The sequence below is a fragment of the Vitis vinifera genome, chromosome 1, assembly GCF_030704535.1.
Source record: "Vitis vinifera cultivar Pinot Noir 40024 chromosome 1, ASM3070453v1".
Lineage (NCBI taxonomy): Eukaryota > Viridiplantae > Streptophyta > Magnoliopsida > Vitales > Vitaceae > Vitis > Vitis vinifera.
This window is the reverse complement of record NC_081805.1, coordinates 11,516,340-11,588,428: the sequence shown is the minus strand read 5'-3', so window position 1 is coordinate 11,588,428 and position 72,089 is coordinate 11,516,340. Positions and strand designations below refer to the sequence as shown.

The following is a 72,089-nucleotide window of genomic DNA, read 5'->3' as shown; positions in this document are numbered from 1 at the left end:
GGGGAACACATTTTGTAACATGGAAAAATATATTAATTTAATTATTTCTCTTGCTTTAGCAAATATATTAATTTGAAATTTTGATACAGTACTAACTATGTACTCTTGATGAATTGTTCAGGAGAGGAACTTCCTACTGAGAGCACTTGGAATGGAGTCCCCTACCCCTAATCCAAGCAGTAACCCTTCACAACCACCACCTTGCAAAAGGGCCCTCCTCCAAAGTCTATAACCAATCTCTCTGATCCATCATCTCACAGACAGAATTTTTGAGTGTCTACAACCAGTATAACTTCTTTCTCTGATCCAACTTAGCATATGTTGAGTTCCCATCTCCTCTGTGTTCAGTTTCCTAGGATCACACAGCCATGCCGACCTGACTTTTAACAGAGGCATACTGAGATCTGCATTCCAATACCTGGGATCTAGCATGCTGTGGAGCATACTTCAGCAGATCTAACATTGTGTTCCGTGTTCTTCTTCTTCTTTATTAGAAGAATTACTACCCCTAATACTCACATTAATACCGGTGTGCTCGTTAATGTGTGTGTCATTCTTTTGTTTATCTTCTGATGGGATTCAGTTTCCAGTATTCTTTTCCCTTTTTCATCCGGCTTCTTGATTTGTCAGCTGTACAGAACTTGCAGTATAATACCCTAGTCTTTCAGAGTGTAATTATACAACGGCACCTCGCCTATATTATTAAGAAAAAAAAAGAACGAGAGGAAAGAAAAAAAAGTAAAGGAGGATCAACCAGTTTACATGGATTCCTATTTGTTGTTTTTTCTGTGTGCAGAAGGTATAGAATAAGTTTTATGGCTTCTCTTTTACTGATTGTAATGTAACTTGCTATGATTTGAGTGGAAAATGGGTTGTGGTTTTGGTGTGCACATGTCTCCTCTCTTTTTTATCTTTACTTCTTAGTTTGATGCATCAACAAGCTTAAATACAGAATTGTAAATAAAATGACAGAAATCTGAATCAGAATTTTACAGAGAGGCCAGAACAAGCTAAGCAAGGTAGAAAACTACAATTACCCACTGTCTGCTTTCTGGGAAAGAAAGAGAGAGAGAAGAAGAAAATGCTGAAGAGAGGAAGCCATCTGCAACCATTTTACAGCAATTTCTTCCTCTTCCTCTCAAACTTTCCAAGAGCCACATTGCTGTTCAGAGATTTTTCTCTGTCGATGAAAAGAAGAAGGTAAAGAGGAAAAGAGAGATGAAAAATATATTTACTTACAGAGGATGAAAAACTTTCATGCACTCGTGGTGGATGTTGCATGGGGCACTTGTTTACCCCTCTCTGTCTCAATCTCTGCATCACCCAGAATTTTATCTGGGGACTGTGTTGTGGGGAAGAAGGTTTCTGAGAAGTTTGTTATATGGGGTTGGTCAGACCCATGCTGGTGGTGGAAGACAAGTGTGATTATGGCAAAAGCAAAAGCTAATGGCGAAAAGAGAGAGGGAACCCATACAAATTAAAGTGCACTCATCGTAGGCCACAACTTTCTCAGAGAACCCCCCTTTGACTATTTTTGATCCCCTGGAGAAGGTTTGACCCTAATAATAAACTAGTCTGGGATGAGGATTCTTCCTAGTAGAGCCCCCATGCTGCGTCCTCTAACCCCAACTCATGGCCCCTTCAACTCAAAGAAGGAAGAACCTGTGCACACTGCACAGCCCAAAGGGTCCATCACGCCAGTCTGTCTTATATGGAAACATAGCAGGGACGATGGTAATAATTCAATGGTATGGGTATTCCGTTTCACCTGGAGTGTCTAAAAAGCAACCCCGAAGTGAGATGATGGTGGTGGTTATGAATTATGATTGGTCATTGGAGGCCAGCTAGTGAAAGGACACTGGAGCAACCGCCACTTTCTATTCTCAAATTCCCTAAACAGTTTGCTTTCTGTCATTCTTCGATTACTACTACTACTTTATGAGGTTTTGAATTTTCAAGGGTGGTTTTTCCAAAATTTCACCAAATTTTCCTTGGTCACGAGTGGTACGATCTTAAAGCCGACCTGTTGGGAGGGTTTCTAACCAAGGACCATAAAGAATTATGATTTATGCCACTAAAACCATGTCTTAGGCAGCCACAGATGATTCAGGTTGCTCTTCGTGTTCAGGCTATCTTTATTTAGATTGACCATGAAATCATAAAAAAGAGGAACGCTGGGGGTGGGGAGACACCTCCTCGAACAAAAATAAACACATACATAAAAATGCATTATTATTTCGTACCAAAAAATAAAATCACAAATCATTAAAAAAAAAATGGCCAAAGCAGTTTGATCAGCAACATGACATGAGATGGGCAAATCAAGTGCTGCCACCAAAGGGAAAAGGGATAATAAGAAGAAAGCCCAAGTCTTTCTAATATGTTATCAATACTTCCACCTGCCACAGCAGTGGCTGTCCAAAAATTTCCTAGAACCCCGTGTAAGATTTTCTTAAGCCATGGCATTACAAATTTGTTTTGGTGAAGGACAATCACACCCATCTTATATCCTTCTCAAAGCCTGGATTAAATTCAAAAAATTAACCTAGCTATCACCTAAATATAAGGCTACACAATTACATTCACCAATATCCTGATAATTATCTAAATTTCGAAACATTGAACCTTATGGTTGCAATGATGTTATATGAGGGACAAAAAGTAAAGTAAAAAGATGAATATAAAGTTTATAATCATTAAATCTTCACATGGGCTTTCTCTTCTTGTGCAATCTCTGCCCCCTCTTCCACTTGAGATATATCTGGTATGACAACCCAGAGAAGACCATGGAAACACTTCCCCATTGCTTTGCCGACAGGGGATTGCCACTAAGAAGTGAAGACACCACAATGCTTACAAACTTGCGGGTTGTGGTGATGGTAGTGTTAGTGAGGGAGCCAAATTGGCTTATGGTAAGAAAGATGAAATTCTGTCCCACTGCACCACAAAGGCAGAAGAGGAAAATGTCCCATGCTGCTTCTGGATGTTGCCTGCAGAATTGGACTGCCTCAAATCCGCTCCCATGTGGCCATCCAAACATGTAAACCATGTTGTATATGGTACCCCATAAATTCATTCCGAACATTATATCCCATGCACTTGTCTTTGGGTACCTGCACAAGAAGAAACGATGTGATTGGGAAAACTGGTACAGGATGTAACCACACAGATGGCTGGATGAGGATATGAATTGCCTCAATGAGAAAAGTCATTTTATTGCAAGGAAATCTCAGGAGTTGCAAAGTTGCAACATTGAAGATACTAAAAAGCAATTGAACTGCAAAATTCTCATGCAAAATACAAGGAAAGGAGGTGCAAGGATGCAACATTGAAGATACTGCATAGTAAATAAATAAATAAATTCAGTTATATGATACCATACAAGGGATGCATTTCTTTTTTTGGTTCCTAGTTGCTTTTATTCTAACCATGCAAAAGGAAAGCACTACTAATGTCTTTGGACCCATTAACAACGAGTTAGTTTTCTCAATAATAGTCATTGCAGTACAGAAAAAACTTCAGTAGGAGAATACCTTGCTGTTATTGAATCCTGTGTGGCATTTGTGAATCCATCAAATGCAAGGTTCAAGAAACAGAGCCCATATCCAAGTGGTGCATTTGGGCGTGCCAACTTGCTAATTGTCTTGGAACTAGTCTGAATCAACCCGAGTATGCATGAGAAAAACAAAACTCAAGCAAATTAAAACCAAAAAACTCCCGATGCTATATTATTTTTTTGTCAGGATGATCCACCACTGATAACTTATATATATGATCCTCACCTTTAAAAGTGCAAATGAAGATACACCTCCCGCAACAAGAAGAGTACAAACATACTCAGGAATTGTGTATCTAATACCATAGACCAGGGAACCCATCAGCATCACTGAAAAGAGGAAAAATAGCCCATTAATTAAAAATAAAAACCAGTACATATCTAATCTGTATGAACAATTACAAATAAACACAAGTAGGATTTACTGATCTGTCAACTAACTAGCGCAGATTCCAGAATTAAGCTATCTACAACCCCTATCATCCCTAGTTAGTTATCATGAGAACAGGATCCTCATTATTCCTTCTAGTTCTAATGTACTAGCAAGCAACATAACCATTCTCAACTTGTGAATTCTAGAATGTTTTACATTCCTTGCAGTTAATAATTCAATGTCTTTTAAAGAAGCATTGTACACTTTTTCCAGTTTCCAAAAAGTTAAATGGAGAAAGAAACTGTAAACTGATGATGTAGGGCCACTTATTTGTTAGATAGGGAGTTCTATGGCATCAAAATAAACATCCATGGACCATAAATTGAATTATGAATGAAATTATAGTATATGGCATATCTCTAACTATTCTTCTAATGCCATGGAAGCAAAACCATTATAACAGAGATTTTTTCTATCTGTTTTACATTTTGTACTAGAAGTATAAAGGATATCATCATTCAAAACATCTTAATAAAGATCATAGGTAACCACTCCTACTTCTGATCTAAGTTGAGCAACCACAAAAACACAACACCAAGTCCAAACCCAAACCCCACCAACCAGCTGCACCACCCAGATGGCATGTTAAGGCCTGTCAGGGACATGGAAACTTCATCTAGACTTCCACAGGTATGGAACCTTTATGAAACTGTTACTGCTACATAGCAAACTATGCTACCTAAACTCCAAGATGAAAATTCCCTACAATAACCTTATTTTCATTTTGATTATGCTAAAGTAATCACCTTAAAAAGTCATTTTGCCTACCAAAAAAATAAAGGAAGTCTAAACATACCAGATAATTGCACCAGTACAAGAAACAATATTGCAGTCAAAAAACCTTAACCAACCATGCTTCATGGGAAAGATGCTTGTGCCAGTGAAGTTATGTATAGATTAGAAACTCATTTCTCACCTGGAATCATTTTTGAGGATTTCGCCAGGACCTGCCATAAAAAAGATCAGGGTTAGGAATTCACACCTATTTCAGTCCTTGAGCATTTCACTCATTAAATAATGTAGTTCTCCATTTATGATCCAAAACATGTTAAGGAGTAGACGAAAAATTACTGCATCTGACCAGTATTCAAGATTTCAAATTAATGGACCCCACCTATGACTGAAAAACATTGGGTATACCAACAAGAATGCAGAATAAATGTATGCAACTCCAAGGATGGTTTTAAGTAATATGATATGATCCACCATTTCTGCTTCATCAAGAGAAAATGATTTTATTCATGTCTACTTATCTGTAATGAAAAGTTCAATTTATAATGTAACAGTCACTACTTTCATTCATCAAAAGAACATCATTGAATTATGTTTACCTTATTACAAAAAAGTTAAACCTATAAGGTAATAGAGTTATATTCAATTGACTAAAACCTGTAGAGGAGTTTTAGATCATATGATGTATATTGATCTATCAGTTTCACTCAAAATGTTAAGTTCATAGGTAATAGGGTAACCATGCATGTCATGCCAACTTGGGCTAAAGCCATAGCATCCTGCCTCACAAGCACAATGACTGGGGAAATAAATGAGCAATGAGGTTCAAACTAATGACTTCCCAAGCCAGGTTCTCATACCATGTTAAGCCATAATTTCCTCCAAAAGCTTGAGCTATTGGTTAATAGGTTAACCATGTGTGTCATGCCAACTTGCTTGGGCTAAAGCCCTAACAATACAAGAAGAAACTTTGAAGGCCTCAGATATTTTTAGAATCATATTAAAGTTATAACCCTGAAAATTTTGGTATCAATTATTATCTAATATTTGAGAAATAAATTTTCCATGGTTATTGGATATTAGTCAGAATCCTTGTGTAGAATATATGATAATTACATCGATATTGAACTTCTGGTTCTCACATGAGATATCATCATCAAGTCATGGCTTCGTGCTTTTATCACAGGAAAGCTAGTACTTTCAACATCCTTATATTTTCCCCATTAAGAATCATCCTAGGTTACGCACCACCATATTTATCCAGGATACTCGGTAAGGCGACTGAATGTCTGAGTGATACTCCCTACTATTGCCTAAATGCAAGAGGGCATCATGCGATATACTTTGAGATGACATTTGGGCAAACTAATGTGGTAAGAAGCTGGTACAGAAATATGAGGAGAGCTTGTCAAAAACAAAGGTAGTAAGTAGTAACATGCCTGTGCTGGGTAACTTATATACTTTAGAGCTTCTATCCCCATGGTTGGACCAATTGTATTTGTAATGCCAGCACTCCAGTAACTCCACCAAGGAGCACCTCCAGAACTGCTTCGGGACCAGAGCTTTATCACTGTGGAATAAGCACCAAAAAATGAAAACTGAGCTCTATTATCTATTCTCTCAACTGGTCCAAGTAGAAGAAAAATAAAAACAAGGGACTCACTTATAAATGACCACACTAAGCAAACTACATTCTGGGCCAAGTTCAGGAATGCAAGATGTTCAAACCTCTTCTGATCAGCGCCAAATCGCTTGGTGGACCTGTTAATTTTAAAATAATAAAAAAAAAAAAAAAACCAAACATGATCATCTGAGCAACGAAAAGAATAACAAAAATTGTTTGTCATGGAAATATAAAAGGACATTACAGTCCAATCACTCTTATGTAAAGAGCTTCCATTTAAGCCATCCTTTTGACCATAAAATAAAAAATTCCGTTGTTTCACAGATTCATGTTAAAATTATTTTCAAAAGTTCAGGTTCTAAGATTGATAATCCACATACCTTAGAAGCAATGCCGCTTGATTACAAGGATGACTACTAATTTATAAGTTCATGGGCATGAATCATACTCTCAATACACTCAGCAGCCCCATGAAATTGTGTACACATATTCAAATAAAAAAAACGAATCTATTACATTCAATTATTCTTGGTCCCAATAACCCTCCGAACTGTTCAAAGTGTCGATTAAATGCATTTAGAAATTCATCCAAACTTGAAACAACTCCAGTCCTCATAAGTATCAATAAAACAAGATCTGTGCGACTCCAACTCTGTTTGGTTGTGAAAGAAGGTAATATGAATTAAATTAAATTTTCCATACTAGATTTTTTTTTTCTCTTTTTTTTTTTTTCATTATTTTGAGTTTTCTTGTCATTATACAGCTTAGTTTAGATGATCCCTTCAAAATCTGGAACCAAAACAACACAAACCAGATTCAAACTTCCGATTTTTCCTTCTCTCTTCTTACATTATCAACCCAATCAAAAGAATTGAAAACGAAAAAAACTTACACTGTTTCCTGCAGAACTCCTTGATAAATATACGCCGACCAAATCCCGGTAACGCAGAAAAGCAGCACCGACAACTGGCGGAATCCGACCCCGTAAGCTTCCATTACAGTCAAATCTCGCCGGAATCAAGAGATCCGGCGGATATGGACAAATCTCAAGCGGGAAATTGAACGGAATACGATCTTAGAGACGAAACGATTGAGAAAATACGAGTCCACCGATATGTCACAGGACTCGTCCCAAGTGGCCGTGTTATAAGACACCGCGGAAAGATGTTTAGTTGTCCACGTGGAAAGAAATGATTGGTTTGATGACACCAACACTCATTCTCATTGGCTGAAGAAACGCGGACACTTGAGGAACTTGTCGAGGGTTTGGGTCATAAGGCAACGTTGAATGGGGGTAACTGTTGGACCATACTATGGGCCCACATCTCAATTTAATTTTCATGGGTCAAGCCCAATCCTAAGTCGTGCAGGTTTGAATAGTCTCATCCCCAACCCTATGTCCCTAATTCATGCTTGTTCCAAAGTCCAAACCTTGCCATTGATATTAATCAATTAATTCATATATCGATTAACATAAATTTTAAATTAATATTCTGTATATACCCTTCAAATCTTTAGTTGACCTAAATAATAACTATATGGACACACGGTTAGAAAAAAAAAACATATCACATAATGAGTTTTAATTTTGTTAGAAGTAATGCGGTATTATCATGGATAACATAGTTTTTAAGTTTGATTAGCGATATTAAGGTCATCTATGTTAATTACCATGATTACTTGTGCTTATAAATTTTTGTCCAAACCAAGAAACAAAAGAATGATTTATTAATTTATTTTTTAATTCTTTAAATGTTGTTTCCTTTGCTTATCTCTACTTCTATATTGTGTAGCATTACATAGCATACCAAGTAAGTTTAAGGAAGATTGACTTAGCAACTTTAGACATCTTGAATTGTCTAAGCGACACATAGGTGTTTAGGGAATGCTTAAATATATGACAATATGCTATCTAATAAACTAATTAGTCTTACACTTTTTGATAGTTATCTATTGAAGCTATTTAATTGATAGCTTTTGTTAAACACACTAAGGTAGTGTTTGTTTTTTTGACTTTTTGCTAAAAACCATTTAGTTTTAGAATTTAAGTTGTTTGTTTTTTTTACTTTTTCATGACTTATTATAAACTTTTTACTAAATAGAAAAAGCCAAAATATGTGGTTTTTTTTAAATAGAAAAAATAACATAATGATTTTTTTTACTTTTTAATATTTAATAGAAATAAAATACTACAAAAACAAACAACCTAATATTTAATACTATTAAGTATTAAGGTTTTATTTAGAATTAAGTAAAAAAACAAACACTACCTAAGTCTTAATACATGAGTTAATATATAAACCAACTTTATGACCTAATTAGACCATAATACAAATGTAGCAACTATGCATTATAATAAGTCAAATGGATTGTCCGGTTTCATTTATAATCCTTAACTAAATTTTAGTTTGGAAGAAACTAAAAATATGAATTCTTTTACACAACTAATATTATGTAATAATAATGACTCTAATCAAAACCTTGGACACATTAGTACACTACTTATCTATCAAAATATATACAACTTATTCAAGATCTACAATGAGATTCATAATAAACAATTTCATTGATATGAAAATGTCAAATAGAGTGACTTTCAAGGTATACATTCCCAATATTTCATTGCATTAACTATCCTATTAGAGGAAAGGATGGGCAAAGCCTTGACCTTCCTTTGTTAGAGGAGTGGTTGTTTAACTTGTAGAGTTATCAATCAATTTGGTGAGGGCTTTGTTAGGCTTATCATCTGAATTGATCTTGAGGCCTAGGACCCACTAAACCAACACCCATCAAATTATTTCCCACCCTCTTAACTTTTAAGAGGAAATTATATTATTTTTTATTACACAAACATACAATGTTAATATGTTTATTTTTGGAAAATGCATGTTATGGTATCACATATGTACCTTATCAAACTTTACGATTGAATAAAGAAAAGGAAAAAAAAAAAAGAGATTTTGGTATAAAAAATAACATCAACTTACAAAAAAATGGTACCTAACTGCAATTATTAGATCATTATAAGATACAAGGCAAATCAACTTTTATTTTTTAATTGTATGAAAATTTGTATTTAATTACAATTTTTCTAGAATTTTGTAGGGAAATGACCTCTTTTGGCCAAAAAAAAAATGATACAGCACTACAAAGCAATAAGATCAACATAAGATACAAAGCAAAGCAACTTTTTTTTTTTTTAATTGTATGAAAATTTGTGATTGATCACAACTTTTTTAGAATATTGTATCAAAATGGATTTTTTTGGCAAAAAAATGCTAAATCTAAGTCATCTTTGAAAATATTGTTTATTCTAACCATCTCAAGACCCCTAAATGTTATGATGGTTTTTTTCTTTTTCAAGTGTATGGACATTTTGAAAATATGGCCTCATAAGATATTTATTTTAACTTTTCCTTATCTCATTCCAAGGATGAAAATATCAATTTTTATCGATATCAATCATTTGATTTTACAAATATATCAAGATATATTAGAAAATATTAATGAAAATTTTGATACAAAATATGGGTAAGGAAAAAATTGACTATAACTTATAGCAATGTGGAGAAAAACTTAAAAAATGATGTAATGAATAATAATAGACATATGAAGACTGTTTTATTCAAAAAATTGATAAATATATGATATAATTTATGATATTCAATAATATTTATAATTTGAAAATATATTTTATGAAAAAATATCTAATTTGGAAGTATTCAATAAGAAATGATGATATATGTATAATTATTATTTTTTATTAAAATGTTATTAATTTTATTTGTTAATTTATATTTATTTTGTATTTAGCTATTATACAAAAAACATGATAATTAAAATCAATTAATTTATGATAGTTTTATTCTAATTAATTGATGATATCTATATACACAAAACATATATTAATATATAAAAATTAATTTATAATATATATATATATATATATATATATATATATATATATATGAGATATTTATATTTAATAATGTTATATATAATGTTTACAATGTAAATATCAAAATTGGCTATGTGGCACATAGGTCCTCTTCTAAGTGCCAGGTCAAGGGTTCAATCCATGCCTTTAAAATTTACCTTATTGGCTCCTTAAAGGCATGCACGGATAACGTGTTGGGCATATTGTGGGTGGGTTATCTGGGCCGAGATTTGGGCCATGAATGAAATCTTGAAAAAAATAAAATAAAATATTCAAAATTGATGACCTAACACTAGCATCGATTTATTGGCACATGACCTAAAATATTGAGAACGATTTTTGAAATATGATACTTTCATCCATATCCTATTCTCACTTTTCCTCTCTTTTCTTCTCATTTTCCCTAATTTCCCTAACCTTAACTTTTTGTGTTTCTCTTTGTGTTCATCACATCTTTTGCTTGGTTGTTAAGAAAATGGAGAGGTAAAATCATCTTCTTTCACAACCATCTCTAAAATAGTTTAATGTATCAAATGGTTTTGTTCCTTCTTGAGTTTGTTCAAATTGGTGACCTAGATCCAAAGTCTCATTAGATGTAAGAGTTTTGAACACTTGATTTTTGTCAAAAAGAAAAAAGTATTTGGATTTTCTAAAAAAACGTGGCTATAACGGAGGAGACATTTAGATCCTACCCAAAAAACAAAGAAAGTAAAAATATTTCTTTTATTGTTTCATCTTCGTATATATTGAAATGACAATTCAATTAATGAGTTTTAGTATATTACTTAGGTAGTGTTTGTTTTTTTTGCTGAATAGAAAAAGTTAAGATATTTGATTTTTTCTATTCAGTTAAAAATAACTCATTGACATCAAATAATATAATTAAACTAAACTTATCGATAACAAGTTCATTTTAGTTATGTTAATTAATATCAACAAGGTACTTTTAGCTGAATAGAAAAAACCAAATATTTTTATTTTTTCTATTCAATCAAAAAACAAACATCATCTTAATAAAGCTTTTGAATTTTTAAAGATTTTAAAGATCATAATAAGTGTGAAAAAAACTTTCTTTTTTTTTTTTAATTTTTTCCTTTTGGTATTGCGTTTTAGGCCTTTTATAGATGAGGATAGGGGTTTTCTTAGAAAGTTTTGTTTTAGAATTAGAATAGGCGAGCTGAAATGAAATCCAAAAGTTCTAATGAAAACATGCTTCCCAAAATAAAATGAAAAGCATAGAAAATTGTTTATCATAATACAACAATGGGTCCCCTTAGAACCATGAAGTTTGGGTTTTGGGTAGAAAATGTTATACAAAATTTACATAACTTATATGACATCCTATAGATGTCGAAATCTTTACATTATATGATGAGACTATTTGTGATTTGCAAATGATGGTAGAATAATTGTTAAAGTTACTAATGGATTTGTTTGGTTACTTGTTAAATGAATTAAAAAGAGTTAACCATTGCATCACTGATGAGGAATGGAGAAATCACGAGAGGATTTGATTGGATGCAAGTGTTATAATTTTTCCATGTGAGTTAGGGTCAATATGGTAGATTAAATAATTTAATAAATGCTGAAAATTTGGAATTGTGTAACACTTTTCATATGTTTATTATATGAGTGCTACTAATTGTAAAATTATTATTTTTTTATAATATTTTATTAATTTTATTCATGATTTACATACATGTGATAATCATGATAAAATATTATAGTTTAAGAGTGATTCATATGCCTCTTATACTTGTTATATCATATAGTTTCTTCAAACAACATTTTATATGTAATGAATTTCTTTTTCCTTCTTGTGATAATTATATATATATATATATATATATATATATATATGTATATATAATTCTCAACTACTTATGAATATTGCTAAGCATATGAATTTTTTTCTTGATTAAACTTTCATTTTTTTTTTTCTATAAAATTAGTTATGAAAAAGTAGAAATTATGGATAAAATTTTAAAATATTGTTAATTTAAATAGCGTTATTTTCGATCTATCTTGATTTTTCTTTTTATTTAATTTTGAAAAGATAAAAATGCTCTATAAACTTCTTTCACTCGAATAAACTAAGTTAAACTATATACACATTTATATTCTATTATTAGAAGAATTTGATTAGAATAACGAAACAAGATATACACATAGTTTTTTATATATCAAATTTTATTATACCCTTCTTTCATATCATAAAATTTTATTTCACTTTCATGTACAACCCAGTACCAGAATTTATTAATTTTTATATATAACCACATCAAATAAAATACATTGATAAAGTGTTACTTGTATTATTATTTCTACTATCAATTATCAGTTTTTTTTAATCTTATATTTGATCTTTATTCAATAATAATCTTTTGTTTTTGTTTATATGAAGACAATTTTGACCAATTCTACAAGTGAAATCCTTTGTTATTGGAATGAAATGATTTTGAGGACATATATATATATGATACATTGGAAACGATGTAGAAATTGAGCCTGTAAATGCACCTATTGGTACCACCTTTTTTTAGTTATTGAACATGATATGTGGCACTATTGGCATTTAACACAATCAATTAGTCTTGAAATGTCGATGTCTAATAGAAAGAACAAATTTCAACAATTAGTAGTAAGAAATGATTGTATACTGGCATGATGTTAATAGTGTAATATAGATATCAAATGCCTCAAATTGAATTATTCCTAAAATACGATCTCAATCCTATTAATTTAAATAATGAAATGGATTTATTCACACAGTTGTTAACAAATGTTAATATTGTAGATTAGTTAATGAGACATATAGTAGGTCTAAGTAGTCTTCTTGTTTTGTCCAATTATAATATTGTTTGATAAGAAAAATGAGAGAGATGAGGCAAATAAAAAAGACAATGAGTATAATGTGAGAGATCATTTAATGAATAATAATAAGATTCATCTATTAGATGATAATGAAAATTGCGAATAGAGAAAAACTATAGATTTGGTGATGATCCAACAATTTATGAGATATGATAGTTTGAAATGCATGAACCTTGACGTTAGTGATAAGTCAAATGATCCTAAGTTTGAGATTGAGTTTAAAAACACATCATTAATTGTCTCAACCACATGTCACACAAGTTAGCACCTCATATATCAACCTAAAGAAAGCATTTGCACCTATTTCATATGATATTCCACCTACATCATAGTTATTTTATGTCGATGGGTAATTGATTGTGTCGTGAGTAATTGGACTCTATGGCAAAATATTACTTTAGGGAATGTTGATGAAGAGTTTAAGAATTGCCCAAATATTTTTCTCAATAACATATATGTAGCATGTTGTGTAGACGTGCTTCATAAAATCACATCAAGAGTTCAATGACTATCGATCAAATACAAGTGCGTAACAAAGGTCCTTAACATTTATTAATCAAGAACATTCACTTAGATTCTAACTTTGTGTTTGACCATATTGAAGCATTAGTGAAGGCACAAATGATGAAGGCAAAAAAAAAAAAAAAAAAAACGATGACTTGATTATTTGGTAATTAGTGTAGGTCTCATGTAGAGTTACCCATAGTTCTTTCTTACTTTGGCGTTATCTAATCTTATATATATTGTGTATTCAAAAACAACTTTTGGAGACAAAGTAAATGAAAAAATATTTTTGTGTTTTTTAGGTGTTTTATACATCAATTCAAGGGTTTACTCACTTTAACCAATTATTAGTATTGATAGGACGCGTTTACATGAAAATTGTAAAGGGATATTAATGATCGCTATGAGATATGATGATAAGAATTAATTGTTCATCATATGTAGAGTTGTAATGAAGACTAAAGATATATATATATATATTTACTCACATGGACACAATTAGGTAAATAAATGCACATGTTAGAAATTGGTTAGAGTACATTCCTTTTGAAAAATAGATATTTTCACGTGATGGTACCATCATTACATTCTCTTACCGCTTTAGACTTACATTCCGTACTCCCACCCCCTATGTTGGTCCACTTTCATTACACCTTGATGGCTCCCCAACTACCCCACTAAGATTAGATATTTAAAAATATATGCTTAAGAATAATGAAAATCTATGTATTGAAGTTTAGTCTAGTATTATTTGAATAAAAATAAAATTTGAAAAACACAAAAAATTACTATTTTATTTTATCATTAAGTTAATAATCTTAATAAAATAGGACCAATTAATAATTTAATTAATATAAAATTATATCAATAATCTATATAAACTAAAAAAAAATAAAAATTCAAACCTATAACATTAGGCCTGTTGTCAAATATTTATTTGTTTTTTATAATCATTCATGATTTTTAGATTAAAAACAAAATAAATTATAAAGCATAAAAAATGAGTACTGAAGACGCATCGGGGAAGTAAAACCATACTAAAATTTTGAAAATGTGACTTTAGAACAAAATCAAAGGTCACATTTATAAAATAATTTTTAAACCTAAGTTTATTTTTAAAAAAAATGATGATAAATTACGTGGCTCCTAGTGATGTCAAGAAGACTACTTTAATATTAAGTTTGAAAGTACAGGTAATATTTTTTTTTTCTTTTTTAGCCATAAAGGTCGCTTTATCCCAATTTCACTGTTCTTATGATTTCAACATTAAACGACTTATTATCACTGTAGTAGGTTCAATTCACTATGATAACTATTTTGAAAAATAATTTTAAAAGATAATTTTTTTAAAATTATTGTATCACGTTTTATAAAATAAAAGTTTATTTAAGAATGTGAAATGTTTTTAATGTGTTTTAAAAATAATTTTTATATTTAGTGTTTTATTTTTAATCATTTTACTTATTTTTATAATTATTTATTTTTTAAAATAATCCTTCATAAAATAAATAAAAATAATTAAAATATGTTTTTTGAAAATATTTTATTTTTTATTCTTAAAAATATAAAATAGTTTTAAATTACCAAACATTTTTTTTTAATTTTGAAAAATAAAAGATTATTCTCAAAATTATTTTAAAAAATAAAAAGTTATTCTCAAAAGCAATTACTAAACAATGTTTTGAGGTTTATGAAACTTTCAATAGTGTATTTGTATAATTATTTATTTTCTAAAACAGTCCTTCATAAAATAAGTAAAAATAATTAAAAGAATATTTTTTAAATATCTTATTTTTTGCTTTTAAAAATAAAAAATAGTTTAAAATTATTAAACATATTTTTTAATTTTTAATTTTAAAAAATAAAAATCATTCTAAAAACAATTACTAATCAGGCTCTATATATCTTCTGAAATTTATGAAACCCATGGATAATAATAAAAATTGACAAAGAAATAAAATATGGGTGCTTTCCCCGCAAATGCCAAATTTGAGAGGACATGGTCAAAGTGGTTGATGTCTCCATGCTTATTGAAAGCCACTATTTATATGCCAAACATTTAATACGAGGAAGATCCATTCCCTATGTTTGTCCGAGAAAATGATTGAGCACCTACCTATTATTATTAGTGTGAAGCAATAGTTTATTTATTTTTTCTTATTTTTATTTATCATAAATATTAGGCTAAAGTGACAAACTATAATCTTAGAAGTGCTCAATTTGCACATTCTTCAATTTCTTAGAAGTTTTTAGCACAAAAATGTACACCAAATTGGACTGGATTTAGTAATATTAAGAGGAAATGTGCAAAGAACAGCCATTATTGGCCTGAAAAGATTCCAAATGGCAAGAGTAGTGGAGATGAAGGGGACCAAGCTCAAAGGCACTCTTCCAAGTGCTTTCTCAATAGGATATTGCAATGTGTGTACAAACCAACCCACTACACTTGGTGTGTGCACCCTGTGTCGCCACTCCGCCCCATTCCTGTCGTATCAAAATTTGGCTTTGTTGCTTCGGAACATACAAATTTTGAGAAGCGTTATCATGATTCATGACTATGATTCATTTTGTGGTTGGTCGGTACAATGTCAAGTGTGAACACTGATTCCCCCCTTGCAATTCGGTCAAGGGCTTAATTTTCTGTTGTCTTGATATTTGGGATGACTTTTTTGCTGATGCTCCATCCGCACTCTTTTGTTCCTTAGTGGGAGAGAGAGAGAGATATTTGCCACAAGTTTAAAATATATATATATATATATATATATATATATATATATATATATATATATATATTATAAAAGCAGCAGGCCGGATTCCCATGCCACAATGACGTTATCTCCTTAGAAGAGAAGGTGTGACTTCATAGCCTTGATGTCTAAAATATTCATTTGCCTTAAAAAGTAGTTCAATTTTTTGACTGGAATGTGATACCAAAATTATTATATGAATGTTATATTCTTTGTATAAACTTTAACAGATTTAATACCATCACAGATATGTTATTTTTTCTCTTTCAATAGTAACATTCTTTTTTTTTTCATCTTTCTTTCTATGATTTTTTTTGAGTTACAGTATGCATTTTACATGGCATTTATTTTTTAACTTAATTCTAAATAGAATTTAAAATTAAATAATATTAAATTAATCATTTTTTAATATATTTTTATTTTTATTAAATATTAAAAATAAAAAATTTAATATGTTTTTTTTTAGAATTTAAAAAAGTTAAACATTTATTAAAAAATTAAAAAAATAAATACCACCTTTATTGAAGAAATGTTTGACACGGTTCCTTAGAAGTCCAAAGTATTAATTTTATATATATATAAAAATAATAATAATGGCAGATGGAATATTATATTAAAAAATGGGTGTGGGAAAATTAAACAACATTGACATTATGGGTGAAAGGTCTTCAAAGGAATTTACTGGGGAGTATATAATCAAATGTGAAGGTAGACTTCATTTGGAGTAGAATCGAAGAAAAAGTCAACTGAATTGTTCCATGGGCAATTTTGAAAGCTAGGAATTTCAACTAGAAACACATGGGTTAATACTCCAAAAGCATGCTCCAGCTGGGTACATAAGAAAAATAAAAAATAAAAAACCAATTCGATTTGAGAATTTTAAAAATCGATTTTTTTTGGGTTTTTTATTTTTCTTTGATAAACATAGAACCAAACTAATATTTTATAATTTTTTAATATTTAATTAATTTTTTTATATTAGACTCTATTAAAATAATTTATTATTTTTAAATTATGATAAATTTTTAAATTAGACCGAAAAATTAAACTTAAAGTTCAAATTAATTTGCATCAGAACGAGTATTTAAATTGAATCAAATTGGCATTAACAACACTTGATTTGATTTGATTTGATTCGTCAGTCCCGTGATTCGATAACTTTTTTATTTGAAAGATTGGGTGTGAGTATGTTAGGGCTGCCTTCACATTCAAAAAACAGCAGAATAAAATAAAATAAAATAAAGGAGGAAAAGACAGAAATGGTTTTGTAAGTTGGATGACTTTTACTGGTTGGCTCGATTTGTTACCCAATAAGCAAAGGGAGATGTCGTGTTTACTGGAATCTGCTGCCTGGTGGCTTTCCTAAATGCCTAATTTTTAGACTTACCTCAAACCCATTTAAGATTAAGATTATTCTACATTTTTTCTTTGCCAAAACACTGACATCATAAAAGGACATTTTTGGCCATTCCATCTCCATATATTTTCTAAACTCAAAGTCCTATTTACTAACTCACAAGATATGTAAAACAAATAATTAAATAAAATGGTTTCACCCCATATTTCTAAAATGAAGCTATGAAATTTCAAATAATAATTTTTGCTAATTTTAATTTTTTAGAAACCAAAGCTAATCAAAGAGAGAGTATATAATGACCCACGTAATCATATAGATATTATCCCTTTTAGATTGGAAGAGGTTTTCCGACTTTAAAAGACATCTACAAAATTTAGAAAAGTACATACTTATATAATGTTAAGAAGTTTCTCTCCTATTCAATATGAGATATTATAAACGGATGAAATATTACAAACACTCTATGCAAATCAATATCTTCATTGTGTCCCATGAGATAGTGGAGTCAAATAAAACATCTATCATGAGGTCAAACAAGTACTCACACTAAGTTCAGAGATTAATTCTAATACCATTTGTAATAACTTGCATCTAGTTGTATGGATATTATCAGTTTTGAACACAAAGGGCCCTCACGAATTTAAAATATGTTCGCATATAAATTATTTTTAATCATGTATATGTATTTTAAATCAAGGAGAGTCCTTTTGGGCTTATAGTGAATAATATATATAGTTAAGTGCAAGTCATTATAAATGCATTAGAATTAATCACTGATCTTAGTGTGAAAGTTTGTTTGGCCTTATGAAAGGTATTTGTCTATTTTGTTCTACTATCCCGTGAGACACAACAAATACATTGTGTTCACATTGAACAAAGTTTGTAATATCTCATATTGAATAAATAAAAAAGTTTTTAGTACTGTATAAATATAGGCTCTTCTTAACTATATATATGTGTTTTAAAGTTGTATAGTCTATTTGGGTTTAAAACGAATAATATCCATACGATTGAGTATAACCATTATAAAATGATATTAGAATCGATTTTTGACCCGAATTACATAATAAACATTTTATAATAGAAAATTCAAAGGAAAAAAACAAAAGTCTTGTTTTTTTCCATTTTTTTAAGTCAATAGTGAAAAAAAAGGTAAGTAGCTTTTTTTTTTTTTTTTTTTTAAAAGAAAATATAAAAAAAAGAAATAAAAAGAAAAAAAGAAAAAGAAAATATCCTTTATTTATTTTGAAAGAACTTTTGAGTTTTGACAATGACCAAACTACGAAAAGTCTTGTTTCACATAGAGACAAGGGGTATTTGAGTCAACTCACTGTGGGATGGTGAGGGACACGTTAGTAGATGTGAGTCCCCACGCGCTTGAGTTGGACAACAGCAGCATATAGGGGGCAGGTTGTTCCTTCTCTGCGTTTTCTGCTCTTCTTCCTGCGTCCTCTTCTTAGTCATACCCTTCGTTTTGGCCCCCAAAGCTCTATTTTTTCTTCTTCTTATTGTTCAAGGGAAAAAGTAGTCCATCCATTTATCCTTGATAGATATACTGTTTGCGAACCGCTTTATCAGAGTTTGGGATTTGAGGTCTTTTGGGAATAATCATGATGATGGCTTATGAATAGCTACTGATAACAGACAAAGTCTGTAAAGAGAGTCCCAAATGGGTAACTGCCTAGATTCTTCGGCCAGAGTGGATAGCACCCAGAGCTCCCATACCACTTCTGGTAACATATTTACTCATCTACATGCATAATTCATCCTTTTGGTTGTTTTAGTTATTCATTTCTTCTGATTTTATGCAAATTTCCCCTGGTTTTCATGTTTTGCATGCTCTTGAGTGGGATTTTCATGGCGTTTGATGGGTATATGCTGTTCTTTGCTGGAATTTTGATTGGGTGTAGAATTCTGAGCCCGAGTATTTTTTTCTTCTTTGGCTTTTCATTTTGGATTGGTTTGTTTAGGTTAAATATGTGCACGCAATCATATGGGTTTTCTTTCTTTTGTGAAGCAAATTTCGGTGGGCGTTTTATGGAAAAGTTTCTCTTTTGGGATTTTATCTGGTTATCTTATCTGGATGTCGATGTTTAAGCTTAAAATAAGGAGGGGATCATTTATTTATATATTCTCTATTTTTTTTTTTGCTTTGATGTTTTTTCCTTTGGTACTATACAGTTTCTTTATTTTTTCTTATTTTTGTAAAGATTGATTTTTCCCTTTTGATGGATCTCTGTTTTTGGTGTTACTAATTTTTTGCTCGCCCTTCTTTTTTAACTTTATGGATGTTGGCTGTTTAGGTTCCTATGTTTGGAATCGTGCTTTGCTTTTGAGTTTGGGTTTAAGTTGAACATAGATCTACAACCATTTACTTCGAATTTAAGCACCAATCTGAGGAGCACTGGTTGATGTGCAAATTGCAATGAAGGCATTATGTAAATGGGTTGCTTCAATTTTTTTCAGTTTGGTGTTGGACTTTCTTTTATAAATAGTATTTTTCTTTCCACCGTGTGAAGAGTTCATAGACATGAAGTTGGATTGATTTTGTTAGTGTTAACGTTAGTGTTGTTTTTTCTTTTTATTTGAGCTTGCATATAAAGACAATGGAGGCTGAAAAATTAATACAGTGACTATATGCAAGAAATAACAAAAACTCAAACCAGTATCTATAATGTGTTAATCAAACTTAATGATTCATAATGTGCTAAGTGGAAAGACCAGTGGATTGGCATATCGGATAACAAGCTTGAACTAAAGAATTCACTTGGTGAACCATGGTGGTTGGACTGTGCTATTGTTGGAGAGCAAATGGGGATTCTGTTTTCGAATCCTTTAGTTTGATGCATGCTTACTTCTGGAGATGGCTAAAGACTTAATATTATTGGAGGTGTGCAAGAATAATTTATACATTTCCAAAAATCATATGAACAGAAAAATTTTAGGGTGTCAAAAGTTTGTGCCATATATAATGTTCTCTGAGAATTGGAAAGGCTCTAGTTGGTATGTGAGTTTGGCTTCTGTTGAACCATGTTAGGAATTTCTTGTTACAGTTGTCTTTGCAATGACCTAAACCCTGTTCTCCTCTGGAATAAGCTTCAGGAGCCTCAAAAGTTGTCAGCAAAACCAGCAATTCTTCTGCTCCTTCGACCCTGACAGTCCCATCTTACAGTGAAAGGAGTACTGCTGAAAGTTTTCCCACTCCAAGATCAGAAGGTGAAATATTGCCATCTCCAAGTTTGAAAGCCTTCTCATTTAATGACCTAAAGAATGCTACCAGAAACTTCCGTCCGGACAGTCTACTCGGTGAAGGAGGATTTGGTTATGTTTTCAAAGGATGGATTGATGAACAAACACTTGCTGCTGTAAAGCCTGGATCCGGAATGGTTATTGCTGTTAAGAAGCTTAAACCTGAAGGTTTTCAAGGCCACAAGGAGTGGTTGGTATGTTGCTTTCTTCTTCATTATGATTTATTTTCTTCTGAAATTTCTTGCTTGGCCACATTACTGATTAACCAACCACATGCAGACAGAAGTTAACTATCTTGGCCAACTTCATCATCCAAACTTGGTTAAACTTATTGGGTACTGCTTGGAGGGTGAGAACCGGCTTTTGGTCTATGAGTTCATGCCTAAAGGGAGCTTGGAGAATCATCTCTTTAGAAGTAAGTAACTCATTCCAATAAAATTCTTTGGGAAGTGTAGTTGTTCCTTTTCCCTTCATATTCTATGTTTATGTTGCTTGGGTACAGTCCTTGGCATTTGACCTTGTCTATTCTGCATAATAGATACTTCTATTGGTTTTATTTATATCTCATTTCTGTTTGTCACTCTTTCCTTTTTCTTTGGCAATAATAAGAAGAGACCTTCATCAAATGCTCTTGATAGATTACTCTGTTAAATCAGCAAGATGGCAAAACAAGCATCAGTAATATGTTTCCTATCCTGGCAAAAGATATGTAATTCTGTTACCCTCCTACTATGAATTTCCCAGGATGCATCACCAATGATAAAACAAAATCCAAAAGAGGGCCATTGGGGCCATAAGCTGGATCTCGAAATAGGATTGAATAGATTGCAACCTCTGCATCTGCTTCACATACAACTGGATGATAAACTGCAGACTGAGCCGAAAGCCTATTTTATGCCCTTGATGAGTAACTCTACATGCAGCCAGCCAGTCACTAAAGTTTTAGTGCAGATGCTCAACTGCTATTTATAATATTTTGAAGTTAACCTCAAAAACTTGAAGAACATTATATATGAATTGATGGTTTCTTCTTATAAGTTTAAACTCTTGTCACATGACTCACATGCACTCGAGTAAAACCTTGGTTGAAGTGGAATTGTGATGATGGCTTAGTAGTCTCTTTATTTATCACCAGTTAATTCTGAACTCTTAAAGGACTAAACTTGCGTATCTGGATGTTATAAAACTTTCTGGGTGTGGCTTTGAGAACTTTCGGTGGGTCTTTGATCCTATGTTTTCTTTTGCAGGAGGACCACAGCCACTTTCTTGGGCAGTAAGGATCAGAGTGGCTATAGGTGCTGCAAGAGGTCTCTCTTTTCTGCACGATGCTGAATCTCAAGTCATATATCGTGACTTTAAGGCTTCTAACATCCTACTAGATGCGGTATTGATAAATAAAAAGAAGCTCATTGTTTCATTGCTTTGGCAATAGTTTATATAAAAATATTATTTCCTTAAATATTAGTAAAATTCTGGCATTGATCATGCTTTTGAAACACAGGAATTCAATGCAAAGCTTTCAGATTTTGGTTTGGCTAAAGCGGGGCCAACTGGTGACAGGACTCATGTGTCCACTCAAGTTATGGGTACACATGGCTATGCAGCACCTGAATATGTTGCTACAGGTAAACTTATTCCCTTTGCTGAGAATTATTGTGGCTTACCTTGTTATTTTCTGAATATGTTTATGAATTCTTAATTATTTCAGATCAGATCTTTAGATTGTTTGATTTTGCATGTCAAATATAATTAATCTTATGCTAAAACTGAGGTTTCTGAAATGCTTTGTTTCTTTGTTGCTAAATCGATAAAGTTTGTTTTGTTGTATATATAATTCTATTGATATTCATGCACACGTGTGTGCACTCTTTCTAATATGGGAATAATTTGAATTTTACCCTTATGCAAGAAACATGAGTGAGACAAGGGGGTTATTCAAGAAGAGGAGACTGACTTCCGAGATTTTATTGCTTAAAATCATTATGTTTTTATGATTTTTAACACTTTGATCTCTCTACTTTTCTTTTTCCTGGAGTTTTTCTTTGAAACTACTGGTAGTTACATTATGAAATTATACCATGATATCTGAGATGAAAACCAATTTTTATCGAGTCCTTGATCTTTTAATATGCAAGGCCTTTGTTCATAAATCCGGATATTATGGTAGTATGAATAGTCAGATTTCATGTGGTCGTTCATCACATCTGTATTATGCTTTCAATGGATGGAATCCACTTCATATGTCTCCAATCTTAAAGTTGCAGTACTAATGGTTCCACCCTTCAACAGGTCGGCTGACAGCAAAGAGTGATGTTTACAGCTTTGGGGTTGTGTTGTTAGAACTATTGTCTGGACGTCGTGCTGTCGATAAAACAAAAATTGGTGTAGAGCAGAACCTGGTAGACTGGGCCAAACCATATTTGGGTGACAAAAGGAGATTGTTCCGAATTATGGACACCAAGTTGGAGGGCCAGTACCCCCAGAAAGGAGCCTTCATGGCTGCTACCCTTGCCTTACAGTGCCTTAACACTGAAGCTAAAGTCAGGCCACGAATGTCGGAGGTTTTAGCAACACTGGAACAGATCCAATCCCCAAAAAATGCAGCAAAACACATCCAGTCAGAACAGCATACAGTTTCCATTCCTGTCCAGAAGTCCCCATTGAGACAACAGCATTCTCCACTGAATCTGACGCCACGGGCATCCCCATTGCCATCCTACAGACAATCCCCTCGTGTACGTTGAATGGAGGAACATTTGATTCTGTTGGGTATTATACTCCTTTGCATCCATAGGTTGTTTATATTGGAATGTAATGAGCATGTATTTTTCCAGAATGTTGTGCCATAAACACGTGATTCATCCTCTGTTTTGTGAAAATATGCTAGTTTTTTTGGGTAGTAATTAGCTAGTTTTATTTATTGTATCAATAGAGCAGATATCAACACCTTCGGAAAGAAAGTTATGTCCTTGATTTAGTCATGAAAAGACAGGTATATTTTACAGATTTGCCTGGCATGTAATATAGCTTTTATTTTCAGCTCCTTGTTAATTGGAACAAAAGCATTTGGAATGCATCTGAATTACAGGGAGTTAAACTTCAGTCATACTTTTCTGTTGTGGACATGACAGCAAGGAAAAAATTAGCTCACAGGATTTTCCTTGATGTCTCTGTGGAAGTTAAGTGGGAGGACCTTCTGGGGTGCAGCAAGTCCGCGTAAGTTATGTTTGCTGCTGTCCCTGTGTTGCTCTAGTTGCTCCAGGGAAGACAAGACCTCGGTCATGGTCGGCCGACTATTGGCATCTGAATTTAGACATTGAAGGATTATCTCAGCCAACTCTTGAGCTTCTTCCATGCTGAAATTGCTCCCAAGTCTTTTGTCAATAACATGAGGCAGTCGCAGCTTATTGCTCAGATATGGTTTAGCATGATCAGCCAGATTCTCTAACATTCCATTTGAGAATCTATCCACTGCAGAAGAGCCGGATAAGATCTCTAGTAGCACTACTCCAAAGCTGTACACGTCGGATTTCAATGTGAGATGCCCTGTAGGACGGGGAGTGGAGGGATATCACTCTCTGTAATCTGTGTAGAGCTGAGTAGCTTTCTTGATAAATAAATATTAGTTGATGGGGAGGCAAAGCTGTCTTATTTTTAGCAAATATGAAGATGCAACTTAATGGTTTACTGTACAATTGGTTCCTGGACATAGATCTTATTGATCTGGGAGGCATCTAATAAGCATGTAGTAATCTCCTACACGCTACAGCTCATGGGCCCAATAAAGAAGACCGGAATATGAATTGAAAGTACCTGTTCCAATGTATTCAGGAGCGACATATCCTTTGGTGCCGAGTACCCTTGTGGAGACGTGGGTTTCATGATCATGAGGACCATATTTAGCAAGTCCGAAGTCTGAAAGCTTGGGGTTGAAGTCCTGCAATATTACACTTTTATTACTGTTGATAGCTACAGAATGATGGGCACTTGGGTGCAGTGAGGATGTAGGAACATTGTAAGCATAATATGTTAATAAGATGCCAACTGCAAGGAGCATCAATGACTGAAACTCACAGCATCAAGCAGGACATTGGAGGTCTTTAGATCCCGATGAATGATTGGCCTCGGAACAGTGTGAAGATGATCTAAACCCCTGGCTACCCCAACTGCTATTTTGATTCTTCTCCCCCAGGTTAGCTCTGTATCCCTCTCTGTTTATGCCAATTTCATTTGTGTTAATGCATTGTATATTGTCCAAAATCCAGGCAACCTAGAGATGCTAAATTGTTCTCTCTCAGACTATATGGAGTGCTTTGGTTGCTTAGTTTTTACCTTTGGAGAGATGAGCATCCAAGCTTCCCTTGGGCATATACTCATATACTAAAATCTTATGTTCACACTCACAACAATATCCGATCAGCTTGACTAGATTTTGATGACTTATTTTGGTCAAAAAGTTCAGTTCATTCTGCCATGCCTCATGGCCTTGTGGTTGCTTGTTTCTGAGCCTCTTGACAGCGATTGCTTGCCCATCATTTGGTTTTGCTGGAGTCTTTGCGCATGAATGGATCCATCCTTTAAAAACATCACCAAAACCACCTCTTCCAATCAAATTTTTGTTACTGAATTTATTAGTGGCAGCGTGCAACACATTGTAGCTGAATTGCGTAGGCCTGTAAGCATGAAGAACTTCTTCTTTCTTGATAGCCCTTGCTAATGACCGATCTCTTTGAGTATTTGGACCATGTTTCTTGCCTCGAGGACGCCTTTCTGCACCAAAAAATACAAAATCCACATACAACTCAGAAAGCCCACAATGGAGAAGGAAAAACTATACTATTGAAGAAACCACATACTTCTCGTTGGATTCCTTTTTTGAATTGAAGTGTAATTCCTCCCTTGAACTGTCATAGGAGCCTCTGAATTCCTCCCTTGGATTGGTACAGAATTTTTCTGCTGCAGTGAAATTCGGACCCCTTTGAAACAGTGAAATCACAAATCTAAGTATGTAGCTTCGAGTGAAATTAGAAAAATGAAAACAAAGCAACATGAATTGAAGGCAAACCAGTTGGTGGTCGAGCATCATCTCTGTTGGGATCTTCAAGTTTCTTCTTCTTAAGACAATTTCCCATTGCCCCAACTCGTAAAGTTTCATGACAAGATAAGCCCCAAGAATCAAATATGGATGGAAGCTGACAAATTGCCATATAAATGAATGAATATTTAAGAGTGGGGTTACAAAGTTGATGATAATGTTTACGCCTAGTTCTTAGGTGAAGCTAACAATGTAGCTACCTTGTTTAGGACAAGAAAACACATGCAACGATACTTCCCAAGTATTGGAGAAGATCCTTAGTATATGGAAATTAAGGACGTAATAGTGCTACTTAGGGATTTTGATAACTTAGATTAATGATAAGATTTCCACCATCCACAGTGGCAGCCTGATAGGCCATGCAGAGGGAATAAGAGCATGAGCAATGAGAGTTGTTTGACACCATGTGATATAACCACATGGAAAATATTAATTAACATGTCCCATTGCTGATACTGATGGCTGTTAAACAAATGATTTTTTAACGTCTATGATTCAAGTTACTTATTTGCTATAGCCCCTTTTCACTCCCAAGCTTTAAATCTGCAGAATTGAAGTTTATAATTGCAAAATCATATGATATCTATCAACAAAATCTCAGGGTTGGGAAGGTACAAGAATCAGAGTAAATGCCTTGTGAGTTGTAACAAAAGTGATGACTCCAACATGGGCCAAGCTGAATCCGCCCCTTCATGGCCCAGATGCTCCTTGCCTACTTACAATACAACCCAAATGCCAAAAAAGCTGCTATCAAATTTTTACTCTCTTAAACATAACAAACAATAAATCTGGTCTACATTGTACAAAAAGAAAACTAACAAAGAAAAAGAAAAAGGAACAAATAAATAATTGGTTTGGTCCACTTGCAGGCCTTGGCCATGTCTGGATCCCGTGCCATACAACATAACCGGGCCTATCTGGTCCATTGTGAAACCCAGGCCCATGAAACTGTCAAAGCCTGATTTCTTCCTCGGTTAATAATATCAAACGGGCGGAACTTGTCGGTGAGATTTAAAAACATTTAGATTATGTTTGGTTCCTGGAAAATACTAAGGAAAGAAAAAAAATACAAAGGAAAATGATTTTTTCATGTTTGGTTGTCCTATGAAAAATATAAAAGAAAATCAAATATAATTAAAACTAATTAAAAACTTATGTATTTTAAAATTATTTAATATTTATATTAATGAGTTAAAATAAATAAAATGAATTTGAAGTAAAAAATAAAAATAACTTATCAAATTTTAATCCATTTTTTATTTTCCTTCATTTTTTCTTTTCTTCTATTTTTCCTTTATATTTTCTTTCCCTTGCATTTTCCCTCAAATTTTATGAGAACCAAAACATAGCCTTAGGTTATGTTTGGTTCCTGGAAAATACTAAGGAAAGAAAAAAAATGTAAAGGAAAATGATTTTTTCATGTTTGGTTATCCTATGAAAAATATAAAAAAAAATCAAATATAATTAAAACTAATTAAAAACTTATATATTTTTAAATTATTTAATCTTTATATAGATGAGTTAAAATAAATAAAATAAGTTTGAAGTAACAAAAATAATAATTTATCAACTTTTAATTTATTTTTTTATTTTTCTTCACTTTTTCTTTCCTTCTACTTTTCCTTTGTATTTTCTTTCCCTTTCATTTTCCTTCAAATTTTTTGGGAACCAAACATAAACAAAAGCAAAAGAAAAACACGGAAAAAGTAAAAAATATTTTTAAAAAAGATAAATAAATAAATAAAATAGAACTAAATATAATATGATGTACCTTTGAATTATACGTATTTTTTAATTTCCTTTAACTTTTCTATTTTTTTTCCTTGACAAATTGATTTCAAATCAAATAACATTTGCCACATAGAATTTATAGATTTTTAAAATTATTTAAAATTTAAAAATTAAATTATTATTAATGTTAGAAGAATCATGGAACTCAAAACCTATCTAATTAATATTAACAAATTACAAATCAAAACTCATTTTTAATAACTTTATTAGTTTTTTCCTCATACATAACTATACTTTTTTAAAAAAATGCATTGAGAAAATAAATTCAAAATCAAATAACACTAAATGTATTAGATTTTTTAACAAGTTGAGTGATTTTTAAAATGATTTAAAATTTAAATATTAATCTCATTAATATCACAAATTTATTAACAAAAACTAGTTCAAAGACTTTATTATTTCTATTTTGAATTTTAATTTTTTAATTATATTTTTTCAATTTTCTCCCTTGACAAATACGCTGTAAATTAAGTAATACTTAATATACCAAGTTTATTAAAAAGTATATTAAAATTTTAAAATTATTAAATACTATTAAAAGTTTATGTATTAAACGACTTTATATTTTTTTTCTTTATATACATAATTACCATTATATGCATAAATACCATCGTTTGAATATGCCTATTAGACAAATAAACTTAAATCAAGTTAAATTTAATATATTAAATTTATTATTTTTTAAAAATAATTGAAACTTAAAAATAGACTCAATCAGTTTAAATATTCAATCAAAATTGGTCTAGCACGGGTCATGATTCTATTATTTTCCTTTAGTATACAATTATATTTCTTTTGAATTTCCTTAAGGATCAAATCAAAAGAAAAATTAATATTTTAAATTTTTAAATAAATCTATTATTTTTTGAAGATAATTTAAAGTTCTAAAAACTAATTGATTGTAAACTGAATCATAACTAGTCTAAAATATTTTTTATGGTAGTGTATGCGTTATGAAAAAATTGAATTATATACATATTAAAAGAATTAAAAACTTTGCTTGTTTATAAATCCATTAGAAATAAAATATCATTAAATATTATTTTTAAAATTATTATTAACTATTTTTTAAAATAAAAACCAATTATGACTTTATGAAGAGGTTAATATCCAAAAAACAATTTATTCTTTAATTTATTTGTAATTAGGAAACTATTTTTATTTTTAATAAAATTAGAATTAAATTTGATTGATATTATATAAATTAAATTTATATATATATATATATATTTTTTTTTTTTTACAAAAATGAAAATAGAAGAATTAATTTTAATTCTTTGATTGCTTGAGTTGGGTTTCGTTGGAATAAAAAAGAATCAAAACACCCGAGTTGCAGCTTTTTGATTCGGACGCTTAAAACATCAGTCCAATGGTTAAAAAACTTGGGCCGGGCCAGGCTGAGCCCATTATCACCAGACTACTGATGCTACTCGCGGCTACACAACTTTAAAGTTCTTGCAGCACAGGAAGCCCCGAATCTCTATTACAAAAGGGCATTCAACCGTTTCTTCTCCAAACTTTGCGTGTCGGTCGATCTCTGAGTTCAAAGGTACTGCTCCAATCTCTATTCCCAATTAAATCAATCGATTTCTAGGTTTGGATTCTGAGAAAATGAAAGAAAATTTTGATCGGAAATTTTCACCATCTAGGGCTTGACAATACAGAAAAATTGAACTTAACCTAAAACTCATTTCATTCTTTGGCTTAGTTGATCCGAGTTTTTTTCTCTTCTTTTATTTTTTTTTTATTTTTATTTTTTGTTTTGGAATTTTTTTTTTCCAACAAAGAAAGGGAGAGAGGTAACATCGTTTGGTTTTCTTTTATTTTTCTTCATTTTCTTCATAACCACACAGGGGCCTGGAATTTCACTTTTAGGACTTGGGAATGCTATTGCTGGAAATCTTGAATTCTAGGTTTCTCTTTGAACAGCCGTGTAACTATTGCAAGTTTGGATTACAGTTCAGAATGAAATTTTTGTTAGGTTGATGGTCTTTGCTATGTGGGTATGTTTCTTAATATAAAAGTAGATTAAGTTCAAGTGCAGAGAAAATATGAGAAAAAGAATTAAAATTTTGAATTGTGAAATTTTCACCACCAAGGAAACAGGAATACAGAAAAATGGCACTTTACTTAAAATTCACACGACGGTATGGATTAGTTGACCTGAGGTTTTTCTTTTTATTGTTCTCTTGGAAACGAAACAAAGGGCCAGGGTTTTTCTTTTTGAATGCTTCTACTTGTCAATGTTATTGCTGGATCTTGAAGACTAGGATTTCATTTTGTAGAATTAACTATCTGGGAACATTATCTTTTATAATTATAAAATAAGATTTGGTTTGAATTGATGTTCTCCAATTTTACCATGGAAACATAAATGGTACCCACCATGCGGTTAATGAATCCCAATGTAAATGGAAGCCTCTGACATGAGGTTTCTCTTTTTATTGCTCTCTTGGAAAGGAAACAAAGTTCCAGGGTTTCTCTTTGAATGCTTCTACTTGTCAATGTTATTGCTGAATCTTGAAGACTAGGATTTCATTTTGTAGAATTAACTGTCTGGGAACATTATCTTTTATAATTATAAAATAAGATTTGGTTTGAATTGATGTTCATTAATTTTACCATGGGACCATAAATGGAACCCACCATGCAGTTAATGAATCCCAATGTAAATGGAAGCCTCTAAAAGAGAAAAGAAGAACAACTAAAAAGTAAGCTTTTATCTTAAAAAGAAGGAATAAATTTAAAGTGTAAAAGAAGTATAATAAATTTAATTTTATCAATGATAACCAATAAATAATAAAAAGTTGAATTTATTATAATTGTTACAAACAATGAAGCTGTGGATATGAAGGGAAATAAGTGATATAATAGGGATATTTTGAGAAGGAAAAAGTCTTCAAAGTCTTTATACTTTTATATGTATTGTACATAGATAATGGGTGAAAGTTAAGGTTTGTTTGTTTAGTGGTTTTTATGATTTGGGCAAGAAGGACTTTACATTTGTTGTTTTCCATCAATGAGGAGTGTTAAATTTATTGTTGTACTGCAGATTTTGATGATGCTTGAAAATTGAAGGAGAGAGTGTTTGTGGAAAGACCTAAAGAAAATGGTGTTGGTGTTAGCTTTAGGGGATCTTCACATCCCTCACAGAGCACCTGATCTGCCTCCAAAATTCAAGTCCATGCTTGTTCCTGGCAAGATCCAGCACATCATATGCACCGGCAATCTTTGCATCAAAGTAAATAGACTATCTTTATCTCTCGTTCCTTTTCTTTTTCCACAGTTTTTGTAGATTTTGTTTTCTTTGTCGTTTGGCTTCTAGCTGTTTGAGTTGTGTATAAGTCTGGTAATTTGATTATGACCATCAAATTCTTTGCCTGTAGAAAAAACAAACCAGTGGTTTAAATTGTGTTATCCCATATGATATTTCCATCATGCTCTTTCAATGGAAAGCATGTTGTGTGTTGCATGGTTATATTCCACTATTATGATGGTTTTGGCATTCAGATTTTCCTATTAATAATCATCCACTTCTAGGGCAGGTTGCTGACTTCAACTATTTTCATTTATGTAGATGTCTGATACCATTTCTCAAATTTAATACGCATATTTTGGTTGTGCCACTGTTTTAGATTTTTGTCTTTCATGCAGGGATTGACTTTATTCCTATGATAATACATATAATTTTCAATCCCATTTTGCTTTGATGGGTTCATCTTATTACTCTTTATGCTATTTTTTTCTGCCTGTTTCTGTTCTGTCATCCAAAGATTCTTTCACTCATGTTTTCAAGTCAGATTGAGAGAATCCCTCCCCTGGTAAAATTCTGTTGATTTGTATTTGTGCTGTGAGAAATTTGACATTTGTGGGATAGCATTATTTGTTCTTAAATCTTAGCATTTTATGATTGATGTATTTTAATGAACCGTGGTAGAAATGTGGAAATCCTATTAATTTTCTGGCAAGTATTTCCTGGGATAGCGTTTTATGATTGATGTATGTTAGTGAACCGTGGTAGAAATGTGGAAATCCTATTAATTTTCTGGCAATTATTTCCTCTTTAAAATTTGATGCATTACTATCCAGTTAGAAATATTCTTATAGTCTCCTGTGAGCAGGAAGTTCATGATTATTTGAAGAGTCTTTGTCCGGACATGCATGTCACCCGAGGTGAATATGATGAAGATTCACGTTACCTGGAGACCAAGACACTTACAATCGGTCAATTTAAGCTTGGAGTATGCCATGGTCATCAGGTCTGTCTGGTTTTCCTCTGTCTGTTCTGACATGTGGCTTGATTTTTAAGGATTGCAAATAAATGTGTTACATAATAATTTGATGAATTGGATTCCAATCTTTCCACATGTGCAAGATGCATTGTTTTTCTTTTACCATGTTTGACTTGTGTAGGATTGAACTGGTGATGTGCCATTTACAGTACATTGACCTAGTATGAAAGCTAGGTGTGATCTTTGGTAATTTGGACTTGGACTTGGACTTGTGTACGAAGCTTATAAAAAGGAAAAATAAAAGCCAGGTTTTATCATTGTACACATGTATTATGGCTATCCCCTAAAGAAACACTCAACCATAATAAATCAATTTCATGCTTAAAGCATGATAGTATATGTTACACCTAAAACATGACAGTATTGCAGATGAAGTCTCATAACTCCAGTATTATGAGAGTACTAGTTTTAAGAATTTCAAATATTAATGTTAATTTAGACACGTGTCCAAGACATGATCCCAAGATGACAAAAGTACGTTAGAAATTATGGGAAACAAATTTATTTGTTTCAACATATCCCTTACCCATATCCATATGTGATGCCATGTTGTATGCAGCTAGGCTTATTCAGGTGAAGGATATGGATATCATCATGACGATCTGTGCTACTTATGTCCCTTAGGTTGAAACCTCACTTCCATGCCTGTGCAGTATCCTATCTGTTTGCAAGTGAAGAAGTGGTTTTGGTATTTTCAGCCATTCTGGGTGTGGTGGTTAGAGAGTTAGGACCTTGGTTCAGTTAGGACTCCCTACTAATTGTTTAAAACCATTCTCCAGGCTAGTAAGTTGGGGAATCGATTGGGTGAATTCCCTGTCAAATTTTCATGTTATTAGCTGGATTCAAGTGTCACTTGACTTCATCAAGACTATTCAGTCAGTTCAACTGCTGGCAAGAAGGCATTGTTCGTTGGTGATGATTGTGATAGTAAAAGATCCTTAGTTCTCTTCTTCAATTTTGATACATTTATCTGGCATTAGACATTAATTTTTTCTTTTTAAACAATCTGAAGGTTATTCCATGGGGAGACTTGGATTCGCTGGCAATGCTACAAAGGCAGTTGGATGTGGACATCCTAGTGACTGGACACACCCATCAGTTCAAGGCCTACAAACATGAGGGTGGTGTCGTTATAAACCCTGGTTCTGCCACTGGTGCCTACAGCAGTATCACCTATGATGTAAATCCAAGCTTTGTCCTCATGGACATTGATGGCTTGCGGGTTGTGGTTTATGTATACGAACTCATTGATGGTGAAGTGAAGGTTGACAAAATTGATTTCAAGAAGACAGCCACTACAAACTCTGCTCACTGACCTTACTTGTGATCTGATACTACCGGTTTTATTTCTTTGGATCCTTCATTGATCTTATAGAACCTTTGTTTTGTTACTTTTGTATCAAATTTCAGAGATTTAGTTGAATAGTTTGGTCGGGTGCTCAAGAATATGTTTGAGATGAATAATTTTTGTATTATGTTTGTCACTCATCTGCTTTGTAAAATCTTGTGATTATGGGCCGATGCCAAAATTACTGGGCTGCCAAAGTACCAATAATTTTTTGGTTTGGCAATCGCTTGCGGTACCATAATTCATCATCATGGTCGATGTCATTGCAATATTTAATGCTCCAAAGATTTCTTTCTTTGGTTGCACCACTGGAAGTATAAGGAAAGAAAAAAGAAAAAGAAAAAGTAATTTTAGCATGTTTTATTATGCTATCGAAAATATAAAAAAATGTAATATAATTTAAAATAAATTAGAAATTTATTTATTTGTATATAAAATAATTAAATTAATTGAAATGAGTTTGAGCTAATATAAAAAGGTAATTTATTCATTTTATTTTTTTAATCAAACATAAACTTATAACATTTAAGTAAAAGAAATGAAATTAGATCACAACTTTTTTATTTTATTTTTATTTTATCTAGATTCATCTAGAAGTAAGTTTAAGAAAAGAAAATAAAATTAGAGTACATCTTTTTTTTTCTTCCCAAATTCATCAGGACCTCTATAACAATGTCTTGGGTTATAGCTAGTTTTCCTATCACTACAAGACAAGGAGTCTACGGTGGTGGCCAGCAGCCGCAGTGAAAGGCAAAAATTCCTGTCACCATGTCATATAACTGCAATTAAAGCTGGCCACTACAATCGTCACAGTAGGTGGCGCAAACAAAGGTTGTAGGTTCCCCCCACTAAATGTAATTATGATATAACCGAGTTAATATAGTTCCCGCCACCAAAATCTTGTTATATAGCAGCAGTAGCATAATTCCTACCACTCAAGAGACTTTATTTTAGTAATCTGGAAAGCATAAATTAAAGATTTCATGGTTCAATGTTATTTCAAATTCCAATACCAAAATGCAAAGATAATGACTACATACAAAATCAAAATTATCTACCTTTGGTTTAACTAGAGATTCCCACATTATAGCTAGATTTCTTTTCAGCCTTTTTTGAATTGGAAGTCTCTGTAGCCTCACTAACATATTTAAGAAGCAAAAGCAGTCTTCCAACTATTGAAGGCCTTGGAAGTGCCATACCAAGGGCAATGACACCACAACACATTAATAATGTCAACTTGCGAACTCATTTATAAAATATTCAAAATTTTAGCAACCTGCTAACTATAGATACGGAAAGCAACCATTAAGGCCAATAACATGTACCTTACTCATGTCATTCCACTTGTGGGGAGTTTCCATTATCTTGTCAATAACATGCAAAAGACTGAACAAGAAAAAATAAACTAGCATTTCAATAAAGACTATAAGAAATTTCTTAAATTTCAACAGGTTTTAGGATGACACCTACCTTTTCCTTCAAAAGGTTATCTAGTTCCATTTTGCAATCATTTAGGCTATGTTTGGTTCCCGGAAAATGCTAAGGAAAAAAAATGTAGAGGAAAATGGTTTTCTTTAGTTTGGATGACATGGAAAATATGATGGAAAAAAAATATAAAGGAAAATATTAAAGAAAATATTGTAATATTTTCCCTATTATTTTCCTTAAAAAATAATGAGGAAAATAAGAGAAAAAGAGAAGGGAAAAAGGGACAGGGGGTGGATTTTATTAGGCTCTTGTTCATCGAGGCTTCACGTCTAACTTCCTCTTCATCAGTGGCTATGGCTTCTCATCGTCGTCGACCCTTTCAACGGCCACCATTATCACTCCGACCACCTTCCAGTGCCGAAAACCTACCCTTTTCAGGCACCCGAGTTCCCATGGATGAAGTGCGTTCTTCAAATCAAGTTCCCATGGATGAAATGAATTCTTCAAATCTAGTGAATGTATTCGGATCCATGTCCTCAGATCAGGTATGAATTGAACTCCAATCCACCTCATCCTATGAAAACCCGGAACCCAAGGTAATCGCTCTCTCTTGGGTTCTCTGTTTGGGTTTCTAGGTTGCTTTCGCCTTTCCCGTTTCTTAAATTTCGCCAGAATTTTTCTAAACTTTCCTGGCTTGTTGCTTTCTGGATTTGATATGATTTTTACCCTTGATGTTCTGCTATTGTTTACTGGCTGATGGTTTTTTCATAATTTGGTTGGGGGAATGGGTCTGCAGTTGTGTATTGCATATATGTATGTTGTTGCTGCCTTTGAGTGCTTGGTTATTGTTTTGTATCATTGTTGGTGGCATCAATTTTTCAGGTAAGTTCACTTCTTTGTCATTCATTCATCATCTTCTTCTTAATACTCTACTCTCCTTCATTTATCCCAAAACCAAGTGGAAGACCAAGTATTCTTAAGTAATCATACAAATTTCAAACTGAATAATGAACTTAGAAAGAGTTTCATTTTGTTATCATGCTTTAAACTGGACATTTCAACTCTAGTAAGGTTTGTTTTACTATTTCAAGAAGTGGTAACTTGTCAGTAATTTAACTATCATAAATTGTCATAATCAATATCAGATTAAGCTAATTTAACTATCACATTTCAAGACTGAATAATGACTTTACTAAATCATTCCTCTTACTTTGCTATCATGTAGACTTATAATGAAGAGTGGCAAAGACTTAGAAGATGGGTTGCAACTTGTGTAGCTATGTATGTTGCATATGCAACAATTCTTGTTTCAGTTTATCATCACTCAAACTATTAGGAGAGATCAATCTCTAATGAAGGAGATTATGAACGACATGCTTTGATGGAAAGACTTACACTAATGGATAATGAAGATTGTTATAATCAACTACGTATGGGAAAGGATGCATTCGCAAGACTAGTAAACATTCTACGGGGAATAGGTTGTCTTAGAAATAGTGCACATAGTAATGTAGAAGAACAAGTTGCCAAATTCCTTCACATTGTTGGTCATAATTTAAGGAATAGAACTATGAAATTTTATTTCAAGCATTTTAGTGAAACTGTTAGTCGTCACTTTCATCAAGTTCTTAGAGCTATAATATCTTTAGATGATGTCTTCTTAAAGCAGCCTGATGGATTAAAGTGCCCTCAAGAAATCAAGGACAATACCAAATTTTGGCACTACTTTAAGGTAAACTTACTTATCTAATAAACATCATTAAAATATTATTTATATTTAAAAATAAACTAATAATTTTGTTTCTTTATAGGATTGCATAGGGGCGATTGATGGGTCACATTTACGTGTAAAAGTGTCAAATGATGTTGTACAAAGGTATCGAGGGAGAAAATAGTATCCAACACAAAATGTTTTAGCAGCATGTTCCTTTGACTTGAAGCGAGGTCGATAGAGAGCTTTTTAGCGAAGAAGCGGAGTTTGAATCAATGGTCTTGAGTTTAGCTGAAAAATGCAAGGAAGGAGAAATCTTAAGGGAGAAAATAGCCATGGATATGTGGAAACATTACAATAGAAACCGTTGATGAGTCCTTTTATTTTATGGTTCTTTTCTTGTATAGTTTTTTGTGTTTCACATTAAGTACGATGATTGTATTTAGAACTATAACTCCTCTAGTTAAAATCACACTTTGAATGAGTTACAATGAAGTTATTATTATATCTCCTCCTCTTGACTTTTCATTTTAAACACACACACACACACACACACACACACACACACACACACACATATATATGTATGTATGTATTATTATTTCAAATGGAAAAAGTGAAGGCTTTGAAGTACACAAAAGTGCAAGTGAAAAAAGAAACTTGACTTGGATTGATGAAATGGACAACTTTTTGGTTGATCGATTAATGGAGCAAATGCATAAAGGGCAAAAGATAGGAGGAGTCTTCACCAAGACAGCTTATGCAATGGTTATGCAAGAAATTGGGGAAAATTTTGAATTGAGTTGTAATTCTGAGCACATAAAAAATAGAATGAAAACTTTTAAAAAAAACTTTTATGCTGCTCAAGAAGTTTTACAAAATGGTAGTGGATTTGGTTTCAAAGAATCAACTTAAATGATGGAAGCTACCATGGAAGTATGGACTACTTACACTAAGGTGAGTTAATTATTATTTTTGAGTTATTAGAAATAAAATTTTTGCATGTAATGTAGAGCTATAAATTTCTAATAGACATTATCACAAGTGAACTCGAGTTTTGTTAATATTTGTTTTTTCTGATGTTAAAAGGCACACCTAGGATCATCTCAACTCAGATACAAACCTATTAGAAATTATGATAAGTTGTCCATTCTTCTTGGAAAAGATCGAGCAACAGGAAGTCTTGCTGCAGGTGCAAAAGAAAGACAACTTCGTTGGGCCCAGGAACAAAATTTGGATGACACAATTCCATTAGGATCATCACAACATGGGATCAGAGATGAAACATTTGCTTATGTTGAAAATGAAGCAACAACTGAGACATTTTTCTCATCTACAGATGCATCTGTTTCTACACCAAAGTCAAACAAAGAAACAAAAAGCGAAAAGCAAAATATGCTGACATTGTAAGTGAAGAATTAAGGTCAATTAGAGTTGGAATGGATGCAGTTGTTGCAGCTCTTGATAGAAGCAACCTTCAAAATTATATAGAAGAGCAATTGTTTGAAGAGATTGCTAGGATTGGAGGCATGAGTGATGTATCTCATATGAAAGCATATCAAGCTCTTATCGGTGATGTGAGTGCAACTCGAGCCTTCCTTGCTTGTCCAATTGATAGGCGTAAGTTTTGGTTGTCAGTTAAATTTGGACCTACTTTTTTTTATGCCTAATTTGAGATGGAGATTATTTTTATTTTTAGTTTTACTTTTGTTTTGGGGCTATAGTGAAGTTTTGATATCAAAACTCATGGATGATAGTTACATTGATCTATTATATTTTTAGACTTATGAAGACTTTTTTTATTCATCTATCTTTTCAACATGTTATTCAATTATTCATTTGTTTGGTTAGTTGAAAAATGGAGGAAATTATGCTTTTTTCGGTTTAGACCAGCTTGTTGTTTCTTGAGTTTTCGATAATTTACAAATTGAATTTCAAATTTTGGACTTCTTCTTTCATTGAATTCTCTGATTATCTATGTTTTTACGGCTACCGAACAGAGCAAAGAGTTCAGTTTGATTGCCTCAGGTGCTTAAGGTGATATGTTTTGTATAGATAACATCATGGGGTTGTGGAGTGGCACTCTATATAGTTGGGTAATTTCAGTGGCTGGCTGCTATTAGAAGTTGTGTAAACTAACTTAAGGATAATCAAATCTGCAGCTACTTTTACCTTAGTTTTGATACCCGTTTTTACATTTTTATCTAGTCCTTTTTGCTCATGTATCTCTACATTGATCATAGGATATATGTATAAATTCTGCATGTTTCATTGCAGATAAATGAGTGGTTATTCAGAGGGCAGTGCATTGTAATGGCAGCCTCCATATCATCTTAGCTCATTTAAAACATTGAGCAGTTTATTATACCATCCTTTCTAGTGCAGGATTACCAGCTAGAGAAAAGAGTTCTTGATACTGATATATGTAATACAACTATGATAGGAGTTGTTCTAAAGATACCCTCTTCTTGTTTTTGGAGAAGGAGAATATGGTGACACTGATATACTTTATGCTGATGCCAGGAGAAAGAATTGTGAGGTTTTTAGGCTTGTTTTTGATTTTGTAGTCTCCCCAAGGTTCTCTACCGGCAAAGGTGGAGAGATGGAGGAGCAAATTGGGGAGATCCCTTCTGTTTTTAAGTGGGAGATGATAAATAGAGCTGTTCATGCTATTGCCAGAGGGGGAAATTTGGAGATTTTGAAGGAACTCCTTAGTGAGTTTTGGCCGAATGTAAGATTGAAATATGAAAAATAAAAAGTTACTATTTTTTATTTTTACAAATAAAAAATATTTTATATTGTATCTTTTTATTTTTACAAATTTAATTTTTAAATTTAGATTTATAAAATCCTTTTTAATTTTGAATTTTATATTTTATATAGTAGTTTTTTTATTTTTATATTATATGAACATATTTTATTTCTAAATTTTGATTCCGAACATCTTTTTGAATTTTTTCAAGAGCTTTTTATTAGCTTTAAATGTTCCCTTGAAAATAAAAAATAGTTATTACTCGTATGTTTTATTTGTATTGCATTAGGAAATTTTTATAAATAAATCTTATAATTATTAATAAAAAAAATAATAGTAGAGATTTTTTATGAGCAATGTTTTATGTAAAAAAATTCAAGCTTTTCAATAGTTTTTTTATTGGATTAATTTATTTTATTTTTCAACAAATTAATAACCATTTAAGACAATTTGTTTATTTTATTTTCCTTCCATTTTTCCTTGACTTTTTTTTTTTTTTTTCGTGGTTAACCAAACAAAAGAAAATGAATTCTTTATTTTTTTTCCCTTGAATTTTCCATGGATAACCAAACAAGTGAAAAAAATTATATTCATTTCCTTAGTTTTTACTTTCCTTCCATTTTCCTCCCAATTTTCTTTCTCCCGTATTTTTTGGGAACCAAATATAGCCTTAATCTTCTTAGATTTGAAATATCAACTACTTTTCAAAATACATGTGCTGTACCTTGAAGACAGTCGCGGTTTTCTACTTCCTTCCTCAGTGTCAACAACTGAATTGATGAACTCTGCACTTTTAGTGTAATGACCCTTTTCCCAATAACAAGTTCACAATAAGAACTTGTTATTGGTCATGTAGAAATCTTTCAACATAACTATTCATTTGGTTTTCTTGAAGCTTTATTTAACAATACCTAGAAAAGTCGAAGGTTTAATATAAAAAAAAGTAGAAGCAATAGAGGTATAAACTAAACTTATACATGTCTTAAACCAAATGGATGAGAAAATGGTAAGAAATGTAAATATTCATGTTAAAGCAATCACCACTGAAAAATTGGCCAAGTACTTCATGGTAGAAACTTCTCCTTTTATTCCTTGATTGAGGAAATGCTCGTGATAATTAAAATTGGAGAACAACTACTCCTTGATTTGGAATGTATGAATCAACCAAACTGCAACCTCACTTTCAGCTTCTGGGTTCTCCTTGACAAGTATACGTCAAACATGCATGTGAATTTCTGAGGGATCCACACCAAAGAGCACATCCAAGAAATTAGGGCATTGATGTTTGTAAGCAATACTCACATCATAGACTGCATTGTTGAAAATAAGAAGAACATAAGAAATACTAGGAGAGGCTAAAAGAGCTCAATAATTGATAAAAAAAAATGTCAAATCAAGAACTCTCACATTTAGAATCCATTTAAATGAGATAGAAGTTATGAATTAATAGATATGTGAAATATACATTTTTTGGTTAAGTGATTGCATTAAAATGAGAGCTAGGTTCTAAAAGCTATGCAACCGGAAGTATTCCTTTTTATGAAGATTTAAGCTTCAACAAGAAGCCCATGAAAGCGTAAAACTATAGATCAATCTAGAGTTAATTTTAACCTTGACTAATTTGGCCAAGGCATAAGAAGAAAATTGGTTTATTAAAAATTAGCTAATCCTCATAATTGATCCTCTGATTCATTTAAATCACACTAGTTTAACCACCTCCTACCTTGAAACAAAAGAGAAAAATTGAAGTAGTTGAATCAGATTGTGAATTCACAACCAATGTTGTGTCAACTTTTACACAAATCAATTAAGCAAAACAATAGTCACCCTTGAAAAGCAAAGTAGTTCTCTTGTAGACCACCCTTGAAAATGTCAACTTTCTAGCTTACAAAATGTTTCACCCACATTGGAAAGGAATATTTGGTTTCCATCTTGAGATAATAATCATAATCATAGTGTTAGAATCTTATATACAGGCCATTAAGATTCTGTGTATATGTGAAATATCTATGAGCCAAACAGATTAAAAGCCATCAACATATTATATAAGGAAAGGAATTTTCTTTAATATTAAACATCTTTGACCTAAACCGATCCCTCATAAAACTACAAGGTGCACTCCATTTACATAAGGATAGATACCCTGAATTGAGCTATTCTTTAAGTAGGTAAATAATCTTCACAATGAATTTCTCAATAGGTCAAGGATTTAATTTTTAACCACATTATGATAGTGATTTTTATGTTGATTTTCCAATAAGCATCCTAAAGGAACATGTGATAAACATAGAAAGGCTGAGGAAACTTAGCTTACTATGGGTAGAGAAGTCTATAAAATCATTCTCTGTTTCACTTCTCTTGTAAGTAGATCGTCTCTTTCAACAAAAGATCGATCTCTATTATTTAAAATATTGATATCTTCATGGTGTTTCTTTAGGGTATATGATTAGGAAAGTATTTGTGAGATATAATTTTTTTTTTAAAAAAAAAAAATCCGAAAAGGAACATCTTCTCTTTTTAAAAGATGATCAACCTCATAAATAAACTTTGTCGGTTCTTCTTATTAATAATAAGTTGATAAACTCTTGGTGTTTATTGTAGAAAAACAAAAAATATAGTGAGGTTTTATACTGGAAAATTACAAATGAAATTTGCACATACTTCAAAAGATCACAACACTGCAATATACTAATAACACTTTAATAACTTGCAATTTAGATTATATTCTGACAAGTTTTTTCATTTTTTCTCTCTCATTTTTGCCTTAAAACAAATCATAAAAATATACCAAATTGAAACCCAATGGAATTAAGAACTTTCCTAAAAATGAAGACTATGAAACAACCCCAAATGCATTAGTCCCCACAAACTACTCTTATCTCAACATTGAGAAAAAATTAAAAATCTTATTTTACCAATATAATTTCCTAATTCTCTTAAAGCTACGTTAGAAGCAAGGATTAGATATACGAGCCAAATTCTCACTTTCATTCTATTATTCTCCCTACTTAAGTTCCTGTACAAACCAAACAATAGTTCATTGATTAATTATCCTGTTTATTTAAATAATTTGGATCCTTTAGTCAATTATGAGATAAACAAGATGTAAAAGTAAAGTTTTTCTGTAGTCTAAATTCCTTTAGACATGAATACACTTAAAGGAGTGTCTCATAATTAATAAGTGATTTACTTGTCCATGTATAGTCTTGAATCCTGGATAGTCTATGACAAGGTGAGTTATTTTAAACTCAAAATAAACAATTAAAAAAAAAAATAAGTTGCTTCTGTACATGACAAGAAAAATACCTATTTCTTCAAGTTGGCATGACAAAGTCCCTTAAATTGCTAATTGGCTTCATCATCATAGTAGAAGCATCATAAACTACATCACAAAACAAAATTCAATAATTTAGAATATTTCTCATTCTTTCATCCCTTATAAAGGAATCAAGATGATAGTTTACTCAATGAGAGTACAAGCTTCAACTTCATTTAGATATTATCTACAATTTAACTATTGACTTGCCCAATATAGAAGATGATATGTGAAACAAATTGCGAGCAGCACCATCAACTAATGAGAGGAACCAAAGGAGATGAACAAGTCATTTTTTTTTTTTTTTTTTTACAACCAATTGAAATAAATCTCACTTTCATAAACTTGTGTTAAAATAAGTATGTGAAGGCAACGGGTTCAAAATTAATTGACCAAATTTCATGATATGATAATCTAAGAGCCAAGCCTTTGTCATAACTCTGTTGTTAATCAAACCCCTCATTTACCCTTATATTTTAACAAACCTCAAGCTAAAGTACAACTACCTTGAAGTCACAATTTAATGGAAAGGAAATGAGGAAGTGGGACCTTGGTATTCTAATTTGATTTGTAAATATATCCTTGATGACTTTAAAAAAAAAGATAAATCATATATATTTCTAACTAGATGGAAAGATTTGCATTACACCCATTGACTAGTCAATACTAGTGAAACCTTACACTTCAAATAGAACAAAGTTCATATTTCCTCATATGGAAAAGAAATTAAAGACAAATATTAAATCCGGCCACTAGCCAACCAACAACAATGTATCATACTCTATCACTAATATCAATAGAAGATTGAAATATGTGGAGAAATAACCCTATTCAACACCTTTACAACTCGAGAAAATATCCAACACTAATGAATACCCTTCAATAGATATTCACAAATACGAATTTCTCAACAAATTTATTAATCTATTTAATTTAAAACAAAAATTGGAAATTGAAACTTAATAAGAAGAAATTTCATGTAGTGATCTCTCAAATAAATATTACATTATTATTTAAATTTAATCACCAAATAAAGTTCATGTCCTTAAGAGAAATCATGCTAGCGGTTTGGTTGAAGATAAATGGTTTGGTTGCAAAGAGTTCAATGACAAAGAGTTTGGTGAGCGAGCTGGTTGTTGATCACCAACAGTCTAGTTGAAGGCTCAGTTCTTAGGGTTTTATGGCTTTAGGAAAAGAGTTCAATGGTTATCACCAACAATGATTCTCAATATTGAGGGCTTAGAAAAGTGAATAAAAAAAAGAGTCAAATAATTAGTAAGAAAACAAAATCATAAATTGTTCAAAGATTCTCATTAGTGGGTTCTCAATAGTTCGAAGTGAGGAAATGGCTCTCAATGGGTTCTTGATAGTCCGAAGTGAACGGAAGAGTAGTGAGTGGTAGAAGCACTAGTTATATAGTGGGTCTATGGTCATGGGCTCTATTAGACCATATCTAGTAGCGGCCTAGTTCATCTACTAGCTAAAAAAGCTCTTATAACAACAACTTATTTCTTTCCTCAACTATAAGAGCTTTTATAGCAATGACTACTCCTTCCCCTAGCTATAAGAGTTTTATAGTAGTAGTTATTCCTTCCCTCAGCGATAATGTTGCTTTGGTCGTGGATTTTGTTTGCCCTAACTAAAACTATGTCACCATACCTCACTTTTCTTATAGTGTGTGTTTGTTGTGTAAATAAGTTATGTATGGAGTTCATCCAATTTCAAGAGAAAATAGAAGCAAATCTTAATGAAATAAAGAAACAAATGGAAGGACTTGGAGCCAAGATTGATACTTGTCACTCTAAAAGTGTATATGGATTAATTTATGAAATGGGTCAAGCATGTCAAATCCCTAAGTGCAAAGATTTTAATTATAACTTAATGTTGAAAATTGTTTTTTTTTTTCTTGGAGAATTTGTTAAAAGACATCTTTGAGGAAAATGACATGTTTTGAATGGTGAATATGCTAAATGATGCGTCATTTGCTTTCCTCGTTTCTTTCTTAACATAAGTAATAAGATACACTATCTTTGTCTAATGCACTTAATAAGTGATTTATTTGATACCGACACAATAATGTATTTTATATATATATTTTAGTATTATGCCATTTCAAGTTAAGAATCTTAGGAGTGAGTCATATAGTGTTACAATTGGAAATGAAATCGAGATGAACTTCAAATCAATGCCAAAAAAGTTTGAGGGTTTCATTGGGAAAGATAATTATTGAAAACCTCGATGGATGACGCATATAGTAATTACATTCCATATATTGTAGCCCCATTATGCCTAGTGAGACATCAATTTATGTTTTTCCACATTACCCATTACCAACTATTTTCAAGCAAGGAAGGGAGGTGAAGAAATCTCATATATTGTGGCACTCATTTGCAATACTCACATCCATGAAAAATGTTTCTACTCTTAGAGAAATCATTTGTAATTGCCCAAATATAATATTGAACTTTGACTAGTGGTATAAATAGGAAATGTCATGGAACAACTAATGGACTATGACATTCTTAAACTTTTTTTGAGGTTTTGTCTCATGTGATAAGTGTACACATTATGGCTTACATGAGGAAACACTTTTCATACAACTTTTTCAATGTTGTTATGATGATCAAAGCCAGTAATAAATTGTTAACATGTCCAATCATCACTTCATGCAATTTTCTAAGGAAATATTCCTAAGAAGTATTATTTTTTAAATCACTAATTCCAAAACACAAGGGTTATATTTAATTTTTACAATCTTTCCATGCTACAAAAAACAAATTTCCTAAGTATTTTGCTTTAAAAAAATGTTCCATCATTTGTTATGACAAGTCTTATTGATGTTTGAAACCTAGAAAGACTTGTACTAAGAGCCATAAATAAATATTTAAATTGATTGCCGTGGTCAATTACTATATTAATAATGATACTAAGTTTTTTTTCTCTAAGGTGTAATAATAAGATAGTAAAACACTATAGGACTCCTTTTATGATCCTTTAATAGAACTTGGAACAAATTCCTTTTTTCCATGTCTTATCATAGCTTATCCCAACCTTATTCTTATTTGGAATGTCAATGACAATGTCTTTTAGTCAAATTTTGTTTACCAACCCCTTGATGTGTTTTTCTTATGTTTTCATCAATTAGCCAATTACTTATATGAATTTTCCCTCAAACAATGTTCCATCAATTGTAATGGCAAGCCTTATTGATGTTTGAAAACTAGAAAAGCATGCACCAAAAGCCATAAAATAAATATTAAAATTGATTGTCATGGTCAATTACTGTATTGATAATGGTACTAAGATTCATTTTTCCAAGCTATAATAATAAGATGGTAAAATACTATATAACTCCTTTAATGATCCCTTAATAGAACTTTGAACAAATTCTCTTGTTTTTCATGTCTTATCATAACTTATCTTCACCCTATTCTTATTTGAAATGTCAACAACAATGCCTTTTAGCTAATTTTGATTACCAACCCTTTGATATATTTTTATTAGGTTTTTACCAATTAGCCAACTACTTGTATGACAATGATTATGGGATGTCATGTCTAAGTCATATGTGTGTGTTGAATGATATTTTCTCATTCAAATAGATAAAATTTCCTAGCTTGATTGCATGAAGTCACCAACCATAATCCTAGACCACTAAAGGATGATAGTTACTTGCATTGTTTATCAACTCATTCAACATGTGATAACTTTATTGAAGATTTAAATGTTTGAACTAAAGCTTTATTTTCAAAGCACTCATGCATAACTTCTTTTACAATTTGTTGTTATTGAAGTATATTTAGCACCCCTCCATATATATGGTTGTCACAAGTGCCACTAGCACCAACTATAAATGGTTTATTTATACTTTGTGTTAAGATAAAGCCTTAAAAAGCATGATATGATGTAACATATTTTAGTTTTGTTAACAAACTTGTTTACTTTTTATTCTACTTTCTTTTATTATCTTATTTGCATTAATTAGGTATTCTAAGCATTCACGCCTCTATCACTTGTATTGTACATAATTTGGGTAAATTAAGAGTTATACAAAATATCCAAATTATGAGTTATTTGCGAGTTGATAAGTAGTTTATAGTTGGTTCATGGATATGGACAATTCAATAGAGATTGTAATGTACTACTTCCTAATTAGATGAATGACTTATCTTAGTCATTGAAATGGTTTTCCTATGATAAGTGCACTAGTGTGTATAGTTACACATTGTACATGAACTATAGTAAATCATAACATTAGCTATTTGATAGTCATAATTTAGTAAACTATTATGACCTTAACTAAAGTAAACATTGATATATAAACTTGATTAAAATATTATAATGAAAAATTTAATTCTAAAACCTTCTTATAAAAATCAAAATATATTCCACATAACCTCATTGGTAATATATGTAATCCCAATAACTAATCATAACATTAGAATATGTAAGCTAATAACCATATAACAAAATAGAGTATTTTTCTAGCAAAATGTCAATTAGAAAATAACCAAATCAATATGGACAGAAAGAAAGAGTTGGAAAAAGCATAGAGAGGAAGAGATTGTTAAGAACTAAGATTGCAAATTTTATGAAGAAAGAGCAATTGAATAGGAAGCTAAAAGTTGGAATAAGAAAGTAGCACTTTGTTTTTGTCATTCTTCACTCTCACTTGTAGAATGAGAAATGTGTGGATATGATGTTTGCCATTAGGAGCTGCTAGCTTAAAGAATAAGAGGTGTGTTAAGGAAGGTAGCAGCAAGGGACACGGTTTCGGGCTTCAAAAAGTTCAATCCAGCTATGAGGTGGCTTGTGGAGGAAAATACTTTAAATTGTGTGTAATTTGTTTCTTTTATATTTTCTAAATAAACTATCTTCACTTTTAATACCTACAGGAATGCTTCCTATAAACCTACCTTAACTTATAATTTTTCAATAACATTGAGGGACACTAAATTTTTTTATTTTATGTTAAGAATGTTAACTCCTTATTTTTACTATTTTTAAAACTTTAAAATTAAAATAAAGTTTTGATAATTTTCCTTTTTAGGTTTTATAAATATTTATTTAACTTAAACTCACTAGAAAAATAACATAAGAAATAAACCCTAGGTGATAAAGAACAAATCTCAAAATAAAAAATCAAAAACGTCTATAAATTAGGAATTGGTTTGAGAGTCAAGTTACCTAGTAGAAAGGTATAAGACACCCTGTACATTTTAAACATTTATCTCTATTAAGTAAGTGGAGGCAACTTGGACAATTAATTAATTGATTAATGAATACAAGTTTAGTTTTGCTCATATTTATCATCCATGGTAAATTAATCTTAATTGCAAATTAAACAAACATCTTACTCAAATAAATTGAGCATTTAATTCATCAATGAATAAACTTTTTTAGTGCATCCAAGCATACAAAATCCATAATCATACTATATTATTTTGAAATCTATAATATCAAATGCTATTTTGAATAAATGTGAAGTTAGATTCATTTATTTAAAAGGATATATGCTATAATTAAGAAGAGACAAGTAATTTCTTCTCTTATGATTTGCTTTTTATGATCCCATAAATTATCCAAATTCAAGTTGGCTTTGTGCAGTAATTTTGATGGTTTAATTATTATAAGGTTGTAAAACCTATGACATGCTTTAAATTAAGTTGTGAAAAAAAAATGTAGACAATTTATAGAAACAATCATTAAAGAAATTTTAAGTAGATTAAACTAGATAAATAAATGTTACGGGATAATTCATAGAAAAATATTTTCTTCTTAAGTGAACTAAGCATAATGTGGAATGGGACAAATCATAGAACTATAGCATACCTATAGGCTATAGCCAATATCAATTCAATCCTAATCATACTTTAGACTTGTATAATCAATCTTTGTCAAACAAAATAAAAATCATATAGCATTATTTATTTTTGGATTATATTATATAACAAAACATTGAAATTGAAATTGAAATAAATTTATATATAGGATGTAATTTTGCATATTTTAAATTATTTATGCAAAATAATTTAAATAACATACTACACTTTATATATTAATTGCCAAAATAATATATATTTATATTATTTCATAGAAATACTATTATTATATAACAAAACATTTAACTCTAAATAAACTTATAGTATGACACATAATCCTACACATCTTTAATTATATTTTTATAAAGTAATACAAATGAAATATTATATTGTAAATATTGCCTGCTAAATAATATATATTATGTTATTTTATTATAATACTACCATTATAAAAAAATTTAAAACATATTAATTAATCATCTAACTATTTATCAATATTACTTCTTAATATCACAATTTAATAACATTATTCACTAACAAAATTATTCAATTCATCAAGAAATACGTAATCACCAACAAAAAGCTTTGTTGGCAAATATAGACAAAAAGTTGCTATTTTTAGTAAAAAAGTTATTTTCATCACAAAAAAGTTATATTTAGTAGTATAAAATTTCATAGGCAAATAGTCTATCTTCATAATAAAATTGTTTGTGCAAAGATTAAAAAAAAAAAATGGCTAAATTTTTTGTCACATATTTTGGTGACAAATTTGAAATTCGTCAAGGAAAGCCCTCAAAAAATTGACTTCAGTTTTTGGTTCTTTTGGCCAAAATACAACTACTTATCATTCATAGAACAATCAAGGTCTACAAAAATTATTTTACTTTTTTTTTCTTTTTTCTTTTTTTCTAATTACTAATTATTATTGTCATCTTTTGAAGTATAAAATAAAAATTGTATGTCTTTAAATCATTATATTTTTTTTTTCTTTTGAATGAAAGTTTTGTTTTTATATCCATCTAACAATACATGGTTATTCACTTAAATAATTAAATTGATATTAGATGTTTTGTACTGATATCCCAAAACATAAAGAATGGTGTTACATGTACCACTATATTTACTAATATTTTTGCTATTTACTTATATGACAGGTGATCATTGAATGTAATAATAATAAAAAATATAGGTTTTTATGGATATATTGAATAATTGGATTTTATGGATATATCAAGAAATATGGATGAAAATTTTGACAATTTATAGAAATATTAAAAAAACATAAAAAAAAGAAAAAAAAAAACAATAGTACATGTATTAAAGTTGTTTTGTTGAAAATTATTAATATATGTATAATTTTTGTAATTTCAATAATACTATAAAGAATTTGAAAACACATTTTTATCGAAATTTATCTAATTTAGATGTATATAAATATGTAAATGAAATGACAATGCATGTATAGTTTTTTTAAAAAAATTTATAATTTTATTTTCAAATTCATGTTTCTTTTGTATTTAATTAAATACAAAAAAAAAAAAAAAAACTAAGAGACTCGTTAAAAAAATTATGATAGTGATTTTATTATATTTTTAATAATCAGAAACATGATTTGAATATAAGATAACTAAATTTAATTAACTTATTAAAATTTTACTGTGATATTTTATATTTGGTAAGAATGTACTAAAGGGATATTCATTTCTAGAATTTTCTTTTTTATTAGAATAAAAGATGAAAAGTTTAGTGCATATATAAGTTTAGCTTATGTAACACCAGGGGTACACTAGGCTAAGTGGTTGATGCCTCTTTCCTCGAAGGTTAGCTAATCGCTACTTAAAAAAAGTTGGTAGAAATGATGACATAAGAAAACTTAAAATATATAGAAATAGAAAAAATTAGATGATGTAATAAAAATAATTTATACTTGCATTAAATAAAAGTTGATAAAGCATTTGAATATTTTCCATAATTTTATTTCAAACTTATCATATAGTTTTCCCCTTAAAGAATCCTTATAAGTACACTAATTTTCCATGTCATTTTCTTGAATATTTTTTTATATTTATATTTCTTAGGTTTCCACGTGTCATCTTCTTAAGAAGTGGATGACAATTTCCTATAAGAAAAAAGATGGCCCTTGAGGTTATATGACCGTATCATGGAGAACAAGTTATGGTGACCCTCCATTATTACCACCTCACCCTTATTTTTCTTTTGCTTCAGTATTGAATTTTTATAAACTTTTTGTGCATAGGAAGAATTTTATTTATTAATGGGCTTTGCATTGGCCGTTGCATATATGATATGATATATCCACGTATATGTTGGATACAGACCCTCACACAGTGCAGAATGCGAAGACAGAATTTCCTCGAGTCCACGTCGGGTGGAACCTGGCTAAACTCACTGAATAGCCATGGCCCAAGAAAACACAACCGTAGCTCACTGATGCGCCACCGTACACGGTGGCATTGGTGTTATATGTCCATATAATAGTCCCTGTTTCTGCGTCCATTGCGTAGAATGGGCCTGAAGGGGCCACTGACCCAGCAAAAACCACTCCATTAGTCACCGTCACTGGGCCATGGGCAGTTTCATTGCTGGGGTTGGCTGTTGACCATACAATTTCTCCTGTATTTGCATCCAATGCTACCCATGCTCCGAACGTCGTGGTTTGGTTGGAGGGTGCCAGCCTGAACCTCACTCCCGCGTTATTCACGATGTTAGTGTACACCCTTTTCCCGTCTGTGGCTGCACCCCACACTCCTCCTCCTTCCAGACCACCGGGCCCTGCCAGCTACATCACACACCGGAACAACCTTATTAGTTAGTAGCCTAAAAGACACAATACGACTATTAATTAGTTTACCAGTATCTTTTCTGAGATACTAACATTGAACCATACTATATCACCCGTATCTCGATCTAGGGCCCATGCAAACCCACTTTTCTGCACAGCAACCACAACGTCACGCCTGGTGCCATTTGGAAATATGGTGAGCAGCATTGGAGCTTCTCCAAAGTCCGCATCCAAGTTAGGCCCAGTCGGACAAGCTGGGTTATTCGGCACCAGGCAAACAAAATAAAATACATCGTAGCCTCCGAATTGTCGGAACCATCTGATTTTTCCAGAGTCTAACTCCAAGGCCAGAATGGAGTCGAAGTGGACATCTGGAGCGATGCATTGGTCGGGTTGAGAGGGTATTGTTTGATTATTCCGATTGGCTTGACATTGTTGCACCTCAGTTGGAGCATTGTACAGGTTCCCAGTTCCAATGTAAACAAGATTTCTCTTTGTGTCAATTGCAGGGCTGCTGCCCCATATAGCAGCTCCCGAATAACCCCCCAGTTTGCCAGCGTTGTCCGGAATTGTATAGGTTCGCCATAGGACGGCTCCAGTTTGGATGTCTAGCTTCGCCATGCTACCCCGGAAAGTGCAACACTGTTCAGCCGGTAGAGTTACCTCAAGTGATGATACACCTACATAGAAACCCCTGCAGCAAAAACAAAGTTCATATATATCAATGGAATTTTCCTGCTTATTGCATACGCTCCATCACATATATATGTACATATTGCTCATATTTTCTTCAAGCAAGGAAATCTCCCTTTCAATTTCATTCTCACTAGCACGCTTTTGTACATAATGGTAAAGCACGATGAAGAATGAATACAAACTCTAAGTAGGGGGTTCCAGACGTGGTGATTTGAGATCTAGGACGTGTATCCAGAACAGTGGACCACACAAGTGCCCCGCTAAACCGATTGATGGCAACAACCACTGCAGGGCCATATATTCCTATGATAAGGAGATGACCAGCTATTACAGGTGTCGTTCTTGACACAGTTACATTCACCACAACCCCTGCTGGACTCAGCCCTGTGAGCTCCCCTAGATGCTGCCTCCATACAAGAGCACCACTGAATGCATTCACTGCATACAAATATCCATTCCATGAAGGAAAGTAGACAACACCATGAGCCACTGCAGGCGTTGCTGTTGTGTCATCTCCAGTGAAAAACTTCCATTTCAATCGCAACTTGGAAATAAGCAGGGGGTTGATCAAGGGTTCTTCGATGGAGCGTGATCTGCTGTTACTCAAGTCGCCTCCGTGGTTGAACCACTGGTGTGAACCAACACAGATAGATAATTGTGAAAGCGTAATCGGACAATAAATTAAAGCTTAGAAGGAAGAATAGCATCAGTACTTACAACTGCATCAACAATATCCATGACAGTAAATCCACAAAATACCAGGAGAAGGATGACAATAGCTCCAGAGTGATTGTGCTGACTCTGAGTGAGCTCCATTGGCAATGAAGCGATGGTTATTGGTGATCGGTACAAGTTTACAAGGGAAGTGCCAACTTTAGTTTAGAAAGACGGGGTTGGCTACAGGGCTAATTTTGGGTACGACAATGGCCACCAATAGCAACAAGGGAGTTTTATACTTTGGATGTCTCCTTTGTACCCAGTAATTTCATTATTTTGTATCTTATGTGATTATTTGTACTTCATCTCTCTTTTTTTTTTTTTGTATGTATTTGTTTCTTTGTTCAAACGCTTCAAATCATGTATTGATATGATTTTCCGGATCAAGATGCCATGTAATGCGAGAGTCTTACCGAGTTGCGAGTATTCGCATTCAAGATTTTCCCAAAATAGTATATGATGCTTGGAAATGGATAACTGAAAAACCAAAAAAGGTGATGCTGAATTTAGGTCTCACGTTTTCAGTACTGTACCATACTGTTAGCTGGCAGCCATTACGAATCAATAAAGTGAGCAAGCTCGCTCCATGCGAGGAAGAACGGCCGCAAAGTTACAATATTTCTATTTTCCTCTTGTTTAATTAATTTGTGGGGATATCACATTCTCGTCAAGATCACTAACAAGTTGAGAAAATTTTTCATAATTAATCATAATCTTAATTAACTTTAAATGATTACTTATTAAGATCACCAAATGATATAAAATAATAAAAGATCCTTTGAAGACAATTAGGAAAAAAAATACATTTTTATGATTGTTTGGGGAAGCAAATGTATCCAGGTTAATTTGATGGAGTTACATGTTTTTTTATGTTTGAAAACAATTTAAAATTATGTGCTTTTATTTTTCCATCTGGTTTCTCAAGAACCAAACATAAGCATGTGGGGTGTACACATGGAGAATAGAGGTTAAAGTGGGGTAAGAAAATAAGAAAAGAAATAGAGAGACGTTGCTATTTTTGCCTTTGAATAAGGATATTTTTGACACTTTATCTCCATGAACGGGGCTATTATGAGACAAATTGTGATAGGAATATTATAATGTAATATTAAAAATATGGAGGTTAAAGCAGAAGGATTCAGATCAAAGGGTTTTCCAGAAATAGAGAATGATGGATTGGAAGTGGCGGACATAAAATAGAAGGCCACGTGATTTCGGATGGTCTCCGGAACTGTGCTCTCTGCCGTCGTTATTAAACAATTAAGTTAGAAAGCATGCGGCTGTCCCTGGAATAAGTTGTGATAAATGTGACAGGACGTGGACAACTAGCATCTGAGTACTAAATCGAGGGGAGTAATGAGTGAATTAATGACCATTAATTTTGGTATTCAGATTGCTCATAATGCCCCATTAATCTGTGAGGGGACAGAGCCACACTGAGCTACGCTGACATGCGTTTCTCAGATAGTATTAATGGTTTTTTTTTTTTTTTTTTATCATTTCAGGACAATTTATAAATCCGATGATAGAAAATATTTATAAAATGGTTTCCCAAATCGTCCCTATCGAAGAGACGTTTTCTTTTTAATTAAAAAAATCACAAAAATCATGATTTCAATTCTTATCAAAATCAAATTTGGTCTAAATTAATCCAGTTCAGTATGCAATATATGTAATTTCATGCCATCACTTTAAATACTTGACGGTCATTTCACATTTTAAGTTCAAAAACTTAAATTGTGAATGAGTTAAACAATTATTTTATAACTAGATAGTTACCGATTTCAAAATAGTGAAAAGAAGAATACTATAATTTTTAAATTTCAACTTTAAAATTAATACATCAATTAATGTATTATTATCCAAATAATTTCAAATTTAAATAATTTAAACTGTAATTAAATTTTAATATTTAAACAATATTCATAATAAAATTTAAACCAAAATCCTAATAAGACAATTCTCAATCTAATCATCACTCTCCATTGAAATTGAAAGTACCTTAAAAATTGTTCACGAAAAAGAATGAATTTAGTCAAATAAGTAATATTAATATATTTTTATAAATTAAACATTTTCAATTATGGTTTCAAATAGGAAACAAAATATACAATCATTTTCATAAAAGTTTTGAGTTCAAATATGTTAAAACATCTAAAACCTTTCAAGTAAATTTTTTTTATGTTTATATATGTAACAATTTCACATCAAATACATTTTTTATTTGAGCTCCCTCTTTCCCTTAATCGTACTCTCTTCCCACAACCAAGCTACAAACAAACTCGTTGCGTTTGTTTTCTTCCCGGTTTATTATATTCTTACATTTGAACATGTATTATTTTACTATACGGGTTTTAAATGTGAAATGTCCTTTCTACCCCTAATAAATTTATTTTGTATTTCTAATATATGATTTTACCCCTAAAAATTAATTTGAGGCATTATAACATGCAACCATCAAATGGAAATAATAGGTCATTTAATGGATTTTTCATTAGCAAATCAATAAATAAATCATAAAGATTTTCCCAAATTGCACAAAATAGAAGTCAGCTCATATGCATAAATTGTACGAACTACCTAACCTAAAAGTAAGACTTTTGCATCTTGATCCATCCATTTGATTTCCATCATCAATTATGAATTGGGTTCGATACCAATTATTCTATTGCCCTACTCCTACACAAGTTTTTATTTTTTATTTTTTATTTTATTTTTCTACTTTTACACATGATTTTTTTATAAAAAATTTGGTCTAATTAAAAAAGTTTTGGGCTTTGGGAAAATAGTACAAGTTTGTTTAATTAAAAAATGGGGAAAAAATTGTTTGATTAGCAAAATAGGAAAAAATAATTGTTGGTTGAGATGGGAAGAAAAAGATGAATAATGGAGATTTCCACATAAATTAAAGAAAGGAAAAAAAAATAATAAAGAAAACATAGGCAAGAAAGAAAAATGAAAATGAAGAAAGAAAAAGGGTAAGAAAATAAAAATGGAAAGCAATGGATAAACGAAGCTATTTTTGCCTTTGAATAAGGATATTTTTTACTCTTTACCTCCATGAACGAGGCTATTATGAGACAAATTGTGATAGGAATATTATAATGTAATATTAAAAAATTAAAGTAACGCTTCAATGTAATTATCAATGATATAAATTCTTGTAATTTTTGAAGATTATAATATTTGGCTAAAGTGTAAGCGTAAATCTCGGTACAAATCGTAAGTTTTTTTTAATGGTAAATACCGCTTGATGTCATGTATATTAAGAGATAATAATAATAATTAAAAAAAAAAAAAAAAAGGCTGAGAGAGGAATGTAATTGGGACTAAAAGTTAGAGATGATAAAAATATTAAAAAAACAGGAGAGAAATGCAAAGTTATATAAGTGACCATGGATTGCACGTATTGTAAAGATTAATTTTTTTTTTTACAATTCTTTATAATTAATCAATTATTATTTTAAAGAGATTTTATTATTGTATTTCAATAAGTGTTTTTTTTTTTTTGATGAAAGCAGATTATGAAATAGAATACTTATAAATATGATTGAAAGATAAACCATAATAATCTTCAAAACTAAATTTTTTGACATCATATGGGAAATTTGACCACCAAATGATTGATTCTAGATTACAAATATCTTAAACAATTTGTTGTTCTATTTGTTTCCCTATAAATATGATAATAATCATAAATATATAGATATTAAGATAACTTCCAAATATCATCAATTAACAACATAATATAATTAGGAATATTACTTTTTTTTTTATTATAACTATTTCGAGTCACCCTCAATCTCTAGGTTTAAGAACCCATTGTTCTTGGCAGCTAACATGCTATATCTTAAAATCATACATTCTACAAGAGTTATTGAAGCATTACTTATATGTCTACTAGCAACTATTTTTATAGTATCATTAGAGTCTCTAAAACACTTTTATTCTCTATCCTTGAACCATTAAAATTTAATTTCAATCTTCTATTAATTGGAGGAATCCAACAAATCCATTTTTCAACCATTCAAAAGACATTACGTCTTTCAGTTTGAAGATAGGAATTAATCATATATTCTTGAAAATTTTGGAAGTTTAAAGTAGTTTTCTCAATGACAAGATAAGGGTTGGGTTGGATCTTCTTAAATAAAACCCGATTTCTATGAGTTCATACATTCCACAAGATAATATTTTTTTTTTCATAGGATGCTTGTAAATTTTGTTGTTAATTATATAGTTTTTATACACTATTTCAAGTCAAGATAGGAAGTCACCTTAATAGAAAAGAGGTATAGGATAACTATACTTAATGTGATCCCAAGTTCCTTAAACAAAAGGATAATATTTAAAAATATGGTCATTATTCTAAATATTTTGTTTGCAAAGATGACACATTTTTGTAATTTCCAACTTTCTAACAATTAAAAACTCACAAGTATGGAGGGCATCTTTAATAGCCAGCCATAAGAAAAACTTTATTTTTGGTAAAATATTTAACTTCTAAATCCAATGCAACATTTTTTATCTAGGGTGCGTTAAAGGCTTTCTAATTGCCCAAGTTGCTGACTTAAGGGTAAATTTATCATCTTATGAAAAACCTAAAAAAAATCCTATCGTCAATGGGAGAGGAAGAGATTGGAATTGCTTTAATATCTGCTAAAATATTCAAGGGAAGGAATGCCTAAATAGATTGGAGATTCCATTCCTTGTTACCTTGATTTATAAAATCATGTACTTTGGCATCCAAATTGATGTAATGTAAATTATTTTGATCCACGAAAGACACAAGAGGCAACATCTATATCCAGTAGTCTATCTAGAAGAAAACTTTTCTACCATATCTTATACACCATTTTAAGTTAGCTCCAATATATTTTTTATGATTAATAACTTTTTTCCAAACTGTGGAATTACCTTCCTTTTTTGAAATCCTAAAAAAGTCATTGTTTTTAACATATTTATCTCTCATAATCCTAACCCAAATGCTATCATTGTTTGTGAGTATTCTCCACCCTAGCTTAGTAATTGAGGCGTTATTAACATCTTCATTCCTTCTAATTCCTAGGCCTCTTTCAAATTTGGGTCTACAAATCTCATCCCAAGCTACCAAAAGAAACTCTCTAGCTTCATTAGACCATATATTTTATAGCCATAAGAAATTCCTATTGATTTTATCTAGATCTTCATTATTTCTTTTTGTGAGTGTAAAACAATTCATAACATGAAAAAGGGAACTCACCAAATTAGCCTTTATTAGAGCTATTTTACTAGATCTTGAAATGAAACGAGCTTTTTAAGATGTTAGTTTTTTCTTAGATTTAAGAATCACTTCAAAAAATGTGCTCCTTTTTATTCTACCTTGAATTATTGGACAACCAAGATATTTGCTAATGCCATTGGAAAATGGGAATTTTCTTTGTACCCTCTTGAATATTGTTAGAAATTTGAATCGAAGACTTATGAAAATTCACAAGTTGGCCAGACATGGCACAAAAATTATACAAAATTCTATTAACATGAGAATAATCATTTTGTGGGGCTTTAGCAAAGATGATACAATTATATGCAAACATAAGAAAATGAATTTTGGGTTCATTTCGATCAGTTGGATTCCAAGATGATTTCTAGGATTCTTAGATCGTTTATTAATTCTCTACCCAAATATTCAATACAAAGAATGAAAAAGTACGGAGACAAAGGGTCTTTTTGCCCAATACTTCTTGACGATTGAATTTTTTCTTTCGAAATACCATTTATTAGTATAGAGTAGGACACAGTGAAAATGTATTTCATAACCCATTCAATCCATTTGGGGTGAAAGGCCAATTTAGACAAAATTATCCTAATAAAATCTTATTCAAGCCTATCATATGCTTTTTCCATATCAAGTTTAAACGCCATGTAACCTGATTTGCCTTTTTTTTTTCCTTTTAAACAAATGCATGATTGCATGGGCTAGAAGAACATTATCACTAATAAGTCTACCTAGAGCAAATGCCCCTTGTAAAGGAGAAACAATTTTGTTTAGAAGAGGTTTTACCCCATTAGCTAATATTTTAGCTATTATTTTGTAACAGATATTGCATAAGCTAATAGGCATATGGTGATATGAGGATTCTAGGTTATTTGATTTGGGAATTAAGAGGATGAAAGCCCTATTTATCTATTTGAGCATGTGCCCATCATAAAAGAAATCTTTGACCATTTTACATAAGAATTTTCCAATATTTTTGGTAAAAGCTAGCTTGAAGACCATTAGGCTAGGTGCTTTGAGACTGTTGATCTGTGAGAGAACTGCACGGATTTTTGTTTTTTCTACTTCTTTAATTAACTCTTTGTTTTCTTCTTCTGTGATGCAGGGACTAAAGGAATAAAAAAGTTCATGAAATATCCTAGGATTTTCTTATGTGAATCTTTTAAAGAAATTATTAATGAGTACATTCCCAATTTCGGTTTGATTATCAAACCATATTATCTTAGAATTTCTAATTTTTCAAAATTTATTTTTCCTCATTCTATTAAGAGCTACTGTTTGGAAATAATGATTATTCTTATTTCCTAACTAGTCCAAGCTTGTCTTGATTTTTAGGCCCACTTGATCTCTTCCAATTTCATCATTTAATTAAGCCTTTGGGATAGACTAACATTCTTCTCTTAAATGACAACATTGTGAGGATTTGTCATTAAAATTCCTTGTACCACATCTATTTTTTTTTTCAATTTGTTTTATATTTGCTTCTAAATTCCTAACCTCATACTTATTCCAGACTTTAACTTTTTGTCTAAATACTTGGATCTTTTTTACTAATTGGAAGGTATTAGAATCTATAAAATTTGTACTCCAAGCTTTGTTAACAACATCAATAAAGCCTGAAATATGGAACCAAAACTCACATCTAAAAGGTTTGGCTTTTATCCATATATCTCTTTTATCTAGGTGCAAAACAATAGGTCCGTGATTAGAACCAATTATGGGTAGATTTTCAGCTCTTGCATCCCTAAATGAATGAATCCATTGATCATTTATAAGAACTCTATCTAACTTTTCAAAAATAGATGAAAAATATCTTCTCTTATTAAACCAAGTATATGGTAAGCCAAATGATTCTAGTTCAAGCAAATGACAATTATCAATAAAATTTGCAAAATTTTGCATTCTAGAGGAATTGCCATTGGTCCCCCCTATTTTTAATATTGCCAAGACCTAATAATAGAATTTTTAATATTAAGTAGCTTATCCCAAATCTCTCTTTGTTTGAAATGTTGAGGATATCCATCAAGAAAGTAAAAAAGAAAAAAAAACAATTAATGTTAAGATTAGAGAAATAAACCATACAATGGAACATTCTATCATTTTTCATAATAAAAACCAAAGAAATTACATTAAAATTCCAACACAACCATAAAACTCCTGAAAATCTTATTGGATTAACAAAGTCAAAACAATCAAATTGAAGTTTAGGCAAAATATCTATTGATCTATTAGCATTAACTCTCGTTTAAGATTAAAAAAAAATTATCAAGAGTTAAATCTTTTGAAAGCTTCCTAACTTGAAAAATAAAATCAGGGCGACCAACCCTTTTAACATTCCAAGTTATAACCTTCATGGGACAAACTTGGATGGTTCAAGGGCACTTTGCCCCGATTCTTCCTTCTTCTTGTTCTCTTGTTTTCTGATTCGTTCCATATCCTTTTTGGAAGAGTTTAAGCCTTCAACTCTTCATCTTTTTCCCAAAACTAGCCCACTTCCATTAGTTTCCATTCTAACTACAATATCAGTAGCTTTAAAGCCTTCCATAACCATTTTTTCCTTATCTACTACCTTTTTATCCTCTCCACCAAGCAGATCCATTTCCATAGGAGAGTCACTATACAGAGGATTGACCATGGAAATATGGCTAGAAATGAGCAAAGTTTCCTTAGTAGCAATACTAAGCTTGTTTGGTAAATTTTCTCCTTATTTTTCCTGTGGTTGAACATCTTGATTCAAATTCTTATCATCCTTAACACCATTTTTAGGGTTACTTCTAGAAGGGATGTTTCCTAAAACTTTAGTGGCAATAGCCTTAACAGCACCAGAATTGTCTCATTTCTTACCCTTAGAAAGGCCCCAATTGGCAGGATTTTATCCCAAATTAGAGTGATTCTTACTAGGGTAAAAACCAATCTTTGAACCTAAGGCACGATCCTCCTCTTTGGTTTACTTCAATCCAAGATTTTGACTCATTCAAAGAAGAGCTTCTCTCACCATGTCTTTCATTTTCACCATATGCATCATTACAATCTGTATTCTTTTTCTCAATTTTTATGCCAATCTTTTTATCCATTTTAGAACTCTCATCAAACTTGTGATCAGCAAGGTCACAACCAAAGCAACTCTCTAAGATCCTGATGGGGGAAAGCATTTTAAAGTTTATTCAAGGAAGAAGAGAAGACCTAAGTAAACTTTAAGTAGGATTAATATTAATTAGAATTGAATTAGGATTGGTATTTGTTGGAGTCTAATTAGGATTAGCTAGTTGAACTATAATATAATTAGAATTTAAGTCATGATAGGTTATTAGAATCCTAGTAAACTTTGGATGTTATAATTAGAATTAGAATCATAATAGGTTATTAGAGTCCTACTAGACTTTGGATTTCTTAGAGAAGCCTATAAATAGACTAATTAATGTAAATCAAAGGAATGAATTGATGAATAATATTATATATTCTTTCATTACAAGGTTGTAACTCTCAATGGTGAGACTCCATTGATTTTCTTCTAGGTGAGACTCCTAGAAGGCCTTAGTGAGATTTTAAGGTTTTCCATCTTTTTTCATTGTTTTTTTTTTCTTTCTATTTCTTATCTTATAATTTTCTCTACCATAAAATTAATTCCTTGTTCCTCTCCTTACACCTAAAAAAGTAAAACCCTAGTCCACCTACCCTTAAGTGTAGGCAACCATCCTAGGGACATCAATTTTGGTATCAGAGCCAAAGTTCTTGGCTTGAAGGCATATGCAATTAAGGAGTGGAGCAACTTATGCAATCACGAGTTCCAAAAAAACTTTTAGCAATCAAGATACCGCTACAATATGCTTGGAGGAAATCTCAGCCACAACAATCCCTCAAGATGCTATAATACTACTAAATAGCAAACTTGATGAGATCATGAAGTTATTAGAAAAGAGTCAAGAAAAATGACCAATTGAAGAGGAGATTGCCAGTCATCAATTTAGACAATTGGCAAGTCAATCACACGAAAAACAAGAGAATTTTATGATGGGGAAACAAGGAATGACCAAACTTTTTTGGAGCTAGATGATGATGTGACAAAAAAGGTACGTCTTGAAGTTGCCTAATTTTATGGAAAACTAAATCCAACACCTTTTCTTGATTGGATTATGCCAATGGAAGATTACTTTGATTGGTATGCAATGCCCGAAAATAGAAAACTTCGTTTAGTGAAGGCAAAGTTGAAAGGAGCAACACGTCTATGGTGGCATAATATTGAGAATCAAGTTCATAGAACTGACTAACCACCTATTGACACATAAGACGAGATGAAGTTGAAGATGAATGAACACTTTCTCCCAACTGATTATGAACAACTTATGTATACAAAATTGTTTTCCCTTAAACAAGGTACCAAGTCCATTGAAGAATATATAGAAGAATTCCAAGAATTGAGCATTTGAAATCAAGTGCGGGAAAGTGATGCTTAACTTGCAGCCCACTACAAAGCTGGACTTCGAATGAAGATTCAACTTGAGATGATAGCCGCACACACTTATACCGTATATGATGTTTATCAACTAGCCCTCAAAAGAGAAGAAGACCTCAAATTTCGAGTTTCCAGGCGTCCAAGTTCACAAATTGGGAGCACTTTCTCCAACAAGACAACAAGCAAACCTTTAAACACATCAAACTTCAAAACTTCTAATCATGTGAATGGTGGGGGAAACACTCAACAAACTTCGAATGTGGCTCATAAGAATGGTAATAAGGGTAAAACTTCAATGAGTATTAGAGATAGAAAAGTAGGCGTGACTCCTTTATGCTTTAAGTGTGGTGGGCATGGTCATTATGCTGTTGTATGCCCAACCAAAGGTTTACACTTTTGTGTTGAAGAACCAAAATCTGAATTGGAGAGTTACCCAAAGGAAGAAGAGACATACAATGAAGATGAAGTTAATAAAGAATGTGACTACTATGATGGTATGACGGAAGGACATAGTCTTCTAGTACTACCTTTATTAGTTGTCTCAAAGGTAAAAGGAGAAGAAGATTGGCAACGTACTAGCATTTTCCAAACACGTATTTCTTGCCAAGGGAGATTATGCACCATGATCATTGATGGAGGTAGCAGTTTGAACATAGCTTCGCAATAACTTGTTGAGAAACTAAACCTTAAAACAGAGAGACATCCAAATCCATTCAGAGTAGCATAGATTAATGACACCTCTATCTCGATAAGTTTTCACTGCTTAGTAACATTCCTTTTTGGTAAGGACTTTGAAGAGTTTGTATGGTGTGAGGTCTTACCCATAAAAGTAAGTTATATTTTACTTGGAAGACCTTGGCTCTTTGATAGAAGAGTTCAACGTGATGGCTATGAAAATACATATGCTCTCATACACAGCGGACGTAAGAAGATCCTTCGTCCAATGAAAGAAGTCTCTCCAATTAAGAAGTCAGAGGATGATACACAACCAAAAAATGTACTTACTATGTGTCAATTTGAAAATGAGAGCAATGAAACTAAAGTTATTTTTGCTTTAATAGCTCGGAAAGTAGAAGAATTTAAAGAATAAGATAAGGAATATCCAGCAAACGTACGTAAAATCCTTGATGACTTTTCTGACTTGTGGCCTGCAGAGTTACCTAATCAACTCCCTCATCTATGCGACATACAATATGCCATTCATTTGATTTCCAATGCATCATTACCAAATTTACTAACCTACAAAATGAATCCAACAGAGCATGTTAAATTAAAAAGGCAAGTTGATGAATTACTTACTAAAGGCTTTATTCGTGAAAGCTTAAGTCCTTGTGGAGTTCCTGCCACACTAACACCAAAAAAGGATGGATCATGGCGGATGTGTGTGGATAGTCGTGCAATCAACAAAATCACAATCAAGTATCGATTTCCAATTCCAAGACTTGATGACATGCTAGATATGATGGTTGGATTAGTAATATTCTCAAAGATTGATCTAAGAAGTGGATATCATTAAATACGTATTAGACTAGGGGATGAATGGAAGACATCTTTTAAAACTAAGGATAGATTGTATGAGTGGTTAGTCATGCCATTTGGACTAACCAATGCTCTAAGTACCTTCATGTGGGTTATGATGCAGGAATTGAAACCTTTTATTGGACGGTTTGTTGTTATCTATTTTGATGATATTCTTATCTATAGTCAATCTTGTGAAAATCATGAAGAACACTTGAAGCAAGTAATGCGCACTCTTAGGGCTGAAAAATTTACATTAATTTGAAAAAATATACTTTCATGAGCCCTAGTGTTGTATTTCTTGGCTTTGTTGTGTCTTCTAAGGGTGTTGAAATAGATCTAGAGAAGATCAAAGCTATTGTTGATTGGCCAGTACCAACAAACATCCATGAGGTGCGAAGTTTCCATGGAATGGCTACATTCTATCGATGATTTATTTGAAATTTCAGCTCTATTATAGCCCTAATTACTGAATGCATGAAACCTGGTTTATTTATTTGGACCAAGGCGGCCAACAAGACATTTGAAGAAATCAAATCCAAGATGGTGAACCCCCTTATCCTACGTCTACCAGACTTTGAGAAAGTATTTGAGGTGTCTTGTGATGCTTCTCATGTGGGAATTAGAGCAATTCTTAGCCAAGAAGGACATCGTGTGGCTTTCTTTAGTGATAAGCTCAATGAGGCAAAGACAAAAAAATACTTCACATATAATCTTGAATTCTACGCTGTGGTGCAAACAATTAGGCATTGACAACATTATCTCAGTTACAAGGAATTTTTTTTGTATTCGGATGATGAAGCCTTGCGATATCTTAATTCTCAAAAGAAGCTTTAACTCTTGACATGAAAAATGGAGTAGTTTTCTTCAGTTGTTTACCTTTAATTTAAAGCATTGTGTAGGAATTGAAAATAAAGTAGCTGGTGCCCTTAGTAAGAATACCATTCTTTTAGTAAACATGTCAGCCATTATAATAGGATTTGAAGAATTAAAGCATTGCTATGACAATGATGCTGATTTTGGAGATGTTTATTCCTTTATTTTGAGTGGTTCACAAGCAACACGTATTGATTTCCAGATTTTAGAGGCGTACTTGTTTTATAAAAATCATTTATGCTTACCAAGGACTTCCCTACGTGATCATGTCATATGGGAACTTCATGGAGGCGAAATGGGTGGGCATTTTGGACGAGATAAGACTATTGCTTTGGTGGAAGATCACTTCTTTTGGCCTAGTTTAAAGAAGGATATTTGGAAGGTTATCAAACAATGTCGAGTATGTCAAGTAGGAAAATGTTCAAAGCAAAATACAGGATTATATACACCATTACCAATTCCATCCAAACCTTGGGAAAACTTGAGCATAGATTTTGTACTTGGATTACCAAGAACACAACGGGGCTTTGATTCTATATTTGTTGTGGTTGACAGATTTTCCAAAATGGAACATTTTATCCCATGTAAGAAGACTTCGTATGCTTCTTATGTTGTTGCCTTATTCTTTAAAGAAGTAATTCGATTGCATGGATTACCACAATCCATTGTTTCTGATCGTAATGTCAAGTTTATGAGCTATTTTTGGAAAACCTTGTGGGCCAAGCTAGGTACTCAATTAAAATTTTCAAGTTCTTTTCATCCTCAAACTAATGGACAAACATAAGTTGTCAATCGGAGCCTTGGTAATCTTTTGAGATGCATTGTGAGAGATCAGTTGAGAAATTAGGACAATGTCTTACCACAAGCCGAATTTGCTTTCAACAGCTCGACTAATCGTACTATTGGGTACTAACCTTTTGAAGTGGCATATGGGTTGAAACCTAAGCAACCTATTGATCTTATACCATTGCCTACTTCTGTCCGTACTAGCCAAGATGGTGATGCATTTGCACGTCATATACGAGATATACATGAAAAGGTACGAGAAAAAATCAAAATCAGTAATGAGAACTATAAAGAGGCAACAAATGCACATCGAAGATATATTTAGTTTCAAGAAGGTGATCTAGGGATGGTTCGTCTATGAATAGAAATATTTCATTCAAGCACATATCTAAAGCTTCAAGCTAAGAAAACGGGTCCATTTTGGGTACTAAAGCGGTTGGGTGAGAATGCTTATTTGTTAGAGCTCCCTTTAGACTTGTATTTTAGTCCAATATTTAACGTGGAAGATTTGTATATCTACAATGGCCATCACAATGATGTAAGTGAAGAGTTGGATCTTCAATTACCACATACTCTTAGCCCACGTCCTGAGATCGAGTATGTTCTTGATGATTAACTTGTGTCTACTCTACAAGGTGGATACCAATTTTTTTTGGTGAAATGGTCAGGCAAACCACACTTTGAGAATACATGGATTACGACAACTCAATTTTTAGAAGCTTAACCTCGATCTTTATGAATTGTATCAAGCATTTAACTCGTCGGAGTCAAGTTCTTTCAAGCCGGGGGGAATTGATGGGGGAAAACCTTTTAAAGTTTATTCAAGGAAGAAGGGAAGATCTAAGTAAACTTTAAGTAGGTTTAATATTAATTATAATTGAATTGGGATTGGCATTTGTTGGAGTCTAATTAGGATTAGCTAGTTGAGTTATAATATAATTAGAATTTGAGTCATGATAGGTTATTAGAGTCCTAGTAAACTTTGGATGTTATAATTAGAATTAGAATCATAATAGGTTATTAGAGTCCTAGTAGACTTTGGATTTCTTAGAGAGACCCATAAATAGGCTAATCAATGTAAATCAAAGGAATGAATTGATGAATAATATTATATTTTCTTTCATTGCAAGGTTGTAACCCTCAATGGTGAGACTCATAGAAGACCTTAGTGAAACTCTAAGGTTTTCCATCTTTTCTTCATTGTTTCTTCTTTCTCTCTATTTCTTATCTTATAATTTTCTCTACCATAAAATTAATTCCTTGTTCCTCTTCTTACACCCAAAAAAATAAAATCCTAGTCCTAATATTATATTTTCTTTCATTGCAAGGTTGCAACCCTTAATGGTGAGACTCCATTGATTTTCTTCTAGGTGAGACTCTTAGAAAACCTTAGTGAGACTCTAGCTTTCCATCTTTTCTTCATTGTTTATTCTTTCTCTTTATTTCTTATCTTATAATTTTCTCTACCATAAAATTAATTCCTTATTCCTCTCCTTACACCCAAAAAAATAAAACCCTAGTCCTAATATTATATTTTCTTTCATTGCAAGGTTGCAACCTTCAATGGTGAGACTCCATTGATTTTCTTCTAGGTGAGACTCCTAAAAGACCTTAGTGAGACTCTAAGGTTTTCCATATTTTCTTCATTGTTTCTTCTTTCTCTTTATTTCTTATCTTATAATTTTCTCTACCATAAAATTAATTCCTTGTTACTCTCCTTACACCTAAAAAAAATAAAACCCTAGTTCTCCTACCCTTGAGTATAGGCAACCATCCTAGGGTTGTCCTACATCAGATCCCCTTATAATCTATTATGGCTAACTTAATCTCGCCTCTTCTGTAGTACCTAAACTCCTATTTAAGTGGTTGACTCAAATTCACTTCTAGGCACACCATTGGAAACAAGCCTTTGCAATCTCTTCATTCCTTTGATCTATTCTTAAAACCACCATAGTTTAAGCCATGATTTTCCTAACTGTATTAGCCCCTCATAACTCAATAAGGAGACCAATTACCTAGACCTAAAGAGTAGTTGCCTTAAGAGTCTCACTAAAAGGATCAAACTCTTCTCTCCATTTTTTGAAGGACAATAACTTGTTTCTGGATGAAAAAAAGTCTTTCTTCCCACACTTTGGTACAATCCTCATAAGTAGAAAATTTGATGAAGAAAAAGTCATTGCCCAAGTCTATAAAACAAGACTCGAAGTCTTTCATTCAACTTTCATTTTGGAAGAAATGTACTTGAGAGACATTGATTCACTTAGGACTTTACCTATGAGGTAAAGTTTAGCAAAACTCTCACAAAAAGCCAAGTGTTCTTCATCCACAGTAGATAAATCCTCAAGACTTGGATCTAAGTTAAGACTGGGATTGGGGGCACAAAACTTAATAAGGGCTCTTGAACCGTAGGTAAGGGTAACAACAGAAAGAAAAGAAAACCAACACAGAGCAGTCTTGAAGCTTAGAATTAGTAAAGCACCAAAGGGAGAACAAGTTTTTTTGTAATCAATAGAAAGAATACAGGTCAACTATGAAGGATTAGATTGCTATTAGATGTTTCAATCCACATCTTCCCTTGATAAGTAGGGACAGGGCACGCACAATAAAAAAACAAAGGTTGCAAGTGCATTAAATTGAAGATGAGAGAACACGTAATAGGCTACATGCCCTCTGTGCCTACCCAAATACAGCCACCATATCAAGAGACTATCACTTAACTTACACCAAAGTGGACCAAGACCTAGACCCACTCTAGAAATAAAATTTCTAATACGCTTAAAGAAACTAGGCCCAAAAACATTGATCTAATTCATAAACGTAAACAAAAAAATGCATAAATGAAAGCCCACAAGCAAACAACACAAAGCAAAATATTATGCACATCATCCATATCGTTCCAATCTCCTAACCTCAACCTTTTGTAGTTGGGGGATGAATTCGAGATACAGAGCATGTATAGGAAGCTATTTTGAAATAAAATTAGAGAAAGAAACTTACCTAGAACAAGCTCTAAACATTTCAAACCCAGATTTGAATCTTGCAAAGATCCAAACTCCCACACAACCAAGTGGCTGAAAGTTGAAAGTTGCTTCAGGTTTCTTCCCTTTTCACTCTTGTCTTGCAGAGTACATTCAACATCCTAGGTGAAACCTACACATATAGAAACAATAATGGGACAATACTCCTACAGAATTTAGAATCTATGAGTCACAATCTCACATGGACTCTGAGAGCTCCAAACATTAAGATAAATTTCCAACAATCAATAGTGTAAATGGAAATTAGAGCAAAAAAAAACCTAAATTAAAAATATAGAGAATTCCCATTTCATTATAGATCCCATTTTCAATTGAAACAACCTAGCCAAAGTGATCCAAAACTGAGAACTTGAGGATCTCATTTCCTCTGAATTTGACAAGATGACTAGAGAATTTCTTGAACAAACGTGAACATCGCCCTTTGAAAAGGCGTGGATTGTGTTTTCCATCCTTGTTGGAGTCATCTTCGTAGTAGGGCTTGCTAATCTTCCACCCCATTCTACTACTAGAAGCCCTAACGTCATTTTCTCTCTCTACATTTTAGAGAGAGAAACTCTCCAATCGATCCCTCCTAGAAACCCTTTTTCGATTGAATATTAATGATTATTCGATAAATTGACACATAAGATAAAAAGATAAAAAAAATAGTTAAATATATCTTATCTTATGTCTATTAAAGTTTAAATTCTGCATCACATGAGTCTAAAAATTTAACATTTTTAAATTAGTCAATTATTATTTTAAAAACATTTTTTTATTGTAATTTGGTAATTAACTTATAAAAAGATTAAAGTTAGTTAAATATATTTTATGTAACACTTTCTAATATTTAATAAATTCTGCATATTTATTTTATACAAATATAAATACTTGTGAATAAAAGCATTTTACATCATTTTATATATATTCTTCGTCTATCACCTTTTTAGGACATGTTGATATTATTTTTATCCAGGTTATAATTTTTATAACTTATTATTTTTGTTATATTTCTTGTATAAAAATCAATTTTTTTTATCTAAATATATTCTATCTAAACACCTTGATGACACTTTTTGTACCATAGTACCTTAATTATATTTTTCATGTTTTAGTTTTATTTTTTATACTTAGTAACATTTTTTTCCTAATCGAATTCTTTGTATTCTAGTCATATTTTATATGGATCGCATTCATTACACTATGATCATAATTTGTTAGTTTAGTCATATTTTTTGCATGTTAGTCACATTATGCATATCCTAGTTATATTTTTTTATATATTGATTACATGATTCATATTTAAATCATAATTTTTATATCTTAGTACCTTAATAAGTGATTACTACTCAAAAAGAGCATATTTTAGATAATAATTTTCATGAGTTTCACATCTTTTGAGTAGTAATTATGCCTAAAACACTCAATTAGCATGTTGTTGCCCTTACAAGAGTTACTAACAAGTTTTATGAAATTTTGGAGTCATTTCAAGGTATAATTTTGATAAATTGGTGACAAAAGAGATTAATCAAATTGAAGAAAATAAATAAAGTTGATGATGATCCAAATGCATAATGAAAGAAGCAATGCAATCAGTTTGGATTGGGATTTGGAGCTTAATTGAAGGTGGTGGAGATGGATTAAACATGAAGAAATGAGAGAAATTGCAAAGAGGAGTCGGAAAAGCATATTTCTCGATTTCGCATAGTCATGCGAAATGAAACAGCATGGGTATTGGCTGCAGCACATAAGGGAATTGTGAAGAGCAATTTCGTATGACCATGCGAAATTTTCGCACAGTCATGCGAAACGCTTCAAAAGAACGAAAATGAAGCTGATGGACTCTCCACTTTGCACCATCATGCGAGATTGCTAGGGGCTCGTGCGAAAATGCATTTTTTGTCCAGATTCCTTGATGAAGAAGCATCCGGAAGACCTCTAAAATGTTGCCAAGTGTCCTTTTAACCTTGGCCTATAAATAGAAATGGGATTTTACTCATTTAGGGACTTTTGATACATTTTCTAATTGTAGAACTCTTCATACTTCTTCTCTCTATATAATTCTCCACTTTCCTTCAGTTTCTCTTATTTTCTCGGTAGCCAAACATGTCTTGTGAGATCAAATCTCCAAGCATGAGTGGCTAAATCTCGTTTTTCTCGGAGGAGGGAGGATCTAGAGGCAAGATTTATGGTGAATTAGAAAATTGAGCTTGAATTGCTAAGGTAATTTGATCCAATTGATTGATTAATTGAAATTTGGGGATTTTTCTCTTCAAATTGTCTTGGATGATTACTACAATGCAAGCTAGGTAGATTCATCAAATTCTTAATGCTAGATTTGATGAGATTGAATAGTTGCATTGTGTGAATCATCGGAAGATAATTTAAGATGAATTGAATATATGATTCGAATTGATCTCTTGGGATTAGATTACCTAATTTGAAGAGAAATTAGATCTAGACCTAAAGCTAAATCAAAAATCGGTTTAGATGAAAATTTAGGTTTTCAATCTAACTTGATGAAAATTAGATCTTAACACCTATTCACCATGGAAATTGCTCTCTAGAAAATCCTAACTCCGAGAATCTCACATCTTATTAATTTTCTTCTCTTTTACACTTCATTTTCATTTCAATTTGAATACATTGCTATCTTGAGATTTTATCATGCAATTTCAAGTAAATTTCACTTGATCACCATCATTTCTTATCATCTCGTTCAAGCCTTAATTACCAAGAATAATCCATCCTTGTGGACGATACCTAAAAACCACTATACTACAGTAGTTTGTACTAAAACCACTTTTTGATCGGGTACAAATTGCTATAGAATAGTGAATTGAGTTATAAATTTTGTTTTGATCCAACAAACGACAAAAATCCGAGCGATCAATAAGCTAATAATATTCTTCTTGTTCTTATTCGCATATGTGCTTCCTAGCTGCATTCTTGGACCTATTCTCAATCGGTAGATTTGCTTATTTATTTTATAAAATAATTAAGTGTTTGTTTGATTGCGCTTCCTATTTAATATTTTTTAAATTAAATTTAATTTAAGGTTTTTATATAACATACCAAAATTCTTGGAGGCTTATATCGGAAAAGTAATAGTTCTAATAACCTATAAAAAAATTTTACTAGTTCAAAATCTAAATTTTAAAAATTAATTTTTTAAGATATATGATAAGTTTTGTACAAAATGTTTTATAGATATTTTTTATTTTAAAAATAAAAAAATAGGAAGTATATTCACCTACTTTACAATATTATATATAGATTAATATTTTAAATTTTTTTCATTGGAAAATTAATTTGATCAAATAAAGTATTATATTAATGGGTTGAATTTTTGAAATAATATAATTATAATTCATTAAATGCAGGATCCAGATAGTTATGTT

The 72,089-nt window shown here is 31.7% G+C and overlaps 6 protein-coding genes across 8 annotated transcripts in view; 3 read left to right on the top strand and 3 right to left on the bottom strand.

The window, feature by feature from the left end:
- LOC100246639 (transcription factor MYB124) overlaps positions 1-890 on the top strand; it is an 8,407-nt gene extending 7,517 nt beyond the window's left edge. For all 3 annotated transcript variants that reach the window (XM_010654001.3, XM_010653996.3, XM_059740565.1), the window contains one exon: positions 122-890. In XM_010654001.3, coding sequence (XP_010652303.1) covers positions 122-232 — 111 coding nt within the window. In that variant the 3' untranslated portion in view covers positions 233-890. The remainder of the gene's footprint in view (positions 1-121) is intronic.
- A 1,460-nt stretch (positions 891-2,350) lies between these two features.
- On the bottom strand, positions 2,351-7,477 carry LOC100258453 (UDP-galactose transporter 3-like). Its single transcript, XM_002277142.5, has 7 exons — positions 7,238-7,477; positions 6,385-6,482; positions 6,161-6,291; positions 4,906-4,936; positions 3,783-3,886; positions 3,534-3,655; positions 2,351-3,113 (listed from the first exon to the last, which is right to left on the bottom strand). The coding sequence occupies exons 1-7, from the start codon at positions 7,339-7,341 to the stop codon at positions 2,705-2,707; spliced, it is 999 nt and encodes a 332-aa protein (XP_002277178.1). The 5' UTR covers positions 7,342-7,477; the 3' UTR covers positions 2,351-2,704.
- An 11,659-nt stretch (positions 7,478-19,136) lies between these two features.
- LOC100253317 (probable serine/threonine-protein kinase PBL3) lies at positions 19,137-24,017 on the top strand. Its single transcript, XM_002277220.4, has 6 exons — positions 19,137-19,497; positions 20,861-21,207; positions 21,293-21,428; positions 22,261-22,397; positions 22,515-22,638; positions 23,303-24,017. The coding sequence occupies exons 1-6, from the start codon at positions 19,434-19,436 to the stop codon at positions 23,755-23,757; spliced, it is 1,263 nt and encodes a 420-aa protein (XP_002277256.1). The 5' UTR covers positions 19,137-19,433; the 3' UTR covers positions 23,758-24,017.
- A 138-nt stretch (positions 24,018-24,155) lies between these two features.
- Positions 24,156-26,145, bottom strand: LOC109123422 (probable serine/threonine-protein kinase PBL11). The gene is made up of 6 exons (XM_019223147.2): positions 26,079-26,145; positions 25,870-25,989; positions 25,346-25,783; positions 25,088-25,224; positions 24,827-24,950; positions 24,156-24,559 (listed from the first exon to the last, which is right to left on the bottom strand). Exons 1-6 carry the CDS (start codon positions 26,143-26,145, stop codon positions 24,156-24,158), a joined length of 1,290 nt encoding a protein of 429 aa, XP_019078692.2.
- Positions 26,146-29,225: 3,080 nt separating this feature from the next.
- On the top strand, positions 29,226-33,790 carry LOC100248182 (vacuolar protein sorting-associated protein 29). Its single transcript, XM_002277481.5, has 4 exons — positions 29,226-29,448; positions 30,952-31,140; positions 32,021-32,158; positions 33,204-33,790. Exons 2-4 carry the CDS (start codon positions 31,009-31,011, stop codon positions 33,504-33,506), a joined length of 573 nt encoding a protein of 190 aa, XP_002277517.1. The 5' UTR covers positions 29,226-29,448; positions 30,952-31,008; the 3' UTR covers positions 33,507-33,790.
- A 17,034-nt stretch (positions 33,791-50,824) lies between these two features.
- Positions 50,825-52,960, bottom strand: LOC104879807 (uncharacterized). The gene is made up of 4 exons (XM_010654031.3): positions 52,785-52,960; positions 52,250-52,695; positions 51,465-52,065; positions 50,825-51,368 (listed from the first exon to the last, which is right to left on the bottom strand). Exons 1-4 carry the CDS (start codon positions 52,881-52,883, stop codon positions 50,910-50,912), a joined length of 1,605 nt encoding a protein of 534 aa, XP_010652333.1. The 5' UTR covers positions 52,884-52,960; the 3' UTR covers positions 50,825-50,909.
- Positions 52,961-72,089: the final 19,129 nt, after the last annotated feature.

Coding starts and splice junctions, on each gene's coding strand:
- LOC109123422 (XM_019223147.2), bottom strand. CDS start 26,145: ATGGGAAATTGTCTTAAGAAGAAGAAACTTGAAGATCCCAACAGAGAT. Junction 25,784..25,869: donor AAAAAGGAATCCAACGAGAA/GTATGTGGTTTC, acceptor TTTTTGGTGCAG/AAAGGCGTCCTCGAGGCAAG. Junction 24,560..24,826: donor TCCTGAATACATTGGAACAG/GTACTTTCAATT, acceptor CCCGTCCTACAG/GGCATCTCACATTGAAATCC.
- LOC104879807 (XM_010654031.3), bottom strand. CDS start 52,883: ATGGAGCTCACTCAGAGTCAGCACAATCACTCTGGAGCTATTGTCATC. Junction 52,696..52,784: donor TGGATATTGTTGATGCAGTT/GTAAGTACTGAT, acceptor GGTTCACACCAG/TGGTTCAACCACGGAGGCGA. Junction 52,066..52,249: donor TCTGGAACCCCCTACTTAGA/GTTTGTATTCAT, acceptor TTTTTGCTGCAG/GGGTTTCTATGTAGGTGTAT.
- LOC100258453 (XM_002277142.5), bottom strand. CDS start 7,341: ATGGAAGCTTACGGGGTCGGATTCCGCCAGTTGTCGGTGCTGCTTTTC. Junction 6,483..7,237: donor GGAGTTCTGCAGGAAACAGT/GTAAGTTTTTTT, acceptor TAAAATTAACAG/GTCCACCAAGCGATTTGGCG. Junction 3,656..3,782: donor CTTCATTTGCACTTTTAAAG/GTGAGGATCATA, acceptor GGGTTGATTCAG/ACTAGTTCCAAGACAATTAG.
- LOC100248182 (XM_002277481.5), top strand. CDS start 31,009: ATGGTGTTGGTGTTAGCTTTAGGGGATCTTCACATCCCTCACAGAGCA. Junction 31,141..32,020: donor CCGGCAATCTTTGCATCAAA/GTAAATAGACTA, acceptor TCCTGTGAGCAG/GAAGTTCATGATTATTTGAA. Junction 32,159..33,203: donor GAGTATGCCATGGTCATCAG/GTCTGTCTGGTT, acceptor AACAATCTGAAG/GTTATTCCATGGGGAGACTT.
- LOC100253317 (XM_002277220.4), top strand. CDS start 19,434: ATGGGTAACTGCCTAGATTCTTCGGCCAGAGTGGATAGCACCCAGAGC. Junction 22,398..22,514: donor CTAACATCCTACTAGATGCG/GTATTGATAAAT, acceptor TTTGAAACACAG/GAATTCAATGCAAAGCTTTC. Junction 22,639..23,302: donor ACCTGAATATGTTGCTACAG/GTAAACTTATTC, acceptor ACCCTTCAACAG/GTCGGCTGACAGCAAAGAGT.